Source organism: Pollicipes pollicipes, unplaced genomic scaffold (genome assembly GCF_011947565.3).
Source record: "Pollicipes pollicipes isolate AB1234 unplaced genomic scaffold, Ppol_2.1 Scaffold_4881;HRSCAF=5763_pilon_pilon_pilon, whole genome shotgun sequence".
Lineage (NCBI taxonomy): Eukaryota > Metazoa > Arthropoda > Thecostraca > Pollicipedomorpha > Pollicipedidae > Pollicipes > Pollicipes pollicipes.
The window spans coordinates 55,105,588-55,177,676 of record NW_023596576.1 but is presented as its reverse complement, the minus strand read 5'-3'; the positions used below and the strand labels follow the sequence as shown (position 1 = coordinate 55,177,676).

Genomic DNA, 72,089 nt, shown 5'->3' with positions numbered 1-72,089 from the left:
CAAACGATATCACCTGCAATCATGTGTTGAAAGCAAGTAAGGATTGTAACAAGTTGCTCCACAAGAGAAACTTACTGGCTTTTCAAGGGCAGGCTTCTTTCTGTTCCCCACACAAAAAGTTAGCATCTTTTGCACGGTTTGCTGAGAAACAGTGCAATCCAAACCAGCCACAAAACATAACTATCAACCATGTGCACCAGCTTACAGCATTAAAAGGTGACATAAGTAAGATGAAGCTTGCATCAGGAAGCAGTTTTGACGGGCAAAATCGGCAGAGTTTCACTACAAGACACTTCTGTTGCAGCTGCGCCAGATCTAACCCAAAGCTATGCCTGCCGCACATACACGACGGTCATCCTGCGTAGGATAATGTGAGGTGTTGAGGCAGTGAAACTAAAATGGCTTAGATTTATCATTATTAAGCCGTACCACGAACCAAACACAAAAAAACGTTTGACTGGAGGCATGACGACAATGGCGGTAGAAGTAAGTTCCGGGCTTCAAATTGTCTCCTCCATTTCCTATGAATTGTTCACTCTTGGGTGGATGTCAAACATGCTTGGGCGGTTGGCGAATGAATTCAATTTACGTATGAAACACATGCGAGTTTGCAGTTGAAGCATTTTGCAGATAAATCAGTGAACATTTTAAGCCATATGCAATATCTTTGAAACTACTGTGAATTGAAGGAAAACTGGCATTGTATATATACATATATATTAAACATTTGTTGTATATTTATACGGTTTTAGCATCTACATATACATATATTCAAGATCCGGTGCTTTGAAAGAACTAATGAGAGCTTGGAATCAGGAACCGGACACATGATCTGCTAAAGATCTAGAGGGATCAACATCCAGGGTTTGGCTTTTTTGAAGAAACCAGTAGGACTAGAGTTTTGTTTTGTGGAAAGAACCAATGAGAACAGAGATCCAGGATCTCGGTTTGTCGAAAGATCCGGCAGAAACCGGGATTCAAGGTTTCATTTTTCTCGAAAGATCCAGTGAAAACCAAGATCCAGGGTTTTGTTTTGTCAAAAGAACCATTGGGGATTAGGATATCGAGCTATGGTTTGCCGAAGGAACATTGGGAACCAGGAGCCAAGACTGGGAACCACGCACATTTCTGCCCATGACAATGCAATATTATTATTGTCACTCATCGTCGTTGTGAAACTGTGAAAGTGACAATGCACTTGTTTAACACAGTGCAGCAATGACCTTCCTTGAACGTTCATTTTTGAACACTGTATTTCAAATCGCAAAAAGCCTCTGCAACGCGGCAAACTCCCTTTAAAAAGACTGCCTGTTCGTATAAAGGCCTAACATTAAGTGCTCACTCAAGCGATTTCAGCAAAAAAAGTCTGAAAAACAGTTTGGTATCCTTGTATGTGATAGCTTTGAACAAGTATGGAAAAATGTGTCCGAATGTGTGGAAAGTTTTCGTGTAGGGAGGCTCTTTCAAAGCAGTTGCTAAACGTCATTTTTTACACCGAATCACTTGACAAGACCTAGGTCAGTTTGCAAACTTGTGTAGATGATTTTTACAATTGAAGGACAAAGGTGCTGACAGATAAAGTTTCACGAGTTCTGCGTTGAAGCTATTCCACGCGCTTTCGACGCTATATGACGCAACCACCCTTCACATCCCACCAGCTCCTAATCCAGCATTAATTTTGTATGCGCGACGGATGTCAGCCTGACCGCTCACACTTAAAATGAGCATGCAATGTAAACGCGGCTCTCTTTAAAAGCTGGGTCGGTGGGTAACGTGATATATATATATATATATATATATATATATATATATATATATATATATATATAATATATATTGCGGATTATTTCAGACGGCTAACGCGGTTGAAAGAAAGTTGTGCCAGGATTTAGTATTTTGTGGATTCTGTATTGAAGCAGTCTGATCATCTTTTTATATCATCATGACCACAGGACCACCTTTCACAGCCGACCGGCCACTACTACTTGGCGGCACTGCTGCTTGGTGGCACGCAGTGCGTGCCACCAAGCCATGTGCTGCACGTCTCAGAGTCTGGAGCGAGTTGGGGAAAATATACTATATTTTATATACTATATACTATATCATTCCCGCTTTATCTTATATACTAGGAATATATATTTCTCCTTCTGAGCAATTCTGAGTGGTCACGGCTGAAATCACGACCTTAGGTACGCCAGCACCCGCCAGCATTCTGAAATTACCCCATATATTGTTTTAGACTCCAGGAGACATCTTTTGTAGGAGAAAAATGTTACCACATACGTCACGTTGTTCCTGCGATGCAGTGTAACACCTTTGTGTCGCGCCTGCATCGGCGTTCTTTGACACGTACAATATTGCCCAGAACCCGACCAACAGCAACGCCTTATAGTTTCCATGCAGGACTTACGTAGATCTACCACATCTCATCGCGTCACTCCCATTCAGGCAATTCAACGGGTCCCATTTCAACCGCTGCCTCAAACTACCCCCGCCTGGAGCGTCTCCGTCATCCAGCGCTAGCCGTCATCAGCTGTCGTCATCCAGTGTCAGCTCCGTCATCCCGTGTCCGCAGCAGCGAGGCCTCTGAGCGTGCGCCGCTGACGGGAGCGCGTCGGCGTGGACGGCGTCGGAGACGACGTCAGCCTCGGCGGCGCCCGCCGGAGACGACGCCAGCCTGACCGAGCGAGCTGCCCGGCCGTACCACCTCGCCCGGGCCGTTGTGCGCCGCCGCGCCGCCGCCGGCCTGCAATGTTGCAGAGCGCCGGGGCGTTGGTCGGCGTTGCTCGGCGGTGGGTATTGACGCGTCTGTACCAGCGGTGGCCGCCGGCCGTGTCCTCTATCATACCAGCCGAGCCCACCGAGAGATCAATGAAAAACGGGCAATCCGACCGGCTGGGCGGCGCCCGACCCGGCCCCGCGGCCCGCGCAGGTCACCGGAGGGCAGCGGCGACGCGGCACCGCGTGGCAGGCGAGCTGGCATCCCGACATGGCGCGACATACGGCCGTCCCCGCGCGCCACCGCCCGGCGCGCGCCACCGCGCCGCCTTCGCGCCATGGAGATTGCAAGCAGAAGTCGTGCCACGAGTCGTGCGGCTGAGGCGCAGGCAAATGCACTTAACTCCGTCATGAATACTGCATGACTCCGTAATGTCAAGATGGCCGCCGCTGCGCCGGAAAACCGCAGTCTTGGGCGACAGACACGCCGCCACGCGTTCGGTAACGGAAACGGACAACCGGCCTCGCGGGCCGGCATCAATGAACGTCCTGACAAAGACCAGACGGCAGCGAACACAAAGCCGCCCCCATGCCATCGCCGCCGACGATAGCACATAGACGTCACTGTCGTTTTTAACCAGAACGAGAAGGAGACGGAGGTGTGTGTGGCAGACAACGGGGTAGGAGGAGGGGAGGCGGCTTCAGCCGGGCATGCAGGCGCAGCGGCGGCGGAGGCCGGCGCCGGCCGACTTGAGCGGGAGTCGCCGGCCGGCTGAATGAGAGCTGTATTGATCGACACAGAGCCCCATCCGGCCTTCACGCTGCTGTCTGCAGCCTCTCCGCCGCCCGGCCCGTGGCGTTGCTGCACCGGGTTCCGACACGACGCGGCCGACGCAGCGCGGCGCCTCGCTCCGTGTGGCGCGACGTGCGTCAGCTGTGTCGCGAGACGCCCCGCGGCGCTGGGAGTGCTTGGTCGCGGCACTCCTTCGACGGCACTCCTAAAGCGAGGCGTTCCTACGGCTGCACTCATGGAGCGAGGCAGGTGCTCACAAATTATAGGGTTATTCGACTAGGTCAGCAGTCCTTTTGAAGAAGATAGGGTAACATGAGACAGTTTCTAGGGGATCGCAGTTTTGTGAAGGCAATGGGAGACGGTACTTGAAAGGTGATCGGGAAATACAGATCTTGTATTCAACAAGACGGTCAAGCTTTATATGTGTCGCCGCCTGGATGCGGCTTAGAAGTAAACTTCTGTTGCTAATCGATTCCGGCCTCGAAGTTTCAATTCAAAGATTCAATGTCGTCGTCGATTTCAATTGTAATGTTTATTTTCCAGCAGCGACCAGTTAAGATAAGAGCGGATATGGTGCGCTATGCTGACTTCCAATGGCCACATCGCAATAACCGGCACTACAGACTGCAATGTATTTAAGGAATGGACTTGCTGCACTTAAAGAGGTGAAGAAACTTATAATTTAGTTGATCGTTTCCTAGGGTATGGTACTGGTGCAACAGTCTTTTCATGTTGCTCCGATATTGCTTGCACTGTTCTTTGATGTCTTGAATATTTCCTGATCTTTTCTGCTGCCTTCTTCATTAAAGAGTAATCGGGCTACTGATCTTTTCTGATGCCTACTCCAGTGGACAATTGTCGGTCTAAAACCCTGCTACATCTGAATTGAAGACTTAATCAAGATGCGTTGACCTCATTTAAAGGTGCTCAGCCACAGGGCAAAAGCTTGGGGGAAACCAAGACTTCTTAGGACGCTTCTTTCCATACCACGCCATGGGAGTAATGGCGCATCTCACAACGATGGACTTGCTTGCACGTAGCTCCTGCAGATATGCCAATGCTCGAATGCATCAGTGTGTAAGACTGGTACTTGCATACGTGAATAACGGAATGAAATTACCACAGCGTTATTCAGGGACGTCGTAGGATACAGCATAAGGCCAACTAACGGACATGCCGCGCCACCGCTCAGGTAACGTCATTGAATGCAAACTGCGCCACATTTCTTACCGGTATGATAGCGTACTGCTGTATGATAGTCCCGTCTGCGTCGCGAGACCTCAGCCTGTGGGTTAGCGCTTGGCGCCTGTCGTTAGACATGGTGAGCTTGCGCTCACGCAAGGACACTTATGACTACAATTGAAATGATGTCGACGAATTATTCCCGTGCGAACAACGATCATGCTGAAATAACCGTCTGGCAGCTCCACGTCTTGCCAGCAACTAAGACTGGAACGCTACTTCAAAAGGAACTTGCCGGCAGTTTGTCTGTTTTGCAGGGCTGAGGCCGGGGGCACACCTTTACCCCCTCCGCTGCGTGCGATCTACTGTTCTGCAGAAACGGTGCGCGACCAGCCGTCGAGAGAACTGGGAGGGCTGGCGTGGGACAACGGGACAGGGTTTGGTTGACGCTGGGCAGCCACGGCTGCACACAAGTCAAGAGCATGATCATTGCAGACAAATGCAGATCGCGAGACGTGCTTATTTTGTCTCCTTTATCGCAGGCTCGCGCTGCAAACCAAACTGGTAAAACACAGCAAGGAATCGAAAACCCGATGTGGTGCTGTGTTAACTCCAGCAGCTTTAGTTTCCAAAATCAGTTTCCGCCAAAGTAGGCGCAGTAAGCGTAGCAGGCTCGCCCCCACAGGTCAGGTAGGCCGACAGGATCTGCTTGCGATGCAAGCGGGCGATACAGGCCCCACGCTAAGTCGGTATTCGATAGAAATACTGCGCAATAAAGGGCGACCGAAGAAGAATGCAACATGAATTGAGAAAATGAGGTGCAACTTTGCTTATTTGGCGCGTCGTCTCCTTACCCGAAAACCCAGGGTTACCTGCTCATGGTCCCTGAGGAGCTCAAGCACCAACACTGTAAAACCTGCAGGCTCAGTTTATTAGCAAAGGGAACCGTCTTCATTCATTAATGCTATCCTTTACATTGACAATGCAGTTCCAGTCTAACCCCAACAAAAATATCTGACATGCTGTTTTCCTTCATCTTAACGTGCCTTGCCGTGCCTAAACACAGAGTTACCCCATCAGCAGAATGTCCACAGACTTGCCTCAACGGCAGGACGTTCACGACCGTGCCCCACCAGCAAGGCATTCCGGGTCTAGCATGAGCAGAAGAAAATGCCCAGCCTTTTCCCACCAGCAAAACGCCGCACATCGTGCCATACAGCATAGTCCCACCAGACTGGCAACAGCAGCGGCTCAGTTTGCATACACAGTCATGCAAAAGGACGAAAGAGTTCCTCAGTGCTTCCGACAGTTGGCCCTGCGCGTCAGGCAGTCCTCATCAGCGCCACAGAAGGGGGAAGGGAGGGGAGACGGTGACGCACGGCAGCGGCTCACGGTAAACGGTGACAGCGAGCGGCGCCCCCCCCCCCCTCCCCCTCCCCCTCCCCTGTCGCCACCGGGGACTGGAGCCGATCGGCGCCGCCGGTGGGCACGCCCACCATCATCATTTCTCACAAGGGCCGATCGGCGTGTCGCCGGCGTAGACGAATGCGACGCGCCCAGCCGGCCCAGACGAATGCGGCGCGAGACAGCTGGGTCGCCGATGGCGTGATGGATTATCCGCAGCGCCGGTGGCCGTGTCACGCGCGTGTGAGAGCGAGCGACGGGGAGTGCTGTTCGGTGAGTGTGGTTGCATGGTATAGCTTGGGGATTTCGCGCTAGGTGAATAAGGTGGGAACGTTGCTCATCCATAGCATCAGTGGTTGAGAAGTCGCATATTGTCTGGTGGTGCGTTGGCTTCCGTTCTAATGCATGCGATTGACGCAAAAGAAAATAATGCGTATGTGACAACACACCGTTTGCAAGAGTTCCTACCCGTCGTATTTGCGGTTTGTTTAATTCAGTTCGCGGCCGGTCACAACAGTTTTTAGGAAGCGAAGTTCCTACACAAACCTGCACCAAAACTTACGCGTGATGCCAACATTCACGCAGCCAACTTATAAGCGCTAAAGGAGGCCCGGGACCACCATTAAGTCATGCGGCCTCGTTTACTAAGCGCGAAAGATAATTAACTCAGGATTAGCTCCCATCGGCCAGTGATTGCAACACTACAGTCGATCAACAATGACGTCGACAAACAAGCTAGAGTGCCACCGCGGCTGCCCTCGCCACTCAAGATTAACTAGCGTGGCCGGCATACCTGCAGGGGACTAAGGTCCTAGCTTAATGACTATCAAACGTGGCTCATTCGAATGCTTTCTGTTGCCGCGATGTCGACAGGTCCGAACGCATTGTTCAGGAATCGACCCGCGGTATCGCTTCAGTCCCCCATAGCGCAGCGACGGCTCCAAAACCGTCGGCAATCTCCCGCGCCCGCCGCTGCCAACAGCCAAATATATACAGTCCGCCCGGCGCTGTTTGTTTTCAATTCGGAGGCGATATCGCATAAAAAGTCCGAGCCGATGTTTTTCGCGCACTTCCAGATGCATATCACACTAACTCAAAGCGTCAGATGACTGCGAATCTCTTGAAATGCAGCAATTTGTCAAAACGGCCGCTCGTAACGAACATTATTGTATTCTGACTTTTCCCTCGGATATGCCGTGCAAAACGGGAAGACAAATTCAAGAATCAGGCGGTAACAAAAGTACATTCGCTGTTGCCATCTCGCAGTTTTATGCAGCTTTATACAGTGTATTAAATGGCATGTCATCTACGGAACAGCTACCCGCGTGGAGGTGAGCTTTGTTGTAGGCCATTTCATCTAGTTTTTTCTACACTTTTTAGACATGCTTTTTCACCATGGATGGCTTCCGACATAACGGTTTCCTCATGACGAGGCTCTCAACAGAAAGTGAAGATTGTGTGATGCGTACGCAGGAAGCTCTGCCTCTCCCCGTTCCCTCAGAATGGAAATACGAAATCGCGGCTGCGCTCCTGCATAGCGCGACGGTGAGCGAAAGGCACACACTCATTTATTGATTTGAAATATAACATGGCGCTCCCGCGCCCAAGGGATGAGCCTGGGACTGTAACCTTTCCTCGCCGTTACTGCTGGCGCTATAGTGCCCTTTTGTCGCCTCAGGCGTTACACTAGATAGCGTCTCGTAGAAGTGAAGTGGCTTGAAATCTTGCACTTGGAATTGACATGAGAGCCCTCATCGTCGGCGCCTATGGTGTTAAATATGGCGGAAAACGGACAGCGTTTGAAAGCTAAGACTCAAACTTACATCCTTGCTATTGTTAAAAACGAAACAAGTGTCAGCTAACTGAGGAGGAGGGCTGTCATGAGCCTGGCGACCTGAGCCGAGGCCTTGTCAATTCTGTGAAGTAGTCCTGGATGTGTCGCTGATTGCGCCCTTGGCAGGCGTTAACCCTGGATTTCCCCGAGGAGGGAGGGGATGATTTCTTTAGAAGGCGTCCATGTCCTCGCTCGTTGATATATATTGTGTGTACGTGCATGCGAGTGTGCGTGCGTGCTTGCGTGCTTGCGTGCGTGGCGTGCGTGCGTGTGTGTGTGTAGATATGGGTGTGCATGTCGGCGTGTTTCAAGTCCAGGTTGCAGCTGATTGTACCACTGCATTTTTAGCCGGATTTGCTTTTGGACCATGTGGACACTGTGGTCCTTGTAGGTGAGAAGCGGGCGCACGCGCTGGAGTTTGTGATCGGCCAGAGGCCATGAGGAACAGTGTTTGAGCGCCCTATGAACGTGCGCCCTTATGACACCACGCTTGCATCTTTTCTCCTTCCATTCAGTGCGCAGAGTTTGCCGGATTATGGGTGACTCCAGTCGCACATTGCCCAGTTCATGTACCGATATCTACGTCCAGGAGTGGTGCTTATTTTTGGGCTTCTTTCATGGGTAAAGTTGAGGATGGACGTATCTTGCAGGTTTCGTTTCAGCTTCCAATGGTGCTCGTCGTCACGGATTTTAGCACAGATGTGGTCAATATAATGGTAATACGTGACTAGCTGCAACACCATTGTAGTCAAAGCTGGTGTCTGGATGGGGGCACGGACTTAGGCGAAGAGTACGCCCTGGGGAAAGCCCATAGCGACGTCATGTACTACATAAAACAGGTTTCTTCCGACATCGGAACGGTGCCTTCCTCGTGCATATTTGAGCATTTCACGAACGATCCCCTTTGATGCATCGAGCGTTGACAGGTCAGGGTGGTGAAAAACTCTGACCATGATGGCGTCGGCGGTTTCATCGATGGAAATAACTAGCGTAGGATTCCTAGATGCACGGGTGCATAGCTCGGGATGTTATTAATGCAGATGTACATACTAAGTCAGTCGGCGCCAATGCGGGCCTACATTTCTCTTCATACCACCCCACAACACACCAAAAGAGCCATCCTAACACGGCTTAACATGAAAGCAGAAGGACTATGCAACTCAAACACGGTTTTCAAACGACAAGCCAGCTGACAGAAGAATAAGGTGCAAGTCGCTTAACGCAATATATGGCATCTGGCGTGAAGTTTGTTGAATGCGTTGTATGCGCAGGAAGACAAGGCTTACTCTACCAGATTATTTGTAATAATTTTTCCAGCATTAGATGCAAAAATACCGAAAGATAGCTGGCAAACAATTTCAAAGGAGGGGGCCACAACGTCATTCTTGTCAAGGTTGATGACAAGGGCTGGAAAGGATATGGAGAAACTAGGTTATGTAAAGGAGAAAAAGAGAGCAACATGGGTGGATTTGTTAGCCATCTCTCTTGGGATGGAAGGACGTACAATGCAAGTGCTCAGGCAGCATAGTATCCACAGTCGTTATGGCATGTAGCGACACAGCATATGCTAGGCGTACGCATCCACTGCCTTTTAGTTAATGAACAATGTAGCTAGCTGGTTTGATGAAAACGAGTACATTGATCGCACGAGCACAATACGCCATTGTTTATCACAAAATGAACGAGGACATGTTTACCAACAGGATCTCCTGAAATAATGTCATGTCACGTGTTTTGTAACTGATCTTCCTTTCCTGTTCGCGTGTCATTAACCGCTGATGCAGTCACATGACACGAAGCTGTGTGTAAACTTACGACCTTTTACAATACATTTACGTCGACATATCATATCAACATATCATATTCAGCATTCATCACACCATATAACATATATATCATCACATCAGTATGTCACTTACAGTTGCATATATATGTATATATATATACACATATATATATACATATATATATATATATATATATATATATGTATGTATAACATAACCCCAAAACCGTGCACTTCATAACAGGAAGACGGCAAAGCCAACACTGGTAGTTCCGGAATTATGTCGTGTAAAATAATTTAGAAATGATACCGACGATACCATTTTGTGTCACGTCCGTTGGGTACAGTTTAATTTCATAAGCGTGACCTGAAAGGTCACCTATTAGCCTGGGAAAACAACCGGGTTCCTTTTAATGGCTTAGGAAAGGAGCCGTGTGCCGGTTTGTATCCCGATCCTCTATCTGTCTTAGTTCAAAGTTAGGTAAGGCTGTCAGGACCCCGTCGAGCGAAGGCGCGCAGAATGGGCCCGTCAGACAAGGACTAGATAATAGTTCGGAGCAATCGCACTCGCAATAAATCGAGGCTGGCACTGGCGCCAAGCGTGGCAATGGCCGCATAGGTCGAGGCTGACACTGGCGCCAAGCGTGGCAATGGCCGCATAGGTCGAGGCTGACACTGGCGCCAAGCGTGGCAATGGCCGCATAGGTCGAGGCTGACACTGGCGCCAAGCATGGCAATAGCCGCATAGGTCGAGGCTGACACTGGCGCCAAGCGTGGCAATACCCGCATAGGTCGGGGCTGACACTGGCGCCAAGCGTGTCAATGGCCGCATAGGTCGCGCGGAGAAGGCCCCAGCAGAGAGCACTATGCGGCGGCCAGCGGGTGGGCGATGATCACAAGGCATCGACATGTGGTGCTGTCGAGCGCCTTATGGAATACATTTTGAAGAGTTGTTGGAAATCTGGGCCGAGAATTTAACCGGTTGATGTTCGGAGTGATGCTCTAAATGGATGAGCTGTTACAGCACCACGAACGGTCGAGTATCTTAGGGTACGTTGAATCATTTAAGGGTTTGCTCCACATTTGTATGGGGTTTCGAAATGAAAAAACAACATGAAGCTTATTCGGTACAGTTTACAGCCCTACCCTTCCTAAGACCTAAGCCCACCTGGTTTCTGCGCCTGCGAAGATGTGCAGATTTTTTGGGAGACTATTTCAAGTTCACCCAGGCATCCACAACGCCATCATAACGTATTTAAAATGCTGTCAGCTAATTAGCCATTCTGTGATCAAGGTCATTAAACATATGACTGCTGCATCGTTCATATCTGACTTTCGCCAGCACAATCTCCAGATAAAACACCCGTCAATTGGCTCTCAATCCATGTTGTGCACGGTACGATGACGTCATACACCATCACGCATTGAGGACCATGTTTACTATACAGAGAAAATGTGTTGTCTACGACAATCTTTTCCACATAAAGTGTTTATAGATATAAGTCAGTTTATTCCACTATATTTGATTCTTGCTTCAAATATAATCAAATGTTGAGCACTCCATTTAACGGAACATGCGAAAACCGACAGCGAATACAGTTTTTTACCACAGACATTTTTCAAATCACACACACACACAACTAGTATCAGAATCACGAAACATCAGAACCACAGCCAACCGTCCTAAGCGGTCCAACCGTCCCATTTGACTCCGGTTGCGGAGGCCGCGCCCAGTGTTCCAGAATGACTGTTTGGTCTGGACGGTCATCGGAGCGATGTTCCCCGCCTATTACATTCCATTTCTGATCGGTACAGATTCACGCCTGAATGTCGCCGACTTTTGTTACATGTAGTTTGGCGCCCCGATGCTGGCGCACCCCACGCGACCGTCCTCGGCCGCGACATCGAGGCCCGGCGAACGCTGGTCACGTGACCCGGCCGCTGCCCCCATCACTGGCGCCGGCATCAGACTCCCAAAACACCAGATTGAATGGGTGCTGGTGCTCATCTTGCTGCAGGACGATGTGATTTGCGTTTTTTTCTATTTTTATGCTGTACATCATCGGCGCCATCAAACGTTATCTGGAGTACAGTTCACAAACACTAGCACCGCTTACACTTGTAATTACAAAAGCCATGCTCACGCACTATTTTGGCAAGACCCGGTCCGAAAAAAACTGTTCCGGCTCAGGTTGCTCGCCACGTTAATTATGAGTGGGCTACAGTCCAGAGTTGGCAAGATCAAATCGATTTCAACTATATGAAGATCTTGGGCTGCTGACTATCGTGTCATACGATACGTGAAGAGTTGGCTGCGTAACCATTAACCGCATCGGGCTGTTTTCGGTCGTTGAAAGGCTGGTCGGAATGGCGCTAGAGATGAACGCTTTTTGTACATTCGTCGGCACCGACGCAATAGTGGAATCTTAATTTGTTTAATGTATGTGATTTCTCATCCGTTCCTAGGATCAGTTTATAAATGGCAAAAATTCAGCAAGCAGCTTTGGCATAACATACACTGGTCATGATTTTTAAAATTGTCCAAACATACATTTTTTGCAGCCTGGCTATCTACCACAGCAGAGGATTTTAAATCACCAGCGCCCCAAGTCAGATAGACTGAGTAATCCATGCAGGTAGATAACGAGGCGTCTGAACTAGGCCTAGGCCAAAAACAATCCATTTAGCACCGGCATAAACATGTACATCAAAACATCAGAGTGCTAAACTTGATGCGCTGGTGCACTGAACGCAGGGCAGTAAAAGATGTGTATAAATTTCGATAGTTTTGGGTCGAAAAAGTTTTTGAGTAGTTACGCCTGACATAACTTCGGCAATAGTATAGTTCCTTATTAACTTCGCCTCTACATGCAGACATTGGTAGCGACCGGTGGCGCTTGGTGGACTTTTTCAGTAAGGGAGCAAAGTACTCATGCAAACACAGCCATGTGATTTCGCCTCGCTCGGCCACCCCCAAAAATGCTGCACTTGAGGTGTGCGCCCTACACCTCTATAAATTCGCTAGAACAGCTTAGGGGGTGTCGCAGCAGCGCAACAAACCAAGGCGTTCACATCTGCGTCCAAAGCACGCATTCAACAACAAAATCTGGCTATTAGCCAATCCACGAATGCATGAGCGGTCATGCTGTTCTTGGCCATCAGCAGAAAACAGGCCGCAACCTGACGGCGATCTTACGGCTTTTCGATGGCGTCAGGCATTCCTCGGTCACCTTGAGATACTCTTCCACATTTGCTCTCTCATAGTTTTACGGCCTCCAAGCTCAGGAACCAGAGGGCTTCAGGCCCTAAAAAGGCAGTGGCCGTGAGCTCGACCAAAAGATCCTCAACATGCTATTTCATTTCAAAACCCCATGCAAGTGCGGAACACTCCCTGTGAGCTTTCGCCACCGAATTATGCCGTTTACGTGCGCGATGGGATGGTAGGTGTCAGGGCTCACACAAGCATTGATAAGCGCGAGCTCTGATCCAAGAAATCCGCCAATTCAAAAGGTTTGGATAATATCTTCAAAAATATGGCACCGTTTATATCAAAGGTTGACATTTGACATGAATACCAGCCAATCATAGCATCCAACCAATAAAGAGCTTTTTACATTTGCCATTTTTACATTTGCCGTGCTGGCAACGACACAGCATATTTGCATTTGGAATGTTGGCATTCGTGGTGCAGAGTGCTTGATGCGCTTCATGACTTCGGTTGACCTCTCCAGCTTTTTAAGTGCATAATTGATGAAAATCCATAGAAGATATTGTATATTTTAGTGGTTTCAGCACAACGTTTTTAATTGTGCGGTGATGGAAGGACAGTGTAATGATGTATTAAATTTCTACACTCATTTGCGGAATGTTGGCTTTTCTTTATGACTTCAGCTAACCCTGTTCACTTTTTCACAAGCACAGCTCAACAGAAATACAGGGTAGAGATGTCGTTGACGAAGCTTTTGGCTCCAGTGACACGTGAGGCATAGTTAAACGGGACATTGTGTTCATTTCCTGCTTGGACGTCACCAAGGGTTGTTGATGATGATGAATTACATCCTGCGTCTCCTATCTTTGACCAGTTGTTTCAACGAAGAGTGCTGACGTGTACTAATTATGAAATATTTAGGAAAATCAGCCTTTGCGCATTGCGTGAAGCTTTGTGCACATGATGGTAAACAAACATAAAATCCAGTCTCCACCTTTTAGTCAAGAATATCGATAATCAACTTGCACAATTTTTGGTGGATTTGGTGCAAATTCACATTCACATGTGGTCGCTAAGCATAGATGAAATAGCAACGGTAGTGCGTATAATTTGGTCCTACATTCCATTTTTAAGTTTGCTGTGATGGCCAGAGCACAGCATGTTGGTTTTTAAACCCCTTTCCTTACGACTCACGGGCTTATGCGTTTATCAGTTCAGCTAAACCTCGCTAGTATTCACTTGCAGGGTTTTACCAAGACACAGCGTGTAAGTGGGGTTTATTTTAGTTGTGCCAACGAGACATAACGAGTTCAAGACAACACCTTTTATTTTTTCAGTTTACATACCATCAGTGGCGTATAAAGTAATTAGCAATCACAACTTGTGGTTGCTGTTTAAAAGCAAATGATCCGACATGAGCTGCTACGCCGTTCTGCCATAATTTTTAAGCAATGTTTAAAAAACAAGCCCTGACATTTTAAACCATTCTGTTTTCTGTTCTCTGTTCTGTGTTCTTTGTTAAGTTTGATCGACTCCTTTCGTTGTCTTTGAAGGACATGTTCCACACTTAAAGACGTTGGAGTAAGCATGATATATGATGCGATAAGCTCAAATATAACTATTGGCATGCTTTTAAGCGGAAAAAGCTGCTCTAGACAGTACAGTTTCTCTGTTTAGTAAATACTGCTTACCAACCAGGGTGAACAATTTCGATTAATCCGTGCTTATTCGATCTGTCCTCAGCACGATTGTCAGCTGGAATGCGAGAAGTCATGAGTGCTGACGGAGAGTTCGATGTTTGGGCTGACGGCAGAGTTTTTAAACTTAAGCTTCCTTTTTCCCTTTATTTTTTAACTGCTTCAGACATCACAACTCTGGCTTGCCGTCGACCATGGCATACTTCTCATAAGATGATAAGATGGTGTGTGGAAGTTTGGCTCCTGCTCCGTTATTATCATCATTCATTTATATAGTATTTATATTTATAAGTGTTATTGTAAATAAAGACTATGATGCCTAGAAATAAAGGTTCTGGGGCATCTCGGTTAAGTTTCAGGATTTCGTTCGGGGTAGTAGGTGCCCGCTGGGAATAAACGTTCGCGTCCCTTCGTGGTGCCCTCCGGAATCGGGTGCCTCTTGAAACCAAAGCTTGTGGTGTCAAAAACATTGGTTTTGGTTCTTCAGTGAGCCGATCCAAGATTTTGTCAACAGGCAAGATACAAGTGTAGTAGTGCTCCTGGGCTTTGGTGGCTCCCGGAAGTGAAAATTTGTGGCCCTTTGCGGTCTCCCTGGAATTTGGTGCTTTTTGGCAATATAGGCTATGTGGTTTCGAAAGGAAGGTTTAATGTGGCCCAAGGGGCCGCTCATGAGTGGCCCAAAGCGTGGATGGCATGGCCCCATACCGTCCGTCACCCACCCGTACGGTACACTCCTGTCTGTGTTCTTCGATTACAAGCAGGAAGAGGTCATCAAATTTAGACAGCCGTGGAGCATTGTCGTGGCGTCATTCAATGAAGTATTTTATTTATCCCCAATGGCTGGCACTTCAAGGAGGAGCCCAACTGCCACCTTAAACCGCTGCCCTCCCGCAGCCTCCTGGAGCGGCCTAGAAGCGGCACCATTTGTGGGCACTTGTGGTGTCCACCATGACAGGCAGGTGCTGTGGTCAGGCAGTGGCCTGCTTCTTTTCCAGTAAATGGTTCATCTTTGCACTAAAATAGGATGCAAAATTTGTGTTTTTAGTTTTGAGAAACCGCCAGACGGCTATGAAGAAACATTTCTAAAATATAAACGCCCATGTGCTGTCCCGTGCTTACCTTTACGGGATAAGCTCTTGAGGATAAGCGCAGCTCATTACTTAGAATAGTGTCAATCTGCTCGTTGTGTAGCACCGCAAGACCATTTAATCAGCATCTCCATGTATACTTAAGGCCGTTAACTCAAAAGAATTACTTTCGGCGCATAGCATCGCAAAACGGGAGCTGCAAGCCTTTCTTCCTTATACCAACCCCAAATTATGACTAGAGTAAATCGGATACAGTTCGTGAAAAAAAATGAGTTTCAGAGATAGGACGGACAAGGTGCATGGTTTCGCCCCCCTCCCCCAATGAAAAAAGCAATGTATCACCCCTGGCTGTGAACTGCGCCGAATCATCTTAAATATGGCTATTCCAGTTCAAAACCCCCCACACATGTGGAACACTGACTAAGATAGCTTGTATGGGTGTGTTGTGACCTTTTTCGTAATATTTTTCTATGCTTTTTCCGTGGTGGCATGCCTCTTACTTGTAACTGCATTTTCGGTGGCGGTATTTTTCAGCCATTTCATTGTCAACCTCATATTTGCCATATCCGGTAGCTGTGCAAATGTTTGCGTTATTTATGACAGAACGCAGTTCGCCATCCAGACATGGAAGTAACAACGCAATCTAACGGTTAGCCCTTAATTCGTTGGCACCATTAGTGCGAACTTATCGCAAACACAGTTGTCTTTTACACCGGTAAACACCGGTCATGTTAATCTTGACCATGAAAACATTACAGCCAGTGCTGTGGGACATTCGCGTGAAATCTCCATGACGTCAAACATATCTGGATGACTTTCAAATAGGCGGCACGTGGTGGGCTGCACAAATTTGCATGCATGAAGCTTAGAAACAATATATTTTGGAGTCTTAAAACGGGCGTGCCTCTTAACTGCAGGGAATGATCAAGAAAATGACTATCAGCTCAAACCATTATACAAATTTGGAACAACTTTTTTCCGGGCATATCCCATATCTGAAGATATTAAAGCAAGCATCAGACTTGATAAAATAAGCTCATTTATAACTATTTATATACTTTTCAGCGGAAAAGACTGCTCAACACAATTTTTCGTAAATGTTCTCTAATACGTCAGGTTAGACTGCGTCATCATTGTGTCATAAACCTTGCACAACATTGACTGGGGGCCGACTGACGGCCGTTGTATCTGGAAATCGTGCTCATGAACGCCGGATATGAACGACACGACAATTATATGTTTCTTGGTCTTGATCACTCCATGGCCAATGAAATGGCAGGATTTGAATGACGTTGTTTTGGCGTCATGGATGCTTCTGTGACTTTGGAATAGTCTCCCCGATCTAGTCTGCTCGTCTTTGTGGGCGTATAGCGCAGAAACTAAAAGGGTTTAGGCCTTGAGAAAGGCATGACTGTGAACTGCATTTAATGATCTTTAAGATTGCTACTTCGGTTCAAAACCCTTTACAGATGTGAAACACTTTATTTAACAATCCTTGCCCCCCCCCCCCCCTCCCCGTTCTCAGTGCCCTAATCAGAAGCCGAGAGCGACATCCTTTCACCCATCCTGGCTATCGTTCTAAAAATGCTTCCGAAACAACTTGACTTCAAAGCCCTCAATGCATCATTCTATAACAACGTTCAGTACAAAATGGCCTAAGGTGATCTGGAAGAGAAGGAAACCGCCAAGAATGGGTGTTAAGAGGAACCATAACGCATCCCAAAAGCACACTAGATTTGAGGCAGGGTGTTCTGTTTACGATTTAATCGTCCTAGCACCGAATTTAGCGGGAAGAACAGTGAATGAGTAAAACAACTTACTGGCTTAATCTCCCGAGGATTTCGGTTTTTCTCGCAGAGATGGGAACCACAACGGATTGATGTCTGCTCGTGGTGGTTTGCTAGTACCGTTGTGTACTGTGTCCTCGATATGTATAACTTTCCACTGTCGCTCCCCGTCGATGACGATTATCTCATCAAATGTTGATCCTTGATCGCCTTCTGACCATGGATACTCAACCTCACCAGACTTCAGAGTCTCACCTTGGATGAATTGCCTTTCTTTGTTCGTTCAGCGTGACCAAGTGAGTGTGGCGTGCTTCTCTTTTGTAAGTCATGCGAGAACTGCATGCAATTGCGTATATGTCGTTTTTCGTGCGCTCTTCAGGTTCCGGTTAGCTCAGTGGGGTAACGATGGACTCGCAATAGGAGGGGCACGATGCCAATCCAGGCAATTCCAGGGGAATTCAGGGGCTGGAAGTCATACATGTTTTAACATACATAACACCATCTGATTTATTTCACCACTGGATAACACTTGAAAATGGCTGGAACATTAACTGGCCGCAACGTTCTATACACACTAAGGAAGATGGTCTGAATACATATGACATTCAAGAAAAAAACTAATGCTTCGCCTCAAGCATTCCGTAACACAGTAATCACAACGACCTTTCCAAATCTCCATCAAGTGGTCCAGAGAGGTCCGCCCAACTTTTCCAAACGTCTAACGGCTTTTCGCCAAAGTTTTCAAAGGCAAGTTCATGCATTACCGACCAATCAACGAGTGCCGTACATAGTTCCGACTCTGATGGCTGGCCTCACCACGCCTCCAGCTGCCAGTGAGCTCTGAAGCATATGTGAGGCTAAATCTGTCCATAACTGAGAACGAGGTGGACCACTGCAAAACAAGTTTCCAGTGACTGCTTTTTTTGCCAAGGAATTTGTTACCCCTAAATGAATGTTGTTTAGCCAGATTTAGTTTAATCTGGCAAGCCGGCAGAAATAAAAAAGTCTCAACATCACCCGTATTTACCATGCCACTGAATGATTTTTATCGACGTTTCAAAATAGCTAGCGTTGGTTGATATCCTACAGAATGCTTTGTGAGACATTTCATGGAATACAGTCCAGCAGTGAGAGTTGTGACGCAATACTAAAATATGTAGATGTAATGTAGGGTGCATGTGAAACTGCGTGAATCTGTTTTTATATATGCGTGCCATACACAGTATGCACCCTGCACATTAGGTCATCACAGTTGCAACACTTCACAGTGCAAACAGCGCGGTCCATTCAACTGTTCCCCCAACTAGGTCCGCTATTTACTCGGGCCCGTCCGGCCCTCCAGCTCTATTCGTTCGTCGCCCCGGTCCTGCTCGTTCGTCGCTCCGGCCCTGTTCGTTCGTCGCCCCGGTCCTGCTCGTTCGTCGCTCCGGCCCTGTTCGTTCGTCGCCCCGGTCCTGCTCGTTCGTCGCCCCGGTCCTGTCCATCGGTGGCCGAGGCGAGGCAGGCGGGCGTCGCGACCGTGCCTCCCGCGGGTGCTCGGACGCAGGCCGGCCCATCTGCACCGGGCGCTCGGCGAAATACGGCCCGTTGCCGTCATATTCGGCACGAGTTGTGGCGCCGCGCCTCTGCAGGCGACCGGTGCGAGGCAGCGCGGCGCGGCGCGGCGCGGCGCGGCGCGTGCGCCCGCCGCCCCGGTCACCCATCGATCGGTGCGGAACGGCCGCCCGGCGCGGCCCAGTCAACCGGGCCGGCTCACCGCACCAGCATGGAGAGATAGTGCACACCATGACGGCGACGCCGGGGACGCCGCACCTCAGCGCTCTGCTCTGCCTCACGCTCCTCTGTCTTCCAAAAGGTGGGTGCCGGCAGCCCCGCGGCCCGGCCCGCACGAGACGGCCGGCGGGTGTCCGCCGTGCGGGGCGTACAGGGGCGGCTGGTACTGCCCGATGGTCATGGGAGGGTGTTTGGTGAAGATCTGGAGAGAGAAAGCTGCGTGGACTCGCTTGAGACTCTCTGAGACTGAGTTTTGCCATTGGCCCCGTGGAAGCGGCTGTCGTCCTCAGCGGCCTGCGGACAGCTCGGCGGTAACCAGTCATGCCGGTGTGACCTGGCCATTTCAATGGTGGACTGTCATCTGTATATCTGAGCAAGATTATTCGGACAGCGATCTGCCACCACCACTAGCGACTCTATTGCGCCGATTCATTCGCCCCATTGGTGGCCAGTTACCGTCATCGTTGACTATCCTGCTGTGGCGACCGATATCCACCAATCACCTCACTTCGGTCACAGGCTTTTCCAGAGGTGATCCTTGCCCTTCAGTCGTTCCCTGACCTCTCCGAATAAGCCTCGCCTGCCAGCCGCCTCTATCTAGGACAAATCATCCCCAGACGCGACCGATATCCGCCATGGTGAGCACAGCACAGCCAGTGGTGACTAGGCCCTGCCAGTGGTGCACTGGTACAACAGCGCACGTCTTTGTAACGGTGAGCCACCTGCCCGCGGCTGGCTGTGTCTCTTGAGAGGAAGCTGGGCTACCCCAAACCCAGCCTGCGCTTCCCGCCGCCGCCCACCGCCGTCCACGGCGGGGGCCCGCGCCGCGGCTGCCTGTCCGGCGGGCGTCCGGACAGGTGACGTCCGCCGGCCCAGAAGCCGCTCGAGAGAGCGGTCGGGCCAGGCCAGATGAGCTCTGGGACGGGGCGGCTCCCAAGCGGGCCGCCGTCGCCGGACCCGCCTCGGCCATCGGCCGTGCCACGCAAACACGATCCCGTTACGGGCTAACTCGGTTAGCGCGCTCGCCATCCGCATCTCGGCTGCGCGTCCTCGGACGGCGCTGTCGCGAGCTGCCGACAGCCGGCGCGGCCGGCCGGGGCCGATCTGCGGCCAAAAAGGCTCGATCTCGACGCTATCTGGGTCGCCGGAGCAGCGAGCGAGCGCCGTTTCCGGCTTTAATTAAATCCGGGGACGGCCGTTTGTTTACGGAAGGCCGGCGGAAATGTTGGAGAGAGATCGGATCGCCTCTCCAAATCCGCACGCACACCGCCGGGCTGTCGAGCAGGGCTCCACTTGGCCGATGTCACCTCTCTCGTGTGCTGCTCAGGTCATGATTTTCAGTCGCGGCTAAAATACTAGAAATGAACCATATGTGAAATGGACAGCTGCATCCATCTATGACACATAACGGCAGCATCACCACCCATTCTGAATAATTACACGGCGCATTTTCGTAACGGGAAATCCAGTGACGGACCTTTCTTCGGGCATTGTTTTTATCTGTTTTTGCTCTTGAGAGTTTTGTTAGTCTCTTTCCCATTGTCATATTATCCTAACGCATTGCCAGTCATTTCCCGTATTTTTCCATTAACTTCCTGGGATCTGAGGAGCGTGGTTATGCCTGAGCGATATGATATGCCCGAAGCGTTATCCAGCGACTCAGGGTAGGATTGCTTGAACAAACGAAATGACTTTTGACCCAACTGACATGGCAAGGTCAGCTGGTGACCGGCCGAAGAGAGCGGACCACATACTGGGCGGCCACGTCGTAGCGTTACACGACGCAAAAAAGAATTGTCCGCGGTCTCGTCTCGCCTGAATCTCGGGGTGGCAAGCTATCCAGCAAGCTGGAACGGCGCGATTTGGTCGGGGAGTTCAGGGCAAATGAAACAATCTCCGCCCCGCAGTAGTTTTCGACGCTACGCCATCCATGCAAACTGGGTGAATTTTCGTATCATGAATGGCATACAAAGTGTGCACGATATCACCCATCGCTTCACGTTTCATTCTCGCCCAACAACTTTGCCGACGTTTGGTTTCTACACCAACTGACAGTCGATGTCCCCCGTAAACGACTGTCTCTTCTTTTCTGAACCGCATTGCGGCTATCAGCTGGCCTGTAAACAATGGCTTTGCCAAACCATCGGTTGGCTTTAAAAGGTTTAGGCCCGATGCAGATACATAAATCGACTTAAGCTCTGCCCAGCGGCATCGATTATGCAAATGGTTGTTTTGTGTCCCATTCGGTTGGCATGCTTACCAGCCTCAAAATTTAAGAGCCAAAGAAGGCGATGCCTCGAGACATTCGTTCTGTGCTTTTAGGTTGTCAAAACCGCTTTCTTGGTTCGTTGGAAGGCTTCAGCTGCTGTTCAGAAAACATTTTTCACGGTTGATTTGAGTGGGCATGGCGGAATACACAAGAACGATCAGCTAGAAGTTGATATTCCGCTAACAGTAGACCTAGACAGCATTGCTTGAATATTGCGGCGGTGAGATTTACTGTTTGTCTTTCTATTCAGCGATATGCATGAGGCTGCAATGATTTGTGCGAGCGTTAAACTCTATTACCAGCACATTGACGAGTGCTAATACCGCGGCCTCAAATGTGACGAACGTGCTCAAAATTGATCAGGTCGTAATGCTGTCCGCTTTTTGTCGTCGCATTTGCGTCATAGTTCGAAATAAGAGGACGCACGCCAGAGCGGATTTTTAAGGTCAACACGGTCTGGTTCGCCATCACCTGTACCGAATCTGTCAGTCAGACGGTATTGAGCTAGAAAGGCTTAAGGTGAACTGTACGTTATCCTATAATACGCAACTGATTGATGACTGACTGATTGGGTTGGAATCCTCTGGCGACTACAGGGCAAGGGGGGATTCTGACTCTCATAATACTGATCGTGTATCCATACCACGGGCGCCAACGAAGGCGCATGCTCTAACACTTCAAAATCATATCACAATATTAGCGGAGATCGAGGGTGAAAACCAGGCCACACCAAGGGTAACGCAGCAGCAAAACCACATCGTCCCATCGATGTTTGTTTTACTCTTCCCGCCCCAGTGACGTAGTTCGTGGCAAGTGTGACAGGCTTGCTGATGTGTGTCCAATGGGCGCAAAAATTGCCTTGTTTGGACATCATTGTTAATATCGCGTGCCTTCTCATGGTGAACTGGTCTAATGTTATGCAGTGTGACTGACCACGGCTGCACACAGTGACAAAACAGACGATAAATGACGTAAATGAAGTCCAAAGCATGCCAGCTACAATAGCGCGAAAGGAAAGTTGAGCCCAGTAACGTTCAACGTGTAACGACACCCGGACTGATGCCATTGGCCGCTGGGCGCTTATATGTGTTGATCGGACGCGGGGGCGGCGAGGAGGCCGGGGGTGGACTGGACGCAGCTGTCCCAGCAACTCGGGGCAACATTTACGAAATGCGCAACGTTTGATAGCTAGCCCTAGGGTAGCGTATCGAAGAAAACTATGTCAAATCCCGTTTGCCGCCTGTCCCCTCTTCATAGAGACTCATCCACCAGTAATCTGACAAAGCAGTATCGTTCATGCCTATGCGTGATTCGCATACAGGCGCACTTCCGTACCTGGGCTGACGTAGCTATGTAGCTATTGTGCTTATATGTTGCTGATGACACGGGACTCGAGGGCCTTCTCAACAATTTGTGTCAGGGACGATGCTTATTGCAATATCCAAATGTGACGTGCACTCCGAACCTATCCTCACACTGGCAATGGAACAGGTATTGGCACAGCCTAGATTGTTTTAACTTGCTAAATGTGACGGAAATGACCCAACGATTCGCCAAATTCCCTACCTTGTCCAAATGTCCCCACCCACGCCTCCTCCCATTCCGCTCGCTGCTGTGCCCCGTCTTGGCCCTGTCGTACACCGCGGTCAGTTTGTGACCTTCTTTCGTCATCTGAATACAAGAACGAAGTGGCTTAAATCCCAGAGATCATTATTACGCGGTAGGTTAGGTCGAAATCCGTGTTTGGAATCGGCCATAACGTTGGATATGCCCCCCTCCCCGGCTGCCACTCACACATCTTTAAAAGATCCTGCCCTGACGGTTTACACGTGGTCCGCTACGTACATGGAAAATGAAACGTTTTTATTATTCCTAAAACATACACTGGCAAACTGACAGTTTGCTCCAGTGTGTGGAAGATTTTATTGACAGTGCTGTCGCTCCCACATCAAAAATGCATAACCCAAAGGAAGCAGTGGCTCCCAAACAACGATCCGAGCAATACCTCCGGAAGTATTTCAGATGTAAGATATTTTGCATGACGTCCCTGCAGAGAGAAGCCACAGCCAAAGGGTTCTACGCACGATGCGTTGTAACATTGTATCAGCACATTGTCAATTCATGAAACGAAATGGACAAACCAAAGGTGGTGGATGCCCACAAATATCTTTTTTATTATCCACACTCCATAATCGACATCTACACTCCATTAATCCACTATCCACACTCCATAAGGCGCACCACACGGTTGTCATGGAAACTTAATAGGTTTACTCCTTGTGCGGCAGGTAATATGCCAACGGCCCGATTTCTTCAACATTGCTGCTAGGCCCCCGCTAACTCAATGATAGCCCTATAGCTAACCATTGCCGCCAGATTTTCTGAGCATCATTAAGTATACGCCGCATAACGGCTTTTTAGAATGAAAACGTCAATTTTTAGGCACTGACCTAGATGAGTTATAGTATAAACGAGTTTTATACCAGCCTTTTTGGAATACCCTAACGTCAATGCTCCATAATAATTTGATATCATGCAGACATTAATTTTAAGGCACCAACATGTATGAGGTATAATATATTAAGGAGAACTGTCCTTGGCTTTAGGGATAAAACTGCATTCAGCTGTCGCACTAAGTATTCATTGGTCTATTTAAAATGGCCGTAGCATGTTGCTGAGCATTCAGGTACCTTTGCTTTCCTCGGCCCTCCAAACCAAAATTCCGATCAGCGTTTCGCGAAGATAAAAGCCCGTCAAACGCGTGACCCGCCTGAACCCTCTGAGTTCCTGAAGCTAAAACATTTCTGGTTACTTCATGTTAAGGTAATCCTAGTCTGCTTCTCTATTCCTAAGAATGCGCTGAATTGCAATAAACTGCAAGTGAACGCATATAGAGGCAAAAAGTATACCGCAACCCTTCACATATGACGTCCGAACTCAGTGACGTCAAAAAACAATGAACTGTGTTCAGCCCAGAACAAGTCAAGTAATCCTCTGTCAAACACGGGAAGTGTGATTGATACTTCTGGCACAGTACAAAAGTTGTTTCCGAGGTTGGAAGGCGTTACCGTAAAACCCCCAAGGCTGTCGCGGCTTTCGTATTAAAGAGTCCAGTTGATATGTGCATGAACGCATGTAGCTAAAGCATTCCGTATTCAAGTTCGCATTTTACTCCGCGTTTCATCAGTTTTTTTTTTAAAGCAAAAATTCAAATATTCATTCAATTGAGTTTGTGGCCAAGGTGCTTTTGCCGCAAAATCACATGAGAGTCAATAACGCCTTTTTTGACTAGGTTTGCTCTAATTGCATCACGGTGCAACTACATCATCGTTACGTGACAACGATAACATATAACGTAACTCTGTGCCTTCAACAGCAGTTGATGAGAACATCTCAAACATCAGTTTCGTGAGCAACCACCAGCCAACTGAACCGTAAATGCAAAAAAAAAATACTGTATGCCTTAAGAGGCTCAGGTCCACTCTCTGACGTCATTTAAGGTGACATTATTTTCCCGGGCATTCATCACGGAGAGGTTTTATAATTGCCATCAAATCTGGAGTTCTCCCTTCAAACACGCGCAGCCTGGCGCACCGATGGGCTGCTCTCGACTTGAAACCAGCATTTTTCCCTCTAACTATGGCTAAAATTTGCACAGACGCCCTACAGCGTTGCCCTCTTTAAAAAAGGCGTTTATCTTTCAAGACTGTCATGAGGTCCGCGCCCCTGGACCTAATGCAGGCACTGACGCGCAATTGCGCACTCGCAATGACCATGCTTAATCAATTCCCGTGCATCCCATGTGGTTGAGGTCCCAACTTTTGAGATGTAACTCTGCTTCGACTTGGAAGGGAATGCAATTTTTCAGTTGCAAGGACCGCGGATGCTTCTCCAACATCAGCGATATTTTTGTGATCATTTAATTAAATCGGTTATCAATGGGAAATGAGAACATCGTCGCATTTGGGTGCTTCCGCATCAAAACAAGCAAGTTTATCTCCGTCATACAAGATGAAGCAATTCGGTCCCGTTCAGGGAGCGAATCAAAAGATGGGAAATGGCCTAAGCCAGCTGAACATTTCCACGTTTTTACATCCAACAATTCCACATCTGGGAGTTGATGATTAGCACATTAAGCAAGTTCTAGCATGATCTCTTTCTTCCCTGAATCTGTATGTTTATATTGTGCATAATACAGTTTCAGGCCGGCTTTGATGGGTACGTATGACGCTGTATTAACGTTACGTTTTTTCATAACAAATTAGACAAGGCAAAAGGCTCATTTTGTGTGCGATGTCCATGTTGCTAGTTTCTCCCAAAAGCGTAAATATTTTCATGCTCTGGAAGATGCAACGAGTTGGAACGCGGAGACGGTAGTGCACGTGGTGTGTGTATCGCCGTCCATGCTTCAGTAGTGATCGAACAAATGACAAAATACATTTGAGTATCCAGGAACTTTTCGCGACACCGTTTGTCCAAAGCAAAACCATAGCCACACGCGTATACATTTTCAAAGGTGGGAGCTTTTAGACTGTCTATTGGGCTATCATTTTGATGATGAAGTATCAAAGGAGCTGTGCGCTGCCTTCAAGCCTCATCAGCTCTCGCCATCTCATCTTGACACGGCGCATAAACCGACGTAGGCCCGCGTCAAGTCAAGCCGAGCTGACAAGCAATGACTCGCATGCAGATTGCTAAATCTAGAGGAAAATAGGAACGACGCGCCGGAAAGAAGGGGGAGCGGCGTCACAACACATACCAGTATAAGGTGTCAGTGGAAGTGATGCGAACTGGGATTGGGGAGAGAATATGGGATGCTGCGGAATCGAGCAAGAGACAATGTTGTATGTTGAAAATTGCGCTGCCGTGCTTGCAATTGTGGGACCAAAAATAACGCTTAAACTTGTTGTAAGGCAAACCCCCTTTCCTTTTCATTTCGCAGGCACCGATCTAGGTTTACCGGAGTTAAAGGAAATTCCCCACTTTTAGGGAATATTTCAAAAGCAAACTCTGCCGAACAGCAGGGCTACTTGTGTCTAATAATAGCACTCGGTAGTGCCACTACAGTATCGTTATAACCGAATAAGAATATCAGCTTTAATCATTTTCGGGTCTAAATTGCGCTGTCCGCCTTGTAACACCACTACACTTGCAGTAGTCGCGGCCGCCGTCGTACAACTGCAGTGCACACCTATATTGGTGCGAATTTTAAAAAAAAACAACTTTGGGATCGACCCAGCGTGCAAGACCCTGTTAGTGATAACTTGGTTAGTTGAAGTACGGACTAGTGCGTCATATGCACTATGTAGGGGAGAAATAAAAGCCATAGTATATTGTTTCGTTGAATTCGTGGGATAACAACTTCATGTTAGCGTATCTTTCTGTCAAAACAGTGTTTCAAGCTTTGACAGCATATGTTACACAAACATGTCAACACATAAGTGTGTTGCAAAGATTGAAGAACACGAACATTGGAAAAAACAACGCAAATGAAACGCATAGCTTTCAAGATGGTGAGTACGAAGTCAAATGTGATTTCAACCGCGGGGTCGGTTACTTCAATGAGAAATTCTGAGATTTTTCAGAAGGATGTTAAAAAACTGATTTTGCTGTATGAGCCGTACGCGTCTTATTCAACAATCAGTGAAAGGTGCAAACAAGGTGGGATAATCCCTTTAAAGAACGCACGTACTGGTTGTTAAGGAATGACATGCACTATAAAGACAAGCATGTGGGCTTAAAAAATATACATATGATGTATTTAAATATATGCATACATGTTTATTTAACTATTCTTATATATATATATATATATATATATATATATATGTAGTTAAGAAATGGTATGGACGATATGTGTATATAGACACGGACATTCTTTTCTATGCAGATAAATAAACATACACATAAATACTTACAACCAACCCTCTGTTTGTCCCTCTCTCTCTCTCTCTCCCTCTCTCTCTCTCTCTCCCTCTCTCTCTCTCTCTCTCTCTCTCGTTCGCTCTCTCTCTCTCTCTCTCTCTCTCTCTCTCTCTCTCTCTCTCTCTCTCTCTCTCTCTCTCTCTCTCTCTCTCTCTCTCTCTCTCTCTCTCTCTCTCTCTCTCTCTCTCTCTCTCTCTTTCAACTACTATTGCTTTTGGAAGGTTTTTGGGTCCAGAATTTGAAATAAAATAGTCTCCCGCCTTTTTGGCGGTGCATGGCGGAAGTGATGCATACCAACTTCAGCCCACGTCACATTTTTGATGATCACTAAATGTATTTCACTCTTCCCCTTCCTCCATCCACCCCCTACCATGAACATTAGAGCCACACCATCCATGATAGGTATTCATATCCATGTAATACTTCATCCAAGAGTCTGATTTTATTATAATCCTGGGCCTATTCTGTTAGGAAAAAACAAAAATCGGGTCACTGATTTTGCACCGGTTGAATAATCTTTTTTTTATTCGCTGACTTTCTAATGATTTTTAGGCTGCGATCATGATGTGCTTGTAACTTGTAAACATTGTAAATGGTGGAAAAAAACTCTCCATCCTGCATTTTTAAGCTAGCATATGTATGTGTGTACAAATGTATATTGATATATATATATATATATATATATATATATATATATATATATATATATATATATATATATATATATATATATATATGTATATATCAATCGCTCGAGTTATGCACAAAAAACCCTGATCCTCCTTACTTAGGCGCTAACTTTTAGTGCTGGCCAACTACTTCAACGAATGATAAAAATAAATATGTTTAGACGTTAGCTCAGCTGATCTTCGCTCTTTTCCCCATCCTTTCATCCACGCCAATCACCTTTCACGTGCCATGCATGCCAAAGTGTGATCCTAAGCCTTTTCGAGGGACACGTTTCCCCAAGCCACCGGGTTTCATTTATGGCCGCGTCTCCCGACGCCGTCATCATGTTTGGACTGTGTCGCCGACTCACGGTGTGCCAAGCGACGTGGCAATTCGCCGTCGAATATTGATGGCCTGGCAGCCGAACTGCAGTGGTGCTGTGGCTCGAAGATGCAGAGTCCTCTTGGACTGCGTGATCTGTGGTGGTGCCGATAGGTGAACGATACAGGGTCCTCTTGGGCAGCCCGGTCTGTGGTGGTGTCGATAGGTGGAAGATGCAGGGTCCTCTTGGGCAGCCCGGTCTGCGGTGGTGTTTTGGGCGCAACATATAGGGTCCTCTTAGACAGCGCGGGCTGCGGCGGTGCTGTGACTGGAAGATAAAGGGTCGTCTTGGATCGGGATTGAGGGTGGCGCTCTGTTCAGTGGCGTAGTTTTACAAATGGGTTTGGGGCTAAGCAGTTAAAAATTACTTAAGCTGTTCCTTAGATATGACAACAAGTGGGTTTTCCCCCAGATTTCGCACACCTTCTTCTCAATGTCGGGACGGGGGGGGGGGGGGCTAGAGCCAAAATGTGGTGGGTGGGTGGGGGAATCACCTCCCTTAACACGCACCTAGATGGCTGGTTGTATACCCTTTGCTCGCGTGGGGGTCAGTTCGACCCCCTGAGATCTCAGAAATTTAGAAAGCTAGGGACACTAAATTCACAGGGTAGGTTGGCTTGAACGTGAGTTCACTTGGGTAAAGTTTGAGGTTTCCAGGTACCACCTTTTCATCAAATAAGGCCAAATAAAATCAAACTCCGGGTTGGTGTCCAAAATGCTCCCAGAACCTAGATACCTGTTTTAATGGAAATTTTACATGCTCATTCAAGATAAGTGACCTTGTTTGGCCTTTTGACTGCTCTAAGTGTTGCACTAGGATAAGCAACAAAGATTAGGCTAGGTAGTACCTTCCTAAAAACAAAATGTTGACCTGGGTCACTCTGATCTTTGAGAAGTTCATGGAAGACGTATAACGCAGTTCCTGTTCTTAATGAGCCCGTAATAAGCACCAGAAATTACCTCAAACACCAAACCCTGGAGTAATAAAACAGGTTGGTTTTGACCCTGGTCTGACCTTCATACCTGAGCCTAGGTCAGTGAAACTTGCGCGTTCAGTTGTTGTGTTGTCTCAGAAAGTATCTCAGGGATGTATGGCTTGGTCTAACACTCTGTTGTTTTGTCAGATTAAACGATTCCCGAGAAAAGACTTTGCTGAACCCATGGCCTTATTTCACCTGCCGTAAGTCATTGACCTTGCAAATTCCATATAAATTGTTGATGCCGAGCGATCCGCTATTCTACTGTTTACAGCTCCGCAAAATTTGGCGCGGCAACGCCTCGCCGTTCGGAAACCATTCCGGAAAACAACTAACGGGCGTCAAATTGACCCCCCAAGAGCGTGTGTTAAACTTAACAGGAAACTACACCTCTAATACCGTAGATTTCGTCACTAGTGGTGGGGCAGACGATTTGTCCTGTGCTAGCTCGCAGACAGCGGACGGACGATCTCGGTTCCTCCTTCCCAAGAGACGGCGTTTCGCTGGCTGGGTCGGAGCTTGTCCTGACCGGGCTTGGCGTCACCGGCCGACGACAGGCGGACTGAGGCATGCCTGAAGGAAATGGAGGACATCCAGGGTCCATTAGTTCCATGATGCGCTCGAAGACTAATGCTAAATGTTAAATGCCAAGATGACTTGGGCGGTGTCTCCGCTCCCCGCCCGTGCTGGCGCGGTTCCGGTGTAAAGTTTGCCGACAATAGGATCGGTTTTGACCTGGCTCACGAGATAGTCGCCGGAGACCGACTGGCGTGATGGCATCGGGCACACGTCGAGGGAGTTTCTCCACGAGAGCGCGTAGCTTCAGGGAGAGGGAAGGTCTACCACAAGGTAATGTGTTCAAGGCTGATCGTAACTGCCTCCGGCGCTGGTTATTTAAGCCGCGTGGCATCGTGAAGATGTCAGGTCAGGTCCTAGAATGGACTTACTTGGCGTGGACTTACTGACGGATGGAGGACAACTATCGTGCCCCCGCCATACTCTACCTAACACCTACCATCTACTCGCCATACTCTACCATAAAACCCTAACGCAGAGCGAAAAGTGATAGCCTACTTTTCCCAAACTTGGTGATAGTATATCTGCTCCCATCATCGTAATTCTGGCCCCGCACATGATGCGATCCGGCCATGCTTCGGCTTGTTATATCTGCCGCAATTTACCAATATGTACCACTCAGATAAGTTATTTCACTGCTTTCTTCATGCTCCTTCACAGTTTCCACTTTCCTATGGTATAGGAAAGTTTGCCTGTAGTGGCGTTAGCTTCCAGCATTGCTGGGACGGTTTCCATGCACCCACTGCACAGGCATAAAACATAGTGCTTAAATGGCCTCGCTCACCTGCTTGTATAATTGGATTTCAAGGTAATAGTCCCAAAGCTGCAGAACGTTTGCAAATTTGTGCATTTATTTTGCATAACATGGCCCTGGTACTGGTCCTCATAAATCTATTTTCCTAAAAAAAGCTCTGCCAACGTTTTCAAATTTGTCATATCATGTTATGATGACGTTTATGGTACCGTTCACGATTGCTATCCTTCACCACGCCCATTCGACGCGCGTCTGCCGTGTCCATTATATCACCGCAGGCTCAGCTACCGTTTTCAAACGCTTTTCACCTCTTTCCGTACAGAGAAGCATACGTGCTTTCACGAAGGCGATTCCCAAACCGTTCTGGAGCATTCAGTGTCATCTCGCTTCAAACCGAGGGACTGTCACGGTGAACTCAGTGTATTCGTCAACTATGACACCAAACAGCCGCATATCGAGCATCTATCAATCGCACCAGCGCACCGAGCATCCACTGATCGCACCAGCGCAACAAGCACCCGTTAATCGTACCAACGCACCAAGCATTCATCCATCGCACTAGCGCACCAAGCATCCATCAATCGCACCAGCGCACCAAGCATCCATTAATCGCACCAGCGCACCAAGCATACGTCAATCGTACCAACGCACCAAGCATACGTCAATCGCACCAGCGCACCAAGCATACGTCAATCGCACCAGCGCACCAAGCATACGTCCATCGTACCAGCTCACCAAGCACCCATCAATGCCGCCAGCCCACCACGCATCCGTCGATCGCACCAGTGCACCAAGCATTCGTCGATCGTACCAACGCACCAAGCATACGTCCATCGCACCAGTGCACCAAGCATTCGTCGATCGTACCATGCCACGGAATGCTGGCCAAAGGATACCTGTGCGCGGTAACACGAGCGACGAGGCAGGGGAGGGCACATTCATTCAAGGAGACCGATCTTTCCCGGATGGACAAAATACGGAGACGACAAGGCGGTGTGACGTGATGACAAAGGGGTTAATTTAATACGGGGAAACATTACGGCCACAGAGACATGAGGCTGAGAAGACACAGAGATGATGGATGAGGCGACAGTTATGCAGGGAAGGGCAGGAGGGACACAATGAAAAAGGGTGGAAAGAGGAAAAGAGGGCACAGTGACTCAGGCCAGACATCGTACGGATTCGCAGGACACAATGTGACACCGCGTGCTGGCCGGCCGGCTGGGGTGGCGGGGCGGCGAAGGGGCCGTCTCCCCTGCCGCTCCCCCGCCGACGGTGATAGGATGGCCCGTAACGGCCGGGTGTCCGGCCCGGCCGGCCATCGGACCGGCGCGCCGCTGCGGCCCCGCCGCGGCGCTCCGGCGCAGTGTCGGCGTCACCAGCCGATCCCATGATTACTCGGCAGCCGTGAACGGCGAACGGCGCCGCATCGATCGGCCGGCGGGCCGGTCCCGGCCCCGACGCGGTCGGCGGCTATTTCTGCGACGCTCGTTTGAATTTCCTCTCGGCTCGCTATGGAGAAGCCAGCCGTCGCGCGTCCGGCAAAAATGCACGACGCAACACTGCGGTGGTCAGTTGTACGGAACGAGATCGCCTTCGACGTCATAAAATACGCGACGTAGCGTGTTTTAGCGTTAAACACGTCGCCGCACACCCTGTGTTGCCGAGGGTCAATTTGCAGTAGATGTTACGTGTTAGTGGATGACGCTATGAGACGCAACTGACATTGCTCTACATTGTCAAGCATGCGGAATGCTTAACCCATCACACAATACGTGAATTACGTATCTCAATGGAGATCAGTAATGGACGGCTGTATTATTAGGGCAGGGTTACCTAAAAGGTACACTGCACTGCTATTCGCACGTCCGCTTTCTCCTGAGGCGCCAGCTGACTACGGTCATCGCTGAGAAGTCGTTTTTCCTTCTGTCTGAGATCAAGAAAGCCCGAAGAAAATGAGCGCTTAAACATGAAAGGCGATCAACAGCGCATAGCAAATACCACCGCACTGGAGCGCATGCAGTACATAGGCGCAGACTTTGGTGCCCATGTTAAATCGGGATATGTTAACATTCTTGCGGCCTGAATGAAGCATTCCATACATCTTCAGGCAGGGTGAGGAAGATCTCTCAGGTGACGCGGAGTGGTGGGCGGGAAGGTTAGCACGTAGTCGAAGTTGCGAAACGGTTGCCCTGCATCCTCACCGTGCTCTTAAGTGTAAAGTCACATGCTATGGAGATCTTAAAGTTAAAGTTTGCTCACTAAGGAATCATATGGAGCATTCTCTTCGACGCACTTCCAACATACTTCCGACGCTTCGTCTTCGCAGCTGGCTCGCAGTGGACGTAAAGCTGTTCATGCATCCCAGTTGGCAGCGGGTCTGTCACATACTTATGTGGCAGATTTAAAGGCTCGCATCTCAGAATCTGCGGTTGCGTGACAAAGAGCGTTCGCGGATTGAGTTTGCTGAAGCCAGTCCAGTCCAATCAGGCCAGTCCAGATCCAATCCGCCCGTCAGTCCACATTTCTGAGGGTTTTCAGTCCAATCCGGTCCAGTCCAACTTACCAGAAAAATTGATGAAATGAACCCGTGCCAATCTGCTTCCATATTGAACACTTTTTAACAGCAAATTTTTATTTAACAGCAAATTTGAAATTTAACAGCAAATTTGGCTCACCTAGGTAGCTTAAACTTTTTTGAAAAATTGATGGATTTCATTGAAAAAATGTACCCCAAGTTACTATCAGCCAGTGTGTACTAAGATACTTAACACAGCTTTTTGCCGGCTAAGAATGCAATTTTGCATGGAGATAAGAGCAAGCAAAGTCTCATCACATTATTTATCACATCATAGTTATTTTAACCAAAATTCACAATCACTGCCACACAACAGGGGCTAAATCACTTCTGGTTCAGTTCGGCGGGTGGAACCAGATACGTCATTATCGAATCATTTTGCTAAAATACCAGATGCTACCAAATTTTATTTTCCCGAGGCTGGAAATGATACCGAAGCTATTTTTTGCAGTCGTGTATCGCACAGCTACATCTGGCAGCTATATGAAGTCTCATTCTCAAGCAGTCGAAAACAACTTTCTCCATGTGTTTTGACAGCAGTATATCACATTGTATCCGTTGTCTTCTTTACAACGCGCTTATAGTTACCATGGATACTTTTTAGATGGCACGGCGTTTTAGTGAAGGTATGCAACGTCTCTGGTTTGCTTTCAGTGCCCTAGGCACATAAATAAAATCCTCTTGTACCCACAAAACGTGTTGCGAGATAAGGTGCGTACTCGTCGCCCATCATCCGACATGTGTCATGACCGCTGGCGCTTTAACATCTCAGATACATGCTGACCACTCTTCATGTGTTCTGCTGATCGCGCAATTTACTCCGAATCTTACCAAATCTTCATGTGAGGAATGAAGGGACGGTGCCCACTTATGGTGTGAATAAATGGGTGGAAAGTTCATCCAATCTGATTTCTTGACTCAATGCAAAGTGTGTTGAGCTTGTAAATACTTACAGTATAATAGCAGTTATGCACATGCATTGTTGGCGTCTACGTGCCTTGTTTTTTTAACTTTTTAAAAAAATTATCAGACAGGAGTTTGCATTTCAAAACACCGTAGTGTGATTTCTGATAACGAAATACGCTCCTGTCCTGTGCTTCAACTGGGAAATGCAGTGTCACCCAGAGGGGTTAAATGGGATTGCTTGCGAGATCAGGTGGAGTACTGGCCATATCATGCTAAGGTATGGTTTTAGATCATTAGATATTTTGGTACTTTGGGAGGAATTTGAGCACTTTTTTCCATAGAAGTATATCTGAGCGTCACTCATTCATATCAAGTTGGCTATGTGGTCTTTTATAAAAGCATTTGTGTGGATGTTGAGGCAGAGTTGTGTCCTATTTAGCCTGTTTATGCATTGATAAGAAATGAAAGTGGTTTAGTTATATTGGTTTCAATGTTATTTTTTGAGTTGATATCTCCATTGCAAACTTAAGGAACTATTAATTAATACTTTCCAATTGATTTATTTTCAATCCGCTCAATCCATGCAAGCTGATAAGTTTGCAATTCCGCTCCGGTCCTTATCCATGTTTTGGTGGAATTTTCTGGTCCTGTCCAAAACGGCCAGTGGATTGATGCGCAATCCGTGGACTTATGCAATCCGTGAAGTGCCCTAGTGTGACACTTCTTCGACGGTCTGTCAGCAGCTGGCCAAGGTAGTCAGGCTGGACCGGGCTGATCGTGCCACATGCGTAGATGGCACGTCTAATTCTTTCGGCAAGGGCAGTCTGTTGAGTTCCAGAATTGCTTTTGTAGGATAATGGATTCAGAGTAGAGACGAAACTTTCGCCGGAAAGATCAGCCCGCAGCCCATCCCGCTCCGCGTGGTTAATGGTCCAGCCCGCAAAAACCCGCCATGCTACAATGCTGATCCGCCATTAACCACAAGTACTAATTTGTTGAATGTGTACCTTAATTTTGGACCAGTGTATTGTAGAGTGCATCAAATATTATGCTCATCTTACTAAATACACAAAATTATTTGACTAACACCAGTGATGTTACTTAGAGAGCAGCAATCACTGTACCTGTACCTGCACATTGGAATGTGTAATGCACCAAAGTAAATCCCAAGCTCTGTGATAAAGTTTTCAGCTACAAATGAGGATGATGAGGGGGAATTGAACTTACCTTTTACCGAAACGCTCCAAATGCTCCTTTCCACTTTATCTCAATAGACTACAGGCCATTTCTCTAAAGTTGCATGGCATAACTAATAGCTTTTCACTAATAGTAAAAAATATGGGATGTTTCAAGCTACGGTAATGTCAGTTCATCACAATGTACATAAGCTCAATCACCATTCCACTTCGTCGCCATTGCCACAATGCCATACTTTTTATCGAACAATCACAGCCAGCCTCCTGTATGGTGTTTGCTATGTGTAGTGGATGTACCATGTTACCACATCACATGTAAAATACATGACAGCTTTGTACTAATCCACATTTCTGTCATACCAGTATCTTTGTTCCAGCCCACAAACAATCGCCGTGTTACTTCTTTGATGCGGCCTTCGAAGCAAGAAAGGAATAACATTTCGTCCATGAATAGTTGTACTTCCAGTGACATCATTGGCATTTAGAAATGTCATAAAAAACCATGAAATATTGTTGCATCCATAGAAAAACTTCCATAGAAATAAGCATAAGTTAAAAAATAGTTTCCAGAAACTGTTTCTACGGTACGCAAAGCCTGCAAAGTGCAGTTACGATCTTTAACTCCGTCTCATTGACATCATATGTTGAGATGTTTTCACACAGCACTGCTTACATATACAAATGTTGAAAAAATGAATAAACAATTCAGAACAAAAGCCTTCACGATAACTGTGTTGAAAATAGAAGCAATCGCAGCAAGGAAAAACTATATAGTGGAAATGCCTCCAGGTCGTGATTACCAATTGCTTCTTCTTTATGGCAATTTTCGCCTCTTGTTTCCATTTTGTCAACTCAATTTCAATTTGCGCCGCACTCTCCTTAAGACTTTGGTTAACTGACTCTATGCCACCACTTTTTGTCAGCGTCCACAACTCCTACGCGTTTGATGCGCTGGTAACTGCCGGCTGTATTGGCAAGTGAGTGATGCTGGGGCAATGAGGGGTTCACAGTTTCTCACGCATTTCATTAGCCATGAATAATGAATGTGATTTGTGGGGAAATTGTAATGTTTAAATTCTATTTTTTATATATTTAATTTTTTATCTACTTAAATTTGTATCTATTTAATATCTAAATTTTAAACATATTGTTTGGGGGAAAACCAAGAAAAGTTGAGGGCACCACAACCTCACAATAATAGCGATGTGCCCTGTGCGGCTGTTTTTATATAAAGGGCCCACCTAACTGCTGCTCCAATAAAATCAGGCTATAGTTGTGAAAATGTGGGCTGCTATTCTTGACTTTTTCAGCGGGATGTTTGCTTGAATCTGTTCCGTTTATGCAATCTGATTTTCCGCTGTCTGCTACGGGTTTTCTATCATTGGTGCTCTTGCTGTAAAAACGGAAATATGTTCGCTTCATGATTGTTTTGTGTTTGGCGGTGTGCTCTGGTTGTGGGATGATTTCAGGACTTAAGGAATAGTCAAAATACATTATTTTGTCCGGTAAAATTGTTTACCCACGAAAGCCTGCCAAGTCTCGCCCATGACCCATCCCTGGCCCGCGGGTTCTTGCGGGTCAGAAATTGGCGGGTTGGTGGGCTGAGAAGTTGCGTCTCTAGTTCAGCTGCATCTCTAGTTGAGTTCTAATTCTTTGTTAACGAGCTGGTCGTTTGCTAGGAATCTGATCATAACATGAACTGAAATCTGAACAGAAATAGGTCACCCCGAAAATGACTTTGAGGCGCGAGCGATCGCCTCCTGTCCAGGTTGCAGTGTCACCTCGCTCCTAATTCCCTCCATGGTGAGCCAGGGCCTCGCGGCGGGCCGACACCGCGCGGCGTCTCTTCCCTGTCATCCGCGAGCCAATTGTTGCTCAGCTGCGCCACTCTCAGGAGCAATAGCGAGCGAGCCGGGCAGCGCGCTGTGTCAAGGTCCGACGGCAGCGGCGCCAGCTGCCGACTCAGTCACTGGGTCAGCGCCGACCGTGTGCAAACAAGCCGGCCCGCTGGCCTCTCGACACAGCATGAGCAAATATGGCGGCGGCGAGCGCGGTGATGGCCGGAGCCTGCGTCTCGGCCGCTCGGGTGTGCCGCTCTTGTTCGCGTGCTTCGCTGGGTGTGTTTTGGACGAGGTGCTTGTTGAGGCATTTGTTTGAGGCATTTGCAGCGGCTTTTCTTTTCGAGCTATGTCTCCTGCTACAAGTGTCATGTCGCAGCTGCACCTGTCGCTGCGAACTAACTCATGCACTGGGTGTTTCATTTGAAACAGCAGTTTTCAAAGTGCAAGTACGATATACAAGCAAAAGGTCAAGCACGCGCTATCTGGCAAGAAGTGTTGAAAATTGCTGTTCATTTCATTGGCGTTTTTCACACAATCATTGTGGTTTGACAGCTAGAAATGCAGGCCTGCGTTCCTCGCACTAAGCGGCTGAATATACAAGGCACTGGCGGGTGTGGGCATTCTGAAATTTAGAGATGTGCATTCGTGTTCAGGGGGCTGTCTTGGAGAGGTTTTTGTTGCGCAACGAAAAACTGGATATGGAACAAAAGGTTCAGGTAAGTTAATATTAAAACAAAAATGTTTAAATGCTGAGGCATATAAAATAATGCTCAAGCACTTAAGTGTCTAATATGCAAATGCGTTACTTTATACGTGAATAACTCAATCATTTTAAACTTGACATTTTAAATGAAACAACCTGCATGTAGATGAGAACTTCCAATAGCAAAACAAGTGCTCAAATCGACGGGATGTTGGCAAACGATTATTGAAGGAAAATTATATGCTGCGTGCCGAGTTGGGATATATTGGAACTGTGATGACTTCAGCTGTCTTTTTTGTTCCATAAACAAAGCATCACGACATCGTCGTACCAACGTGCTACGCCACGTCTGCGACAGTTAGCTGTCTCCAATCGTACTTCATCGACCACAGCTGCGTTTCGGACGCGACGCCCAACTTTCGGACTTTCGGGGGGCAGGGGGGGGGGGGGTAGGACACGACACCCGACACAAAACGATGGCGTTAATATTGACACGATGATGATCCTCAAGGACACAGTGCCCAGAAATCGCATCACTGAGTCCTGCTTTCCCTAGTGGCAAGCCCCACTGAATGAACGTCTGACTTCCCCATGATGATAGACCGTTCGCCCTGAATATTTTTCGCCAGTATCCGTGATCACGCTCATTTTCTATCATAAAAGCTGTATTGTTGGGCCAACGACAGCCATCATCTGGGTCCTCGCTGAATATGCGGCACATTGGTGCGTGCCCAGTCGTTATTTACATCACTGTCCGGGCCTAGTGGTGCGGTAGGGATCTGAATATAGTAGGCGCGGTCCTTTCTTAATTTCCTTCGCTACTATATCGTTGCAAGGACACTAGTGTTCACTAGTATGCGTGCAACGTGAACAAAAATATTCAATAATGCTACATTCGGACAAGACCCGCATGTCCCATAACGTAAGAACAGCCATTTACGTTAAAAAAAAACATACTAATGCTGTCAGTCACGTTAGCCAACGGACAGTTCATTGAACTCTTCATTGTAAGACAAAAACCTGCATACAAACAAGCAAGCCTAGTATAATCAGAAATACAACGTTTTCAGCTGCATTGGAAAATCAGCGGTTGGTAGGCTCCGTAAACTTACAAGATGAGCACCTGTGATAAAACTTGATCATCCTTTGTTGAAAATATGACGAATGTGCCGTCGACACACACATATTCCCTATTCATTCGCGCTTGACGCTCGGTCGTCGACGGTAGTCTGGCTGCTGGGAGCACCAAAGGCAGCCTCAGCTGCGGGCTGGACGGTCCCATGTGTTCCATACCAATTTATACTATAAATGTTGATAAAAGGCTACTCCCTCAGTTGTCGTTTGAGCGGCCAATGCGTCAGTTTTAGCTGATATGACGCTTTTATGAGACGCTCAGCAGAGTTATCTTCCCAAAGGATTATTTTCTGTGAATGGATTCCCTCCACAGCAGTAATGCTTTGTAGCTTCCGGTGTGCTGCAGGTCTGACTACAATGTTGATGGGTGTCCCTTTGGCTTCGTCACTACATCTCACTGGCCTGACATTAGTATGAAATATAAGTCAAGGCTGTTGACATCATTGTTCTTTTGTTGTCTGTGGGGGACTTCATCCCGGGAAATACGGGACCAAGGATCGTGAGATCATGGTTCTGTGTACATCTCGTGAAATTATCTTGTGAATCACTTGCTAAGGATTATCAGACTGTTCCTTTGGCCAGTGTGCGGCCTTGTTCATGACAAACTGGATGTCATGCACGGTGCTCGCGAGCGTTCCTGGGAGACATTGGGATGTTCGGTGTGGGAACCAATACCACTAAACGCATTGCACGGGCGACGTAGCAAAACCAGGTAAAATGAAGAATATAACAGAAAAACGTGCATGTCCAATAGGATATATATATATATATATATATATATATATATCGCTTCAAAACAGTTCTAATATCGCCCTTTGCAATGTCAACTATATGGGAGCAAACCTTGATGTCTTCCTCTGTTTAACGTAGCAAAACGACCCAAGTGTGTGGCCGCAAGGTGACGTCCCTTCGTGACGTTCCAAAGCAGGGGCTCGAGGCAGGCCAGTGCTCCCTCGGTTGCACCAGCCTGGCCACAGTTGACGCGTGTCAGATGAACTCAGTCGAGTTTTTCCAGCGAAAGCCGCAGCAGGTGTGTCCGACTGCATCCCGGCGAGGAAGAAGTTTCTTGATATTGACATCGACATTGTACTGGTGTGAAACATTGTACTTGTAAATGTATGAAATGAATTCGAGCCGTTTCGCTTTCACATTATGGGGTTTAAAAAATCAAAACACCAAATTTGGTTCATCTGAGTATATCAAGTGCAAGAAATTTGTAGATTTCCATTTAAAAATGTCCTCTAAATAGCTCTCAGCCAGTGGTTGCTCAGAGAGTCAACACAGCTTCTTGACTGTTAGGAATGTAAATTTGCATTTAGATAAGAACAAACGGGCTGCATTATATTATTCATCATCTCACAGTTATTTTCGCCAATATTTCACATAAAGTACCATGTCACAACACCTAAAATTACTTTTGGTTTCAGTAATGTAAAGGCATGAGTGCATTATCTATAATTTTCAGGTTCCAGCTTGGCTGCGACAAACCGAATCGACGCATGACACTATACAATTTTAGCGGCACCCGGTTCACAAGCATGGGATGACGGTCATCTAATATGCCTTCTAAATAACTAGAACACCCGTGTCATTTGATATATGATACGTCAGGTGTGCATCCATTCTTGGACACACCAACTAATGAAACAAGCTCAACTGCCTCCATTATTTCCTGCACCATTACCGGGTGCGCCCACATTACAATTAACGTATGCGACTGTGCCGTACTGCCTGCCGTACCTGCCCTTGTATTCAGGAGAATGAAACAGATGCGTTATTTTCAAGTCATGTTTCTAAAATGCCACTTTGCTACCGAATCGTCCTTGAATGCTCGTACCGAAAAATACAAGAGCTATTTCTGTTTGTGATCATGCGTCGCACAGCTACATGAAGTCGCATGCACGCAGTCAAAAAAAATTGTGTTTCAAGTGTTTTGACCACAGGTTGTCACATTTTACCCGTTGTTTTGTTTTCAGCGCGCATATGAAGTTGCCATGAATATTTTATTAGATGGCGCAACGTTTAAGTCAAAGGACGTAACATCTCTCATGCGCCGTGAGCACTTCATCATCATCATCATCTTATGTACACAAAACGTGGTGTAAGAGTAAGGTGCGTACTTGTCGCCCGTCTCTCGACATCTGCCATGATCGCTGGTGACCGGATACTTCGTGTTCATACTAGTCACTTGCCGTAGGCTTTAGTAATCGGACGAACTACTACAAATCTTACCAAATCTTCATTTAAGGTGTAAATGAACGGTCCTCACTTAAAGTGCGAACGCATGGGTGGCGTGTGCACCCACGTTCATTTCCTAACTCTCTTTAAAGTGTTTTGGACCTCGTAAACCATAACAGGATACACAGGTATGGAAATGCATTGTTGGCTTCCAGTTTGTGCATAGTTTATGCAGTGGGAATAGAAAAGATAGGTCGCTCATCAACAAGTACCTAATCAATACCAAAGGTTTTTTGCTGCATGCAAGGAGTACCTAGCTCACGTTTGATGAGAAAGCTACCTTTGATGGCTTTGATCCATGGCTTTGAGGGCAATGGGCGCGTGAGTAGGCAAAGGGCGCGCGCCTATTTCTTGAGACATATCAGCTGGGGAGGGAAGTGGGTAAACAAATATCTGTAAGCATACAATGATCTGTTCAAGCAGACACGTGAAAATGGATTAGCTGAGGCAGCACATTTAATTTGAAGCTAGTGTTTAACTGACAAATTTGACTGACTGACTAGATAAACAGAAGCTATAGTGTTATTATAGAGTTAACTGTTCTAACTTTTCAGACATGACTTTGCATTTCAAAACTTTGTGTTGTGCTTTCTATAAATAAAGCATGCTTCCGCCGTGTGTCGCAACTCTGAATTGCAGTGTCACCCACAGGGATTAAATGGGATTACTGACAAGATCAGCGGAAATGGTTGCTAGGTTATGACAAGACAGGATGTTACATCATTACGTGACTTGGCTGCCTTGGAAAGAATGGGAGCTCTGGTTTTCCTTAGCAACATATGAGTGTGACTTATTCATACCATTTTGTCAATGTGATCTCTTCGGCAGAATTTTTTTGTGAAACATGTGGCTGAGTTATGTTCTACGTGGCCTGTTTTTGCTTTGCTTTGAATTATACTGTATTACTGTACTGTACTGCAAGTACTGTATTTCATTGGTTGAAATGTTCTTTTCTGAGTTGATGCTTCAGTAAACCTTCAAGGGACTGCTAATTGATAATTTTTTATTAATTGGTTTTAAATCCTTCCAATCCGTGTGAGCTGGCAAACCTGAAAATCTGGTCCGATTTTAGTCCATGTTTTGGTGAAACTTTCAGATCTAGTCGAATCCGGCCCGCGGATTGATCCATCATCCGTAGATCTATATCATTCCTGAAGTGCTCTACAAGCCACCATGAGTGTTACTACAATCGCACGTTGAGTCGCACAAGGAAAAGGCGTGGGATCATGCAAACGCCTCATTCGGATGCAAACGCAGCACTCCTTCCCATGCGTCCGAAGTGCCTCGGAGAAGTTCTGTGGAGCCATGCATCGTCGCTCCGAGACAGATGCCTGGCGTCCCCTACGGCATGTGGAAAGGCCAGAGGGCCGCCATGAATAATGCAACGCCGGCGCGCCCAAGTGGCCCCGTGATCAATGGACGACCAATCAGCGTCCTCAGTGGCTTAAACGATTGGTTATTCGCCGGCCCGAACCGCTGGAGGTGTGGCAGGGACCATCCTTCATTCTATGGCTTGAATGGATGCGCCGGCCGATCGCGGCGGGTCCGGTCGAAGGCTGGAAGTACGCCGCTGCGTCCCGCAGCATATTGATTGCGCTCATAGGTGGAAGTTAGGTTCTGGAAATCATGCAGTTTGCTTATACTGCGCGTAGCGATGTTCGCAAGACCACTAGATTTGTGGTGATCCATTTGCTGACAATTACACGGCTGCATTGCCGGTGTGAATTGCAGGAAATACGCTCACGCAGTGCTGTCTGTCAGTGTTGGATACAATCGTGACATGACAGCCGTTGTGTGATTATGAGGGCTGAGTTATGAGGTTTTTGCTATCGGCATGGTATTTTGCCGTGAAATATCACTATCATATTCATCAGACCTCATTCCAGACTTCATGGGTCAGTCACATGCTCTAATGGTACATTTACGCGCGTTGAATAATTTTCAACTATGCATATACAACAAAAACGAAAGCATCAGCCGTTTTCACGAGAGATTAATGAACTGAAAAGTTTTAAACTTTTTTAAATATGCTTTTATTTTATAAAGCTTTAATATATACTAACACTCTGACAAGGAACAGATGGCTTGCATGCAATTCCATGAACATGCAAGATATAAGCCACATGCATTCAGCTAAGAATACGCCTTTTATATTAAACAGGATGCTTTATAGACATTTCTTCAGTCAAGGCCTTTAGCCCATCCAAGTCCTGGGAAAATACTAGGCCTTGCCATCAGCAATGTGCATCGGTGAGATATTTGGGTGCCGGCTGCCCCATTATTGTCTATATCGGTGCTGTGTTGAGCAGGATGGGCTTTTAAGATCATTTCATTCAAGAATCATTCATCTAAGATAATGTTAAGGTATATATGCACATTAAACTCTGTAAGTATTGCAAGTAAGCTTTGTGAGTACGGTGAGCTCTGTAAGTGCTACGTGCCTTATCACTGGGGACGTTACAAGTACATAGGAGTTTGTTTTGCCGCGATTGTCTCAGACATGTCGCCAAATGTTTCTAATAAGGTTCGACAATTTTTGTTAGGAAGAGATCTAGCATTGTACCTGTCCATACAAGCACAATCTTCCTGATAGCTAGCTCGGCATAATTTTATGAAATTATGCGTCTTTACATGTATTTTAATCTCTTCCAAACGTTTCCATCCGAAAATCACCTGATAAAAGGCGTGTGGTTGGAAAGTAAACGCTGGAAAGTTTTTAGAAAGTTATCAAAGTTTTGCAACGTAATCCTTCGTGAAACCAGCTTTTGAAGCAAAAAGGTTCGTTACGCTTAAAATGCCACGTTCTGAAGTACAGCTCTCAGAAATCGCGAGTTCTCTGGTATTTGCTATCATTTCACATTCGAGGGGTTCGCGGTGATTCTCCTTGCAGCTACACTGGCAGCCTTCGTGCAGTAATTTGTCTCAGATGCCGCAACACGGTCTGATTAGGTAGTTCAGATTTCAGCACCCAAGAGACTACCGCTGGCTGAGTGTCCTCCCTCTTTTTCGTTTCTCCAAGCATATTTGCCTGCTTAGGTGATGATCGCCCGGAGTCTGAGAATGCATGTGTCTTTGCCAAGACACCAAGAGTAAATGTTTTGTGTTGTACGTAATGACATCTTCTTCCCCATAAATCCCATCAACAACATTGAGAGCCGTATCGGCCTTAGTTGCACCACGACAAATACTTCTGCACATCCTGCTTTTCAATAGATCCACCCCCATCCCACCCTCCAAATCGTGTGCTCGGCGTCCATGCCCAGCAACGTCGTTTAGAGTTTTGCGGGATGATGCCGCATTTAGCATCCCGTTAGAGACTGAACCACACGCATAGATCTCCACTATTCAAGTCGTTTTTATGGCGCATGCACGATGCTTGCCAGCAGCTGCTGGTATTAGCATCGATCGAAGCCAATATGCGTGCTTACCAGTATTCCCCTGCCACAGGTTCGGTCCAGGGGCCGCACGAGAAGCGGGTGCTGGAGAAGCTGCTGAACAACTATAACGTGCTGGAGCGGCCAGTGGCCAACGAGTCGGAGCCGATTGTGGTCAGCTTCGGCCTGACGTTGCAGCAGATCATCGATGTGGTGGGTCATCGCCTTTCTCCCGCTGCCCACCCGCGCACGCGTACGCACATGCCACGTGCACGCGTACGCACACACGTGAACGCATACACATGCGAACGCCACGCACACGCGGGTGCACACACTTACCAAAGATCACGTATGGTAGTGGCAATTGACATCCTTGGTCACTCAAATGGCCACTTTAAATAATGCACCACATCATAGCATATCGTTTATTAAATAGCTATAGTTTTTCTCCTGGCCCTGGACATAACTGTCTTCCAAGCGTTTTTTCATAATTCTTTTCCAGCGGTTCGATGAAGTTGTAGTCTCATATGACATTCATAGTTTGTTTACGCCATCCCACTGGTGACACTATAAATTAAATTGTGTTTATCTAATACGGTAGCATGCTGACTACATTCTCATCAAGGCGATTAGACATTACTATACTTCTCAAGCTCATAGGTCGACGCGTATATCGCATACCACGCCAAGACGAATACTCGAACACTACGTGCGTTACATTACGGCTATGAACCATCTATCTACATCCTGACAGGGCGCGCAACAGCTCGCGTGGGAAATAGCAACAGTCTAAATTACCTGCAGCCACCACACCTGAAACCGACAACCTTCTGCACAAGAGCGTTATCAGGAGGCAGCAGGCGGGCCCCGCTCCGACAGGCTGACCGGGCGGTGGCGGCGGCGGCGGCGGCGGCGGCAGCCGGGCCGGCCGTTCGGAGGACCGGCTCGCCGCCATCGACCGCCGGGCTCGGACCGCGCCCGGCCGGCCAACACGTCCCCCGGGGCGGCGGGCTGCGCGGCCGCTGCTGCCGCCGCCGCGCGCCGGTCAGCGAGGTCGGCCTGCCGCAGCTGGGAGCGGGGGGGGGGAGGGGCACCTTCATGGCTGACGTCACCGCCGGGCTGACCGGCCTCGAGGGGTGTAACCACCACGGCACGGTCTGAGCGTCACGACGGAGCCTGATGATCACCAGACGGCAGGCCATGGCCATGATCACCACGGAGGCTAGCCGTGACGGCAGGCACTGCCGACCACGGGAGGGCTGGCGCATCACGATTCACGACAGGATTGTGTAATCGAGGCTGATTACATCCGTCCGCTTCCGCCACTTTGTATTTCCTTCAATTGTTAGTCTCCATTGCCGCGATTGCATGTCACGGGAAACGAAGTGGTTCACCTACCTCGTCACGTGGCAACTGGGACAGTCCACTGAATGATTCACCAAGGAATCGTCCGCACCAGACAGGCACGGCGTCTTCATTCGTAATCGAAGCTGAAATTCTCGGCACCATGCTCACTTGCCCTGACAGGTCCGAAGCGGCGCCAGTCAAGCATACGACAAGTGGCGCAACGTGTCGACTGGCAAGTGGCCGAATGTGTCGACTGGCAATCGTCACGCAGCGTTCATGCCACAGACACCTCCAGCCACGCAACGCGAGCGCCTCGGCCGGCCGCTGTCACGCGATGTTCCGCTGCAATCAACGTCACATTCAGTTTGGAGGCGTCGCTGCAAGGGGTTAAAGAGGTCGTCACATCCACAAGGGCTTGCCATTGGTCAACAGTACTGCAAGTCTAAATTAATTTGAGCTTTGGCAGCTCAGTGCAAATCATCTTGGAGTATTGCATAAGGAAGCAGATGTGTAATTTCAAGCCTTTACTGCAACAAATGGTTACCGGTAGTTGATTGATGCAGATTTGAGGCAAACTGGTGCGGTTGTAAGTAGGAGCGTTCCGCCACTGCCTTGCGTGATCACCCGATCTCAATATTTGCATTTTTGCGGGCTCCACGCATAGTCTTTGTCTTTAAGATTCATGTTCAGATATTATACTAACACGTGATTTAGGATCCACTCCTGAGTCGTGAGCATAAAGTCCTTTGCAGGCGAGTTTACTATCGTCCAAGTCTGAATATGAAGCCTCGAGTTTCGAGTTACCTTCTGTATTTAGCGTCAGACTGTATCTGAAACTGCAAGCGTCTGTCGGCCCGACCCCCTGGGCTGTCTGGGCTCTGGCCTCTAAATCATATAGTTCGCGGTGCTCGTCAACCGCCGATAGTATGCATGCTTTCAGGGGAATGTTTGCTTCCTCCAGGTAGCTTTGGGGCGGGGAAATAGAAAATACAGCAGCCGTATATCTATTAAGCAGAGCCGTGTACTGAAAACTTGAGTTGAACACACATTTCTCGCAATCCTTTGCGGGATGGCTCTATCCGCCGTCTGACGGTAGGCTTGTCCGGATCACCGTCTCAGATAAGCTGTAGTTCCCGTTCTGGAAATAGATGGCAATCCTTCAGCCAGCTTAAGGCTGCGAGGATGTTGGAAACATGCTGAACCGGCTGTGCGAAACAGCTAAACACGTTTTCGTCGCAGAAATAATCACCGCCTGGCAAAGAACAGCCGATCACTGAAATAATTCTCGGAGAAACAAAGGCACGCCTGGCTTTCCTCCCGCTGCTCGACAGTTTATGTGCCCCGTGCTCACATTTTGCTCGAGAACGGCATCTGCAGGGCTGCCACTCGTCGGCGAGGTCGTTCCTCGCATCTGCTGGCCAATACACTGCGGATTGGAATATTTCCTCCGGGGTTCCGCAGCGCACATTGGTGCCGTTCCACCTAAAGCGGCCGCAGTTCCGTAAAAAATTTATCGACGCAGATGCCTGACTGCATCCGACATCCGATTGATTTCAAAGGAAACGAGAATTGCATACTTTATTGCTCTCAATATATCTCTGTAATCCCTGTAAATGAAGAAATACAGAGCGATTCTTTATCATCTTAGTGAGTCAAAGAGCATCTTCCCACTCTCCGTGTAGGCGTAAATCACTCTGCACTGTCGGTGTCCGAGTCCTGCCCCTGCTGTATCAATATGGAGGTCCTTTCACTGATCTGGGTCACTGTCTTCCATCTGGAGCTTATCGCAGCCAAAAGGAATCCATGGATTTAAAATTAATCCGTGGATAGAACCCGACCAGGCCGGGGAATCTCAGATAGGACCGGTTCAGGATTACCATAGATCCAAACTTGGCCAAGAACAATGTGTTGGAGCGGATTAACGAGTGCAATTTCGTGCAGTGGATGTGCACACGTGTGCTATATTTGGCACTTTTGTTAAGGCGGGTTAAATTGTGACGAATTATACACGGAAATGTTCTCGCTGTGACGGAATTGCTCGAAGCGGATCTTATGTTAAAAAAGCGGCATATTGGTGATTAAAATGCATTCTCCTTTTTTCGGTATAGTGTTTCTTCACTATCGTGTTAGATCGTGAAGGAGAGCTCTTCTCCACCAGCTCACGTTCCGTGTCAGTGCAAGACTCCTCTCCACAGTTGGTGTCTACGTCTCGCGCGTTTTCGTCTCAGCGTGGTGTCTAGGCCTTGCACTTCACGTCTCCACTATCCACGCCAGTGTGAAGCACCGCCCCACCATGTGTGACGGTTTGGCGTAGCTCTGTCCTTTTCCTTGTCGGCGCGGAACATTTCTCCTCCACCTGTGTCAGCGCGGATCATCTTCCCACCATTCGCATCAGCGTGGAACAATTTTCCACCATTCACATAATCGTAGAACAGTTCTCCACCATTCACATCATCGTGAAACAGTTCTCCACCATTCACATCATCGTGGAACAGGTCTCCACCACGCGTGTCAGAGCTTCGTGTCTCTCCGCGTCAGTGTGGAACATGTCTCCACCGTGAGCGTCATTGCCGAGCATCCCGACGATTCCTGACAGCGCGGGGAACCCCTCCACCGTCGCCCATCGCAGTCGGTGTGCGGCGCGCGCCCGGCCGCCCGGGCACCGGTGTGCCGCCCGGACAAAGGGGCCGCGCCGCGCCGCCCTGGTCCATTAGCCACTGCTCGGCGGCAGCCGGTGGCGCTGCCCACCCACGATCCGTCACCGGTGACGTACGGTCGGCGCGTAGCCAGCTGAGGTGCCGTCACCTCCGCCCAGAGGAGACCAGGCTGGCGGATGTACCCTGTTGGGTCGCGCTCTGGCGCGCCCCGCCTCGGACTGACCGTCGCGCGCGAAGGGCGTGTCTTGCCGGACTTCGGCGCGCTGGACTGGGGGACGCTGGCTTCAGACGATGCTGGCTGAGTGGTGCACGCCAGCGGGCGTGTTTTTATGTGGAGACACGGCTGGATTTTGCATCAGCTAGTCACCAGTTGTGGCAAGCGTTGGCCGTGGCTGATATAAGCTATTCGAGACCATATGCGGTTTTATACTGAATGCGGTTATGCGGAACCATATGCGGTTTTGCCTGAATACGCTACCATGAGTGGAAGTCAATGGTACACACAAACGCGCCCCCCCCCCCCCCAACCACCCCCCAACCCCCGCACACGCGCACGCATACGCACACGCACACGCACATGCACACGCTCAGGCACACAAAGTATGCGTGCATAGTAAGCCGTGATACAGCCACGTGTGATCGGTAAGCCTCGCAGCACCAGCTCATTCGTGCGATCCGGCACTGAGACGCGCCACGCGCCGCCCCATGGTAAGTTAACGGGCATGAGCAAGCGCAAGGTCTGTCAGGCCAAATGCGCCCCAGCAAGCTGGCGGCGATGGGCTTAGTCCGGTCTGGGCCCGGGTGGCCGCTCGCCTGCCTGCCTGCCTCGCTTGGTCCGATAGTCAGCTGCACCTTACTAACACTGTTTGTTCTCGGTGCTGCCGTAGGATGAGAAGAACCAGCTGCTAATTACAAATGTGTGGTTAAATTTGGTAAGTCGCTGGCTTGACTTTAAATAGATAAGGACTGTTGCCCCCACTGGGTTCTCCGCTTCCAATTCGAGGGCTGCCTCGATCGTTTGCTGTCCTGTTTTGGAGACTGAAATGACAGCAGCTTGATGAGCTTTCTCTTTGCTCGGTGTTTTTACCTAAGGACGTTCCTGTTTCGACCATCGAACCCTGCTGTGGGTGGCATGAGTTCTTCTAAAAAATGTGGTATGCACTTGGCAGAACTGCATGGGTTTTGTACGGTGCATGATTTGCACGCCGTGTTAGTGAGTGTAGCATGATGGGGGAGGGGAGGATTCATGAGTTCATGGGACCTTTCCCTTCCATATGGCAAGGGAAAGGTCCTCATGAACTGTTCCCCTGGACTTCCCGGTGCATGCGTGGTAATGTCATCACGCACGTGAAGTGCAAAGCTCACGGTCAGATTATGGCCTCAGAAGCTGGTCAGTTCAGACTCAGTCATTCACATGGCTAGATTATATTCATATCACGAAATTTATACCACGAAAACACTTCGATCACCAAACATGTTCAACGCTAGATATTTGTGCATGGAACGGTTTCACCCCCGTCCGGCATAGGACTGCCGTGACTCAAGGCCTGACTGTCCGGCAAAGTCGACCTATGCAGCGCAGCTCGATGGCCGACATGTATATGCATTCTTGCTGGCGAGTGTTTAAACTGATTTTGAACTCAGTACATGACAAGTGATTGCACATGTGTCATATATATATATATATATATATATATATATATATATATATGAGCTTGACCTGATCTGCGACGTTGACATTGGCGTTGAGGTCACAAGCAGATAGATCTGCGTATTGGGATACAGGGTTGTATACCGCATTTGTGTGATGTGTCCATGCGATGGGTCCATTGTATCCAGACATATGGCAAGGGAAATGTCCCATGAACTCGGGACTGTAAGAATGTCGCGTCTAGTGAGGGTTCAGGATTTCACGCCACAGACTTGAGCCGTTCGCTGGCTTGAACCAACAGCAGCCTGCGGGCATGTGAAAAATCCCACAGACAGACAGACAGACAGACACATGAGAGACGCCACGTCACGCGTCATGTTGCCTCGTCTGCTCGACGTTACACGTCAACCATTAACGTTGCATGAACGATGTATCGTTGGTTGTTACAGACGGCGTCAGAGCCGCCTTCTCGTTTCTTTTTTATATTTTATTTAACCCTCGCGTAGAGACCTTCCATGGGTAAGATTTCGTTTGGTTGGATTTAAGCAGCTTACTTTAAGCGTACACGGATAAGAAGTGGGGTTAGCTCCATTGACGAACAAAACAGCTGAAGACATGCAGCGAATAGTTCAGTTAATAAAACATTGAAACTATTTCCACGTGAAGAAAAAGCGTCACGGACTGGCAAAAAATATCTTTGTAGATACTTCAGAATTCGCAGTGCATTCTCCTCATCCAATTCGTCCCCTTTTGTGTCAGGCGTCGTCTCTCTACATTACAACACTCCTATGAATTTTGCCTTCATCGTACCCCCGTGGAAAACGACTACCGCAAAGCGGAATTTTCGTTACAGCTTTTTTGCTCATACCGCTACACCCCACGACAGAGCGTCGAAGTGGCCATATTTCAGATATCCGGTCTTGTAAGGGTTGAAAAGCTGCCTTTGACACAGACGTATAACGTTTTTCGCGGTTCCCTTCCCTTCAAAACCACATCAAGCAATATTAGTGTTCAGAAGCGACCCGCTAAACCTACCCAAATATAAATGGGGAATTCCCCAGTAATCTCGGGCTTTTTGAGATAATTGTTTCCAATGCTTCGTCGAACCCTTAATGTTTGAAGCTGAAATTACTCGGAGAGCCTGGGCCCAAAAAAGTTAGAAGGCAACAGCCGTGGCTAACGCTTTACTGGCTCTGAGTCATCCAGACACCGCGCCAGCCGTTGCGTTCTTCAGCATCGCTGCCAGTTGTTAACTGATGGTCTGGATACAGGAGTGGAACGACGTGAACCTACGATGGAATGCATCAGAATACGGGGGCGTTCAAGACCTACGTATTCCGCCAAAGAAGATATGGAAGCCAGATGTTCTTATGTACAACAGGTACAGTGGAGGAGATGTATGTCCTACTTACTAGCTAATTACCCACTTATGTGCCTATTTACCCACATTTCCTTCCTTCTGAATTCTTTGTCTAAAATGTTTGGAGGTAATTCAAGAACTGAATGTTTTTGCAGGTTTTTGCATGGTGACAAGTTGTCCGTTTGTTCACTTGTTCCAGGAACATTTCATCATGCCGTTTCTTCTCTTGCGTCCGCATTAGCCCGTGTGCATTAAAATGAAGCATGGTAGGATGCCGTCGTGTCATGATAGAAACACATCGCACATCTTTGATCCGTGCCGATACTTCCAGTGCTGACGAGAAGTTCGACAGCACGTACCCGACAAATGTGGTGTTGAAAAACAATGGGAGCTGCCTGTACATACCTCCCGGCATCTTCAAGTCGACCTGCAAGATCGACATCACATGGTTTCCATTCGACGACCAGGAGTGTGACATGAAGTTCGGCTCCTGGACGTACGACGGCTGGCAGGTGAGCGGTGCGGATGAGCGCCGGCCAGCCGCCGTACGCTCTTTGGCACGATGCAGGATGCCAAAGATGTGTGGCACGTGCTATAGCGCTCAGGCTTATGGGCGTCACAGCACGCCTGAGAGACATTCGATCGTGCCGCGGCATGCGCAAGACGTGGCAGATCGCGAATCCGTTCGTTTAAATTCAAAGTCCACACTGACACGTCATACCTTTGACGAAAGTGGCTGGTAAGGTAAGTTACTCGAAAAAGGTGAGAAGCTCGCGCGATGTTTAACAGTACCGTTGTGGGCTGGTGCCGCTGCGGTCTCAAGGGTCTATAAACCTATGTGGTCAATAGGTCTAAAGTGCGCCTCATATGCAGCGTCACAGCTCTGACGGCGCCATGACGATATCCCACTGCAAGTACTACTATTTCAGAGCTAGGCTGGCTCAGAGTTAGAACGTGGGATAGTGCAAGGCAAAGCAAGGTTTGCATTTGTACTTACGTTTGTTTGGCCTTGCTTATTTGGCCGCTGGATCAGCTGGACTGGTGTCCGCCTGATGTAAATGACCCCAGTGTACTGAAATGATTCACATCCGTCTTTGCAGCTGGATCTGATTCTCCCAAGCGAGGAGGGCGACGCCAGTAACTTCATCCCGAACGGCGAGTGGACTCTGCTCGGTAAGACCCAGAGGCCTGCTCGGGCAGCCCGAGTCCAGCACGGCGTCTCGAGGGTGCCGCTCGTGTCTCCACACGCGCAGCACTTCTCGACACCTGCAGATGCTGGCCGAGTGGAGCGGCGAACTCGGGGGAAGCGTTTACCCTTGGCTCCACGTGTAATCCGAGCGGTGAGAGTGCGATCCGAAATTTTGGTGAGATCAGCCCAGCACCATGCTGATGCTTACAAACTTCGAGCATCATCTTAACAGAAAATAGCTTTCAGCATGCAGTGGAAATCTCACAGCCTTTTTTCCAAACTAATATTGATCTGTTAGATTCGCAAAAAGAGAACTTAAGATTCTATAATAGCTCTGGCTTTGCCTAGATGTTCTTCACCAGCCTAGCCTCGAGGCTTAATCCGGTAAAATGCAAGAACATTTAAGCGCTCGGAAGTTAAATAAGTTTGTAAACCATAACATACATACACACACACACACACACGTATATATATATATATCTATATATATATATATATATATATATATATATATATATATATATATATATATGTAAACCACACCTTCCGGCAGACGGGTAGGAAATGAACCGGGAAATTTCAGTCAAGCTTTGTGCGCGACTTCTTCGCTTGTTAAATGTCTCACCGTCTAACTAACAGGTAACAAAGAGAACAACGAGATGCAAAATGGCAAAATGATAAAATAAGGACTAATGCTTTTCTGAAGGAGTGACAATTTGCCGAACATCGATATTTTTGTGAAGGATGGGGTGGGGCGGAAGGCATGGTTTGGTGTTGGTGTTTGTGTTGTTTGTGTTCTTGGAGCAGGTACCCATCAGCACATGCCTTCTGGGGTACCGTTATCAAAAGTCAGCAAGAAATGAAAATATCTTGTGCATTCCTAGTAGATGCTGTCGACAACACGGACGCTTAACACAGCTTCCGACTTACTCGCCAGACACACTGTGTAAACTGTAAGCACAAACTGTGCAAGCTGTTTTCATCCAAGTTTGCGCTAAGAACACCTGTTAGCTTGTTATGCTGCGCCGTTGTCTAGTGCCAAAGGGACAACAAAATCTTGTGTCGTCCTTATGTCAAATCCTGCCTATTTATGATTTCACTTATGATTTTAGTCGGTTTTTCAGTTGATCATCGATGACTAAAACAACATTACAGTTGTTCAGTTGGTTATAAAAGGGTTTGGATTGCATGACCTTACCCTTTGTATCCAACTTACCTTTTATTCCAAGACAAGCTGTCGACAGGGCAGAGCGGTATCTCAGATTGATCGTGGCATCCTATGAACAGCGAATGCGCTCTCGCGCGCGGCTTCCATGGTGCTTCATAGGAAATCTCTGCCATGTTAACGGAGACAATGTCACCAACCGGACCATTCAGCACTTCGCTAGCATATGGATCAGACTGCGTGTTAAATGTGGATGTCTCTCACTGCAGATCGGAAGGAACTTGAATGCACCACTGCTTTCTTCTCGTGGCTTCCATGTTAATCCTATACAACACTTAAAACTGCTATTAATCGCACGATGAGCTTAAGATGGGCGAGCCTTAACAAAACCCATTTGTTTCACGAGTTTGCGTGTACCTGCACCCTGTCTGTTACCTGTTCTCTGTTTTAGGTGTACCTGGACAGCGTAACGAGCTTAGTTACGCCTGTTGCCCTCAGCCGTATATCGATATAACGTATAAAATATTGATCAGAAGACGGACGTTGTACTATTTCTCCAATCTGATAGTGCCGTGCGTGCTCATCGCCTCAATGGCAGTGCTGGGGTTCACGCTGCCGCCGGACAGCGGTGAAAAGCTCAGCCTAGGTAAACAGCCGCCTGCCGCGCCAGCAGTGTGTTGCTCGCTCCTCGGAGGATGTCAGAAATGACAACCCCGGAGGATCTCAGAGGTGACGTTGCCGGAGGATGTCACAGCGCCTGGGACACGACGGCTCTCAGTAGCAGCGCCAGACGGCCCGCACCGCCCAGTGCTCTCGGTGCGATGTCCGCCGAATTTTCGAGCCAAATTGGGTTCATCTTGACCCGCATGCGGCGGCCACCCCGATCTCATGAAAGGCGCTCTGACATCTTGCCGGTGGACGCGCTGTGTATGAGCCGCATGTTCACGGGTGCGGATGTTGCAGGGATCCCAGGCCAGCGCAATGAGATCTCGTACGCCTGTTGTCCTGAGACCTACATCGACATCACGTACACTGTCCAGATCCGGCGGCGCACGCTCTATTACCTGCACAACCTGGTCCTGCCCGGCATCCTCATATCCACCATGGTGCTGCTGGCCTTTACCCTGCCGCCGGACTCCGGGGAGAAGCTGACTCTAGGTAGGCAGGTGGGGGGCTGCGCCGGCCCCACCGGCGGCCCGCCGGCTCCTCGCCGCGGCGTCAGCTGCTCTGTCGCTGGCGCGCCGCGCCCGGCTTGCGCTCATGGTCGGCCCGGCCAGCTCAGCTCGTTACGGTCGGCTCTCGGCTCGCAGCTATTGACGTTCCGCGGAGGCAGCGGCCGGCAGCGCCCGCGATGTGTAGGACACGCGGCCGCGTGGTCCGGACGCACCACTCGCTCCTCCGGGTGAACCGGGCGAAGCCGAGCAAATCGTGGCACGGCCATTAAAAGCGGCCGATAATTCAGGCTCCGTTTGAATTGATTCACCCGCGCAATGTGAGGGATAACTCGTCATATGAACATAGCTCTTCAGCCATCACACGGCTCTCGTTGCTGTTGACTCTGATTGTGTTTGTTGTCGTGTGGGCTGCTCTAAGATAGTCATTTAGCAGCACATTAAAATATACATGGCATCAGCAACGAGGCACCCCGTCCATGTTTAAGCATTCCAATAACCCTGAAAATGGAGATGAGACATATATGAGCTGGCCGGAGCTGACCATGAGGTTAACGTAGTTACAAACGCTTCTCAAAACCATAACATATTCGCAACGATTGTATTGCATTTACTGACCAAAGGTCATTGCTAGCATGCGCACTTTGCGCATATAGTACATAAACGCTCAAGTAACGGGTGTGCATTTTGACCTATGCATAACTCAACTCAAACATGAGCACAGGAGGTCACTTAAACGGTCTTTGAGTTTGTGTTTTCTGCATCTGTGGACGTTATACCTCCATCGCCGAGGCGGCTGTTTCGTCTGCCAGTTGTGGCACACCGCTACTCAATGTCATACCTGGGAGCCTTCCTCTCACCTGACCCTGGATATCATCAGGTAACCACTGCGTGCATGCCTGGGGTGCAGTCTCTCTCTCTGATGCATATATCAATGCGTATGAAAATATGCTCTTCTCTGAAGTGCTACTATCGGTCGTTGAGATGAACACCACTTCAGCCTGTCACTCATTGCGTGCGTTCCTTGGCTAACACTGGAATGTATTCACGTGTTCCAGGCCGGGAACTGACGCTGATCCCGTTCAGACCCTGTGTTAGACATGTTCACCCTCCCCCCCCCCCCCCCGACACCGCCACAAACCGCCCATGTCCGCTAGTGTACCGCACGCGTTCCCCCTCCCCTACCCCCACAACCACCGCTTTTGTACGTCCGCTCTTCGCCTAGGCTGTCACCTGTTCTTTGGGTTTGGCTCCCTTGGCTCGGTCGGCCGTTTCTGCTTAGTTCGCTCGCCGGTGGCCGCTTGTGACGCTTCAGGCCGCTCGGGGCCGCGTTTGGTTCGCTCGCCGGTGGCCGCTTGTGACGCTTCTGGCCGCTCGGGGCCGCGTTTGGTTCGCTCGCACCTCGCTGCTTGTGCCAGTGCCGCCTCCGGCCTCTCGCCAGGTGCTCTGTTTGAGCTGGGAGCCGGGCACCACCAGGCAGATAACCGTCTTCTCTCCCGCCAGGCGTCACAGTGCTACTATCTCTGACAGTATTTCTGAACCAAGTCGCTGCAAATATGCCAGAGACCTCTGAGGCTGTGCCCCTACTAGGTAACCTACTAAACCTACTAAACCCACTGCCCCTACTAGGTGGGGCGGAGCTCGTCCAGCATTCAGGGCTCCGACCGATCACTCACCGCGCTAGACTCTGCTCGAATCGATGTGCTAATTGCCGTCAAATAAATCACCAAAAACTGATTTCACGCCCACCCCCGGTGAAATAAATCACGCTACCTAAATTCGTGCCTGCTTTGCTGTCCGCTTTCCGTTCCTGTATACGTTTGCACGCTCTACTCGGTGTGTCCTCCCCGGCGTCGCCTTGGCTTCTGTCCCGCCCGTGCCGGCCAGGTCGTCTCGCACTCGTCTCTCACCCGCCAGTGGCTTCTCTTTCAGAGTGGTGTCTCGAGGCCAGGGCCTGCGCGGAGCCGCCCGCCCGTCTCATCCTCCGCTCCACGCCAGTGCTTCCACTCACTGTTTCCTTTCCTGTTTTAGGTGTTACCATTTTACTATCGCTCACTGTCTTTCTAAATATGGTGGCCGAGAGTATGCCCACTACATCCGACGCTGTCCCACTTATAGGTAAAAACCTCTGTAGACAGCCCTGACACAAACCTTTATTGCGCCAGAGGGGACACCACAAAATTCTCGCTCAAAATTCCTCGGCGAAGGGAGGTATGACGCACAGTGATACGCACTGGCCTTCACTAGTCGTCTACACTGTGTTTCTTTGTGATTTCAGGAGTCACGATTCTACTTTCCCTGACCGTGTTCCACAATCTAGTCGCTGAGACTCTCCCGCAAGTGTCAGATGCAATGCCTGTATTAGGTAGAGAGCCTGCGCCGCCCCGCGCGGCGTGCGCGACGTGTGCGCACCTGTCTGTCGCAGTGGTGCTGCTGAACTCGCTGTGGCCAGGTGTCACCCTGCTGTAGATACATCGATGTGATCTCACTGTGCAACGCTCACCACGACCTCTGCTCTACTCGCAGTGCCCCGCCCTTCTACTCTGTCCCTTAGACCGAGCGTGCAGTTGTGCATCATTTTAGCTTTCGCCCTGGTCACTGCATGTCTTCTCCAGTCGTGTTGCACTGTCTCATTCCAAAGCGGCCGGACCGGCAATCGCAGGAGGGCGGGCCTGACCTGAGCCGTCTCGTTTTGCAGGAGCAGTAATCCCCCGCTCTCTGTCGTTTCGTTTGTGGTAACCGCCGCCTCGCTCAGCGTGCTCGGACGCTAGACCGGTCGTAGGGCAGCAGAACGGTCGCCTGCATGCGATGGTGAGAATGCCACCCGCACCTGGCTTGACTACATCATACCAGCTGCCATGCTCAGGACGCGTTCCACCCCGAACGCACGCCTACCAAACACGGCGCCAAGTGTCCCCGCCTCCACACTACAGGAAAACACCCGCCCACATGTGACCTTATTCGTTCCTTAGCAATAATGCGTTTAGGGGGAAGCATATTTTGCCGAGATTAACTCCCGGTATGGAAGGACATGCCTACCCAGGGCCCCGGGGACGCTGGGGCCCACCATGCATCCCGCCTGCATCTCCAAACGAGTTCCGCGGAGCGCTCGTGTCTCGCTGTCGCTTATCCGGCCATATTTTACCGCGATATTTCCCGAAACTCTGACTTATGTTCCGATGTGACAGAATCATCTCGTACTCTTGCAGCGCTATAAATTTACCCCGGCTGGCACACAATGCCACGAACTTGCCTGAAGAGGGACTGAGATTGGCTCCAAATTTATGTATCCAAGAGCAACGGAGAGAAACCACGTCGGACCCATTTTCTTTGGATGCGCTCCCAAGGTAGCCCTGGCCATCGTGTTTTGATGGCGATTTTGCTTTTTAACAACTTGCTGCGTTTTTCCTTGCTAGCACCCTTCATATAAGAGAGCTCACTCCAGAAATGAGCGTCTCCCTGGTTTGTCGAGTTACACGGGATAAGTCAAATTTAAATGTAATCTCAAGAAGGTGAGTGGTCGTTGGAGATTTTAATTGGATCGAATTGCAAGCATTTTAGACTGTTTCATTAAGATCGTAGATGAAGTCCATTTCATGTTGAACGGATTTCGACATGTGTGCGTGTTCAGCAGGCAACGAATATGGGTAATGTGATATAATTCCCAAAGGTAAACATCTTAGCGATAACTAGATGGCTACAAATATCGGCACAACTGTTCCAAAATGACCTGTATGCCACTGATGTGGAGAGTTGTTAATAGATGAGCCGAAACGCTTAAGTCACTTCAGTGGGATAAAATAATTGTTTACCCAGAATTTTGATTCGGCCTGATTATCGACTAAAAATGGCCTTGCTTTGACTCAGAGTCGTCTGCTATGAACAGTATACCGAGCAAATTTCATTGAAATAAACCGATAAAAGAACTAACAGAATGCATGCAGACGCAGAACGCAGGTTTTGAGCTGCGTTCGAGGCATGCATAATTAAGCCTACTCTGGCTAGCTGCTACAGCTCTCTGATGTGTACAGAATGATGGCATAATACTGATGAAACGCAATTCGGTCATGGGATGACATACTGAATACCACGCGACACTGGTCCTTCTACCAGCCACTCGCTCAGCACAAAATGCTTTTTGCATGGCTATCTTGAGGAACTTGATGAACCATTTTCCTTGAAAACAAAACGTTGGACTTGTTCATCGGCACAGGCTCATCACAAGTGTTGCGAAAATTCATGCTTCTTGAACCAGGCAAAAAATTGTCTGATTTGCATATTTAACCCTAACACAATAAGAACGGCAATATCGTCACTTTTGGCACCTTGTATTCAGTTGATCTTGCTGTGACGTGGTGGCCAACTGCACTGCGATGCTTGAAGGTGGCATCAGAAATGCTACCATCCTAGAAAAAACTGTCATCTAGAGGTGCTCACGGGCAAAGTAATCTTTACCCAATCCACACCCTACCCATGGTGCTGTGCCCATATCCACACCCTACCCATGTAGCTGTGCTCATATCCATACGCTACCCATGGAGCTGTGCCCATGTCCACTCACTACCCATGGCGCTGAGCCCATACACTACCCATGCTTATCAGTTCCACCCACCCTTTACTCACCTGTTTGCATTTGCCAGCACTCTAGTCTAGGTTTCTGATGGGTTTCGGGTAAGCTTGCGACCAAACTTTTGTCTTGTGTTAATCATTGAAAAGCAACGCGAATGAAGGTAAACGTATATTTTGTAACCCAAGCAGTTGAGTAGTTGAGTGAACACTGCTTTTATCGTCCAAGGAGCTCTGTGCTGAAGCGAAAACGTCGTAGGGTTGTTATGCATTAAATAATGAAAGATTGGGGAATTTAAACTGGCTTAGAAGCGCTGAGTTTACCCAGCTTTTGAGGCACTGAACCAAAACACCGATTTTTTAGTTGGCCGTTCGATCCCAACACGCCTGGAGCGTTCCACTGTTGTTTGCTCACGCTTTAAAGTTCAGAGTCGGGACATATTCTGTAGATGTTGTCTGAACTGGCAAGCGCCGATGCGGGTATGCTTCGGCACATTTAATCTTCGGCGTAATATAAGTCTGCATTACGATGCACTAACAAAGGATGCGCAAAAGAAATTGCACGACAGATTGCGCGAATATGACGTTTTAGCCTCTTAGAAACAAACAGAAATGAAGACGTGTCCTCCTCGTTGAACTGCTCCACCACTATTTTGGTGATCATCTCTAACATGCCGTGACCCATGCCTTCCATCCGGTCGCCTGGTCAGATTCTGTTGCGCAGCCGAATAACAGCCGCACGAAACTCCGCCAACCAATAGGAGCCTCATTTCGCTCGGCCGAAGTTCGTATCCGGAATATGCGCGCGCTTCAGCCGCAAATCAAGCGGCGAATAGCGAATGTCTGCTTCTGAAACTCCTTAAATAACTGAGATCACGGAGATGAGGCCGGCCGTCGCGCTGGGAGGCGAGCCGGTTCTCCGGCCGTAGGCGTGTCTCGTCTGGCTGGACATCCCCAAGCCAGGACGAAAGGCTTTCGCTCCGAGTGGGCGGAAGAGCCACGTGTTTGACGGCGGCAGGCAATGTCTCCTACCAGCACGACTTGGCTCACGAGGCAAAATTGCGCTGACCATGCGCCATTTATTCACTTCGGAGGCGGAGGTGCTTTACGGAAGTCCCATATCTTGGTCTGAGCCGGTTTGGGGAGGAAGCCGTCCGCTGGCCTATGGTGGTTTGGGAGGGTCCATCTCCCGGTCCGAGTTGGCCTTGGACGCTTGTCTCCGGACCAGAGCAGACTTGACAAGTCGCTCCACACGACACCCTCAGCGTCAGCTCAGCCACCAGACGCCAGACCAGCCATTGTCCATAACTCAGTCAGGCCGGCGGGCCCGCGACCGAACTTGGATCTTTACATCCCAATCCAGCTCGTCTTCAGAGAAACCTTACGACCTCGGAGATGAACCGCCTCACGGTCCGTGCCGGACAGTTTGCACTGAATGCCGGTACCTCGGGGTCGGCCCTCATATGTTCGCGATGCCTACATCCCGCTGCAAATGCCAAACCGAAACTCACAAAGTTCTGCAACGCGCGCGGCCCACTGCACAGCAAACTCAGCCGCCTCGTGTCCAGTAGGGCACGGATCACGTATTTCGGCTGCTAGTCCGCGTAATCCATAATGCATGCTCTATTTGTGCCATGCCCAGCTTCATGTTGCATGGAAGCATGGCCGGATCCGCCTGCGCGTCCCTCAGCCGCGGCTGCCCGCGGCTGCTTTTGCGCTTCCCCTGTAGCTGTAGATGAGTGGATCACTGTCCGGTAACAGGCAATGTATCTGATGTGCGCATAAAACTAAAACAGCTGGTCACAAGTGCGCCGCCAACCTTCCCCTGCTTACCCTCCCCCTTCCCCCCCCTTCATCGCTTTCGTATTCTCTCTCCTCTCCCTCTCGCTTTCGTACCTCTGTTTCTCTGTATCTCTCCTTATCTCTCCCTGCTCTCCTCTTTCTGCTCACTCCCTGTTTCTCTCTGCCTCTCTGGGCTCTTCTCTATTTCCCCCCCCCCCCCTCTCTCTCTCTCTCTCTCTCTCTCTCTCTCTCTCTCTCTCTCTCTCTCTCTCTCTCTCTCTCTCTCTCTCTCTCTCTCTCTCTCTCTCTCTCTCTCTCTCTCTCTCTCTCTCTCTCTCTCTCTCTCTCTCTCTCTCTCTCTCTCTCTCTCTCTCTCTCTCTCTCTCTCTCTCTCTCCCTCTCTCTCTCTCTCTCTCTCTCTCTGTGTCGCCGCATGAACAGCGGCGGTTTCTTTAATAATCACATGCTTCTTGCCAATCGGCAAGAAGCCCCCGCTACATGGACAACCCTGCCACAAATGTCCAGTATCGGAGCGACGGATGTCACACTAGCGCGTGCGCACTTGTGGCTAGCTTAAACGTGGCGGACTAACGTGAACCCGAACCGGTCTGGGTGATAAGACAATGGGGACATGGCTCTAGTAAGCCAGTCACTATACAATCCTACAGTCCTGTGGTGTCCCCTCTACCGCGTCAAAACTCTTCCATTACTACAGCAATGTTCATTTATGGAACTTTTACAGTCACTTCTTAATGTTTGTTGCCAGTTGAGAGATCCCTTTTTAAGATGGTTATCTATGTTAAACGGTGCTTAAAATATGCATGCATTAAACCGGAGATCTAAATAAAGGGAATGCGTTTACACGTATTCCTTTAAAATGTTAATATTCGAGCTAAAAATAGATATAAGATGACAAGCCTACTGCTAATGCATGGCTCATGTCATTCAGATGTTTGAAGCATGCATATTTAACCCTGTCGCTCTTCCCATAAAACGCCATTGCTATATCCACTGTTACTTCTTGAGCCCAAACTGCGTGTACTTTCTCTTCACTTCGTCAGATATATTCGCTTGAATTCATAATACAAGTATGACGATGATTTCTTCACATTTAACGGGCAATACGTGAATTCTTTGTGCCCTCACTCAGTGCTCATCTCAAACGTGCCATGTTTTCTTGGTGCTGTCTTTGTGTCATCTTGCATGTTTCTGTAATAACAAAAAATGGGGGGTATTATCCGCAAAGAAAAGCCTGCCTAGCGTGCATATACCCGGGCAGTCCACAAGTCCACGCGGGGTCCACAGGTCAGGCCCTCGCGGGGTCCACAGGTCAGGTCCTCGCGGGGTCCACAGGTCAGGTGCGTGCGGGGTCCACAGGTCATATCCATGCGGGTCCATAGGTCAGGTCCATACGTAGTCCACAGGTTAGGTCCATGCGAGGCCCATAGGTCAGATCCATACGCAGTCCACAGGTCAGGTCCATGGGGGGTCCATAGGTCAGGTCCATGCGGGGTCCGCAGGTCAGGTCCATGCAGGGTCCACAGGTCAGGCCCATGCACTGCGGTTATGAATTGGAATGTGCTCAACAGTGAATGAAGGATAAAGTATTCCGCACATGATCTTCTGCTAGCCGTTGCGACCATTGATAATTCGCTGAGATAGTAATTGCAGCAATAGCTGCGTTGTGCAACTGTACGTGAGCAGGCGTCTCTTTGTTGGAGCTCGTCACAGGGCTCCGGCTTGGCGTCCGACTCTGTCATAGCTACTGTAATCGCAGTGGGTTTCAAAGAAAAAGGAAACAATTTGGAAAACGATGCGTCATCGTCTGCCTCTACTTATTCAGGGACCAGTTTCAAAGTTTCGGGCAAAGTTTCGTACCTGTGCTCTTCAAGGCTTAGAGACGGAAAGTGTCCTGCAGCCACTCAGAGGAGTTGGTTAAAGGTGTGAAAACATGCTGTTGCTTGCCGCAGGGTGGTTAGGATGCCTCTCACAGTAACAGCAAGCCCCAACATCCTACTTGGAACAGCATACCTCACGGCACATTTCTGATCCCGTGCCCCATGGTCAAGCATAGGGGAAATTCTAATCCTTTCGTTGATTACGACAAGGCAAAATACGTCTACAGCACATCGCAACAGAAAAATGCCCTCATGTTGGCACTGCCTCGTACGCCGGGACAAAACTACGGTTCACTCATGGGGATGCAAACTTCTAGCTGATATAGGGTATCGATTTTCTGACATAAAAGCAAAACCTTGTTACGGCTCACTCCTCTGACAGCAGACTGGCTCTCCGCTATCGGCAAGCGCAACAGATTAGCGTCCATCCTATTGGTAGTTTGCATTGCAACACATAGGGATTTCTTGGCCTCTGCACTTACATTGTGAACGCATATGAATGGGGAATGGGTAGCATAAATGTGGGGTATTTTTGAGTAGCAAATGAATTTAAACAGTATCCAAGCAAGAAAACATGGCACGTGAATGACTGCGTGGGGTATTTCAGTTGTCTTCATGCCCCACCCGGAAACCATCATTTCGTGCTGCTAACGCCATCTGTGTTGCTAGGGACGTACTTTAACTGCATAATGTTCATGGTGGCGTCATCGGTGGTGAGCACTGTTCTCATCCTGAATTACCATCATCGGTCTGGCGAGACCCACGAAATGGCACCCTGGGTAAGTTAAAAAACACACACACACACACACTTTCCTTACTCGGGTACCCATGCCACCATGCTATAAGCCCAGCAGTGACACACGCACACCCTGTACCTACGGTTCTGCGTTTTGTACCACTGGTCATTATGTGGTATCGGTTTGCTCCGCGATCCACCTCTTTGAAACTTGCAGGGAGCTTTTCTTTCAGAGGGCTCCATTTCTATTTCAATCTAGCTGTCTGAAATGTAGGATTCTTGTTCACTTTGGTAAATACAGATTTCAGACGGTTTCGCGCACATAAATGTTAAATTAACACGCGCTCAGGTAGGGGGTCAAACTGATCCCCCCTCCGAAAGTTTTTCCAAAATGAGTTCCGATGCTTTCCTAGGAAACAAAAATATTGAATGAGCAAATTGTGCGGAGCTAAGGTCAGATATGAAGGTCAGACCAAGGTCGAAACCAACCTGTTTTATTCTCAAGGGCTTGCTGTATAGGAGAGCTCCTGGTGCTCATTTCAAATTTATTGATAGCAGGAACCGCTTTATACATCCTCCAGGAGCTTTTTGAAGGCTACCATAGGTCATTGACCTAGTACAGCGCAAGTCAACATTTTGTTTTTGGACATGTTGCGTAGCGCTGCCTGTCGCTTATTTAAACGTAAAACTCAGGGCAGTCTTGCATGATTTTGGTCACCATGACCTTTAAAAGGTCAAACAAGGTCTTTGACCTTAGATGATGATGTGACCTTTTGCTTAGAAACAGTTAACTAGGTTCTGGGGCACTTTGGAGACCAACCTGAAATTTGACCTTGTTTGATCTTCTTTAACCCGAAGTTCATCACCTAGGGACCTTAAACTTTTCCCTAAGTGAGGTCACGTACAGTTCAATACACCCTGCAAATTTGGTGTTTCTAGCTTTTTTAGTTCCCGAGATCTCATGAGGGTCAAATTGCCCCCCCCCCCCCCCCACCCACCCACATGAGTGAAGGGTATCTAGCCGGCCACCCGCACGTGTGTTAAGTTTCTGCTACGTGTTTGGAGAGTCAGAGGTACAGGGTCTGATTCCTTGTGGTGTCCGGCCTTCCTACCAGGGTGAAAGACACGCGACACCATTAAGCCTCAGCATCTGAGTGCGTCGTGAAGTCCCCAATGGTCACAACAACAAATTGGGTTCGGGGAGCTCCCATAGTTTGAGGTGGTAGCTGTCTTGTTTTCATCGTCAGTCAAGCTCATTGGCTGTCGTGCTTTCCGTGCAGTGCCGTCGTATAGCTACGCTTACAGAGGTTAGTTTGGCGCCGACCTGACAGGCGGCTGGGCGGCACGCTCGCTCCTGAGTGCAGACACCGCTAGGGTCTGTGAGGCGAACATCCCGTCAGCTTTGGGGGAGACTGCACATTTGCGTGTGCTTTGTCCATATCAGTTATCATCACAGTGGGCGGGCTCCCAGTCAACCTGAGTCTGGACTCCAACAACACTTACTGTGGAACCGGACCCCTACGACTGGCCTGCCGCTGCTCCCTCCTGACCCGGTCCGTGGCGTCGCCACCAGGTGCGGAGCGTGTTCCTGCAGTGGATGCCGTGGCTGCTGCGCATGTCGCGGCCGGGCGAAAAGATCACGCGCAAGAACATCATCATGAACAACAAGATGAAGGAGCTGGAGCTGAAAGAGCGCTCCTCTAAGTCGCTCCTGGCCAACGTGTTGGACATGGATGACGACTTTCGGGGCCTGGCGCCGGCGCCGCTCTCGCTGGCCGCCAACAGCGCCGCCTACACGCGGCTGCCGCCCGGCCAGTCGGTCGACGACCTGGCAGCGCCCGGCTGCATGGCAGGCTGTGCGCGTGAGCTGCACCTGATCCTGCGCGAGCTGCGCACCGTCACCGACCGGCTGCGCCAGGAGGACGACGAGGCGGTCGTCACCAGCGACTGGAAGTTCGCCGCCATGGTGGTAGACCGCCTGTGCTTGATCGTGTTCACGCTGTTCACTGTGGTGGCGACGGTGGCCGTGCTGCTGTCGGCGCCGCACATCATCGTGCCGTGACGTCAGCGCGCGCTGCGACACGTCAGCGTGACGTCAGCGTGACGTCAGCGTGACGACAGCGTGACGCTGTTAGGCGACAGCGGACGCGCGCCTCGCCGACAGTGCTGTCTGCTCAAGGCCGGCGGCGCGCCGGCCGTCATCGCCACCTGACAATACTGACGGCAATACTCGATCCCGTCTTGTTACCCTGTAGCTCCAGCCATCCCGTCTCCATCTCTGCCCTTCTTCCCGGCCAGGCCAGTCGAGTCGGTATTTTTAGCATTACGGGTAGTCGGGTGCGAGTGATCCCCGGCCTCACCACGTCGGAGCCAAATTACAGTGGGGTGTAAGGCAGTAGAGTCTCGTGCGCTCGAGCAGTTCGAGGAGCGGGCGCGCTAGCCCGTGCAAGCCTGCTCCCCATGTCTAGACCAGCGTGTTTCTGTGATTCTTCATCGGTATTCACCAGCTGAGACGCTGTGTCGGAGCCGCGCCGCCCTTTGCTGGAATCCTTGCCTTCTGTGATGCTTTGTTTCCATTCATATCGATTCAGACAATGACATAGGCTGGAGCGCGTTTTACGACGCGACGCAGGCGCGCGATAGCACATGTTTATCGCGGTCTGTGCAGCCCTGTTTTGATATTGATCATGAGACCTGCCGGTGGCGTACTTGTCAGATATTTATACCGAGCCTTGTCGCTTTCATGCTAGGAGGTATAGTTGGGCTCATTTCAGTGACCGTTCTTCCGAGTATATCAGCATTGTTCTTAGACTTTGAATGTCCATGGTTTTATGAATAATGAGGATTTTCTTCTGAATGTTGCGCAAGAAAAAAGAGGAGATCATAATCGTTTTTTAGACCGTATCAAATCTGGCGATCGATTGAACTCGAAGAAAGGAACGTCACAATTAAGCATAAATAATCTCCCGATTTGTTTCTCATATGACCTCGGTACTTGTGAACGTGTTAACAGCACACGAAGACACTAGCACGTCGGCTGCCGAGGGCAAGCAAGCACCAAAGGCCATCCATCAGCTAGAGAGAACATTGGCTGTCGTAAAACGTACTTGAGTGGTGTAGGTTGTTTGTGACCTGTCAGATATATCGGCAGCGGCGGTTTGTGGCGGTCACTGTCCATGTTGTTCGTTCCACAGTTGTGTTTTCAACGCTTAGAACTCGCAAGTTCATCTTCGCTGATTTCGCCGAAACTAAGGCTGACCGAAAGCTTAATCTGGAAAACGAATACAACCACCGAGCGTGAGTATTTCCGAACTCCTTGTGGCAACGGTGTGATAGCCGTCCTACCCTCGGATCTTGTAAGCTACTGGAGGTTAATCACTAATGTAACGGTCATCTATGCTCAGGTGATGATGGGCGAGGGCGCGGGCCGAATGAGCTTTGTCTGAGCCGTGATAACGGCCATCTATGCTGAGATGATAATGGGCGAGGCCGCGGGCCGAATGAGCTTTGTCTGAGCCGTGATAACGGCCATCTATGCTGAGATGATAATGGGCGAGGCCGCGGGCCGAATGAGCTTTGTCTGAGCCGTGATAACGGCCATCTATGCTGAGATGGTAATGGGCGAGGGCGCGGGCCGAGTGAGCTTTGTCTGAGCCGTGATAACGGCCATCTATGCTGAGATGATAATGGGCGAGGCCGCGGGCCGAATGAGGATTGTCTGAGCTGTGATAACAGGCTTAGCTCGGAGTTTGAGCGGCCTGGCGCAGACCAGTGCGTGTAACGTTTCCAGTAATGTTGTCATGCTTTCTAGTCCACCCAGCCACACTCTTAAAACTAGTCATTTTGCAGTCACTAGTGTCAAGATCATGCAGCTTCAGCAACAGGGACAGTTCTTACGACAATGTGGCACGTAAATTGTCAGACATTTGCAGCAGGCTAAACACCTTGTTCTCTGCGGGCCTTCGGATTTACGTGAACATTAGAGGCAAGGCAGAACCTTCCCCACTAGACATCCCGAGAATCACCGCTCTGAATTTGAAAATTGTCATTGGATTGAACTCAACGTGACCTTCATTTTTATGCCCGAAAAAGAACATGCTTTAAAATTGTAGTTTTAGAGGGCAAGAACTCGTAAATTTGTGGATGTATTTGGTAGGCCACCATTTGTATATTCGAACATCAAGTTACATAGCACCAATGTGGGTTAACTTGAAAGACATTCGTATATTCAGCACATAAGTTCGAAACCAAGGCTATGGTCAGCTCCAGGCAGTGCAAGTGAGGGTTTTTAACGACATAATGATATAGTTGTGCTCATTTGCATGAAAAATCATCAGATAAAAGTTGGCAGTCCAAGTTGTGACAGGAAGCTCAGTTCAAGTTCAGTTCAGTCCAGTCCAAGTTCAGTCCAAGTTCAGCAGGAAAGGCATGGACTCTCCAGGCTTTTGACGTAAGTTCCTTTACCGAAAATCATCGACCTTCAATAAGCGAGGAGTTAGGAGAGGAGTTAGGTGAGGAGCTAAGCAAGGAGTTAGGTGAAGGTAGCGTCTGGCTCAAAAGTTGTAAACAATCATTCTTCTCAAAGGTATCGGTCTCCAAAGAAGTTTCTACGTTTTTGTTCTTTCTTCCCACCCATATCACTCTGAAGTGTATTATTACCATCCTGGTTGTTTTTGAACTATGCGATCATCCTTGGCCAAAGCAGTTCAAACTTTACCATACGGTCGGAACCTCAATGGCCTGTATCTTACAGAATTGAAAGGCCTTTCTGATGATTTTCCCTCATTGGCGTGGCACGTTTAGTTCTTAATGCAGCCCGAATGGCTAATGCACCAATAGCCTCTACTTTTCGATGTGATGTGGCACGTCACACTTAACATCTGTTGGCTATTGATTTTAAAGAACTATTCAATGCTATCATCTGCATAGTCGTAACATGCCTGGGTCTTGAGATAACAGGAGAGGGCGCTGAAGTGCTTATCTGAGCCAAGGCCTTTGATATTACCAGGTAGTCATCTACCTTTGTCACTACGGCGAATGCGTAGCAAGAGAATGTGATTGACGCTACAAACCGGGAGCAGTTGAATCAGTATAAAAACTGCACATGCAGCAAGTCCACCCAAAAACCTTGCTTCGCAACTTGTTACCATGACTGTTCCTTGTAGCCTCAATGACGCCATCGAGCGTCCTTGTGGTAAGAACAACAAACACACGTATTTGGTAGCGCTATCAAATACGCATATTCGTTCGATGAGACCTGAGACATCTCTCGCTGCTTCAGGCCTGATCTGACCCCTTTGACGTCAGTTGACCCATGACAGATTTCTATCACGACTACAAATTACAACTGATAACGACAACTAACAGCACTAAGCTCAATTAAACAAACCATGAATGTTAGGAGTCATACCCGTGAAGCTTGTGCGCGTGCTGCTTTATCTGCCGCGTTGGCCGTGAAAGGGCGGATTGTGCAGTTGTGTCATAGGCAAATGGCATTGGGGCCATTCCACGCCAACTAAACCAGTAATAGTTGAATTTTGCATGCGACCACTGCATATCTGGACAACATTTGCTATGGCGGGTTATTTTGTGCTCCGACCACGATTCTGAGGTAACCTCCACACCTAGCCGCTTTTCGTTGATGATGACTGCAGAGCATGAGGCAACGACGGAAATGCGCTATGTAAAACGTCATGACTCCGCAATCATAGCACGTATTTTCTTTCAAAAAACAGCGTGACATAGTCCATACAATGCCCTAGCTGACAATAGAAAGGTGAGTTAAATTACTTGTATCAGGATTGGACTGTCCTGTTTTGCTAATAAAAAACTTGATTTCCAAGTTGATAGCATCTTTGATTTGTTAGACCTCCTGATTTTCGAAAACGCTGTTGAGTTGTTTGTCGGCTACCGTCGATAGAAAAGTGGAGACTTGGTTCACACTGGCACTGCGCGGACGAGATCATAGGCAGGTGGAGCGGTGCGGAGCGGCACCCCTGGCTGGGCGATCCCGGGCGCCATCCAGCCGGCTGTCGGCCGGCCCGTCCCGCAGGCGGAGCGGCACCCCTGGCTGGCTGATCCCGGGCACCATCCAGCCGGCTGTCGGCCGGCCCGTCCCGCAGGCGGAGCGGCACCCCTGGCTGGCTGATCCCGGGCACCATCCAGCCGGCTGCCGGCCGGCCCGTCCCGCAGGCGGAGCGGCACCCCTGGCTGGCTGATCCCGGGCACCATCCAGCCGGCTGCCGGCCGGCTCGTCCCGCAGGCGGAACAGCACCCCTGGCTGGCTGATCCCGGGCACCACCCAGCCGGCTGCCGGCCGGCTCGTCCCGCGCCCATACTACCACCAGTTGTCGCCCCCCACCCGTGTCGGTTCAGAGTGGCGACTCCAGACGGCTGGAATCACCGCTTAAAAGATGACCGTATCGCGGCTACCAGCTTTCCCACCAGCTCCAATGGCATCGGTCACACCAGCTGTGACTGGCAGCGGCGCGAGCTTTGTCTGTAGTTGCAGTCCTACGTGCAGAGGGATTATGAGGCATCCGTGCATTTCAAAAGGGAAGGTTCGCGTATGTAACAGAAACACGTGTATGACCTCCATCGTGCGTTTCGACTGTGGGTGGACTCAAAATGTGCACTGAAATGAACAAGATATTCGTTGATATGAGTTGGCACTTCTTATTCTGAATATAGTCGACCTTCAGTTTAGCGAAGTGCACCTACCGGTAAATGGACATAATCAACCAGGTTCTACCTCCACTGGCACTACTCTTCGCTTCAAACATATTCCACGGTATCGGGAGAACAATGCGAAACAGAGCAATGATAACTACATTAAAGCTCATTGTGGTTGCAGTATAAAAGTGATCGTGAAGTCTGTTTCTTTGGAGTTTTCCTGTGGGTTGAGGCCGGAATTTTTAGCTGATTCGTTGCTGATATGACTCAACCAATGTAAGTAACAGCATGTCTTTAAGTAAATGTTCAATATTCCAAGATGAAAGATGGGTATCACCCCTTTAACCGTCGTCCTACTAGGGAGTCGATACGATCCCTCCCTCACCCCGGTTTTTAAAGATACCACTCCTGCATGGTACGCAATCGCGACCAACTTTCTATGGAACACTCATTGCTCGTGTTATGACACCAATAGCGTGTTCTTAGCTTTTATGGTGTTGGAGCAGCGGCAGTTTTTGTGGAGCACTGCACGGTGATCTACGGCCTGAGCGAGCGGGCGAGCGGGCGGGTAGGCGGAGACCGACGGTGCCGCGGAACGCGCGCGCCGGACTCACATCGTTACATTAGTGGAGCCATATATCATAAACAAATGCTCAAAATACATCAACATAAAAACCATTGTACTCAAAGAAGAACAAAGAGTGCGCCTGTTTAGGTTTCGTGTCGCCATAAGGTATGATCTCGTATGTAAGATGTAAAGCTGAACAGTGCGATTTTCTGGAAAATTTGACTTTTGCCTTGGCGTAATGGGGTCAATTGTTAACCTGAAAACATACAACATGATGCCAATCGCGAGATACTTTTAAGACGAATCCACTGGTGTTTTTCACTAAGCTGTAACTTAATTGTGCTGGAAACGCCAGGGAGCCATATCGAGGGTTGATATTGTGACAGCGAGCATGCTGACTCAAACGTCCACAGTAACACGCAGGTGGCATTCTATCAAAATGCATGTCTTGTATGGGCTTTTATGAAGTCCATAAAGTGGCCAATTTCCTGAACCGCCGTCCAAAGTATCGATCCCACCAAAATCAATATACAAA

General features: G+C 48.8%; 1 protein-coding gene across 8 annotated transcripts; it reads left to right on the top strand.

The window, feature by feature from the left end:
* Positions 1-19,246: 19,246 nt before the first annotated feature.
* Positions 19,247-67,610, top strand: LOC119100746 (neuronal acetylcholine receptor subunit alpha-7). 8 transcript variants are annotated; one of them, XM_037223856.1, is made up of 11 exons: positions 19,247-19,352; positions 44,865-45,004; positions 49,683-49,727; positions 51,718-51,827; positions 52,138-52,318; positions 52,907-52,979; positions 55,124-55,318; positions 56,836-56,922; positions 57,364-57,450; positions 64,248-64,357; positions 65,888-67,610. In XM_037223856.1, the coding sequence occupies exons 1-11, from the start codon at positions 19,283-19,285 to the stop codon at positions 66,374-66,376; spliced, it is 1,587 nt and encodes a 528-aa protein (XP_037079751.1). In that variant the 5' UTR covers positions 19,247-19,282; the 3' UTR covers positions 66,377-67,610. The 8 variants fall into 8 exon arrangements, with proteins under 8 accessions (XP_037079751.1, XP_037079750.1, XP_037079752.1 ...); XM_037223855.1 differs by lacking the exon at positions 55,124-55,318 and adding an exon at positions 54,612-54,806; XM_037223857.1 differs by lacking the exons at positions 49,683-49,727; positions 55,124-55,318 and adding an exon at positions 54,612-54,806.
* The last annotated feature ends 4,479 nt before the right edge of the window (positions 67,611-72,089 follow it).

Coding starts and splice junctions, on each gene's coding strand:
- LOC119100746 (XM_037223856.1), top strand. CDS start 19,283: ATGACGGCGACGCCGGGGACGCCGCACCTCAGCGCTCTGCTCTGCCTC. Junction 49,728..51,717: donor CAAATGTGTGGTTAAATTTG/GTAAGTCGCTGG, acceptor GTCTGGATACAG/GAGTGGAACGACGTGAACCT. Junction 57,451..64,247: donor CGACGCTGTCCCACTTATAG/GTAAAAACCTCT, acceptor CTGTGTTGCTAG/GGACGTACTTTAACTGCATA.